Raw genomic sequence first — 72,089 nt, 5'->3', positions numbered from 1 at the left:
CAATGTCCTTGGTGGCCTCTTCCACCACCTCGCAAGAATTTGGGCCTCTTGAACCTATGTATGAACTGTAATATGTGGTTATGTTGGCCTGACCTCTGGTATGCCTCGATCAACCTAGCCATGTTATCCCACATCAAAGACAATGCAAGGCAAGTCGGTGAATTGACATGGATATTATTTATCTCTATTGTGATCCATGAATGACGGGTTGCCACATCATCTAATGTGATCTGAGTTGTAGCATCATCCCACAGAGGGATCGATGCTGCACTCTGATCCTCAACTTCAACCTGTTGAGGACCTGTAAATCATAAACTTAATTTAACATATATATAATTAACAAACTAGAAGCATAATAACATATATAAAAAATTCAAACACATCAATTGAAGACAATTTCAAGGCATAAACACATAAAGTTTAAAGAAGATTTAAAAATGCAGGAGGTGTACCTGAAATGGGCGAAGATGGTCCACTGAATGTACAAGCATGATCATCAATAGAGACATAAACACTACTTCTGACACTCCAACTGGAATCGGAGGTAGGATATACTAGGGGAACATGAACTCTCGATGGGCTACGTCATCTATCATGGGCCCATATGCATATAACAAACCCTCTCGCACTACAATGACCTGCAATTGGGGCACATATATGGGATGCCTCAACATATTACATATAATACATATAAACTAATCCAAGAAAAAAATGTTAGCAAAAACCCATTTCTAAACTTAAGCAAAATAATCTAGCTTGAAGTCCTAAACTTTAGAGTCAATTTTTTTATAATTTATCAACCAAAGTACATTGAGTTCCATGTAAACATAATAGAAAGAAGTGATCAAATCTACCCTCACACTTTTTGTTTCTTCTAAATAATGCATTTTGTTCATAGTGCAACTATATGTAAATATATAGGTACAAAATTGAAATAAACTATTTAAAAACTAATAAAATTTTATGTCAACCAAGTACTATAATAGACTTTACTTTCTTAATGTTTGAATTTGACACATGACATGTATTAGGTGCAAGCACATGAAGATAATGTTTCTTGTACAACACTGTTGGGTCCCTATAATACTAGTGATTACCCCATTACTATTGTGCCCCTATTGCCCCCATATTGTTATTATTGTGCCCCATAGAATCCCTCTATTGTTATTTTTGTGGCTTTATATTATTATTGTTAGGTCGGCTGGGTTATATTGTGACTCCTTAGACTCCTATATATAGAAAGGAGGTTTTGTCATTTGTATCATCGAAGAATTGTTCATTTATGTAATGTAAAGGAGGTTGCCCCCTCGAAGAGGTTGAATTCTAAGGTGTTGATCTATCTTTTCTATCTTTTCTTGAGCTGGTTTCATAACATTTGGTATCAGAGCCTTGGATTCTAGGGTTTCGCTGCTCCCAACAGGTCATCGTAGAATTTTCGCTATAAATTTTTTCTGCGATGTTTTAGAAGCTAAAAAAAAAACCCATTTGAGAAGACATCGCGCTGAATCTCGGGTCCGAATTTCAGAACTTTTTGCGCTATATTTGCGGAGATATGATCTGAGGAAGTTGGTCTTCTTGCAGACTCCTGAATTACATTCCAAACAGGTGACCTGGGGAAAATCATCATAACTTTCTTTCTGAGCATCGGATTGAAATTTCGTAAGAAGGTACAGAAAGAGGATGGACTGTAGTTTCTTGTATATATTTTTTCAGAGCCAAAGGTTGAAACAGTGATTCGTGGCACATCGTACAAGTTGGCTCTACTGAACTAGTCTATAAGCAGGTCACTGTGGGAGATTTTGCATAACTCTTCCTTGGAGAATCCAATTTGGATCAGACTGGTGGCATTGGAAAGAGGACACAGAAGGCTACTACAGGTCACAATTTCAGAACTAGATGATCCGAAATTACAGAGATACATCAGATTCAATATCAGGCTTCTATGAAGTGAAAAAAGGTGTGTAGTTTTTTTTTAAATTTTTGCGTAAGCTTGGTTTGAAGGAATTCAAAGGGCATAGTAAAGAATTATTATCGATAACTGATGCCCCGAGGAAAGAAAATGCAAACACCTAGTAAGGAACCTGAAAGCTCTAGCATGACTCATGAAGAAGAGGAAGAAATGCTACATGATATATCAAAATTACAAGAACAAGTGCAACAAATGTCACGCTCACAAAAGCTAACAGAAGCTAAGATAAATGGTGTGGAATCTAAGATAAATGGCGTGGAATCTAAGATAAAGGGCATGGAAGCTAAGATGGATGATTCGAAGACAGATTTGAAGAGAGACATGGCAGATTTGAAGACAGATTTGAAGAGAGACATGGCAGATTTGAAGACAAATTTGAAGACAGACTTGAAGACAGACATGGCAGATTTGAAGACAGATTTGACAAATTTTCTACAAGAAATACTTACTAATGGTGAAAAGGTTGTAAAGGAAACTCATGATGCGAACAAAAGAAATGTTAATCATGATTCCATAGACTCTAATGTTGGATCGAAGACCCACCATATTCCAAAAATCGATATGAGGAAGTTTGATGGCAAGGATCCCGCAACATGGATATTACAGATGGAGCAATTTTTTGATCTCAATAATGTGCAAAACACACAAAAGGTACGTATGGCAACTTTATATTTGGAACCAAATCAGTTTGTATGGTATCAATGGCTTTGCTCTCGTAAACAATTTATCACTTGGGCAATTTTTACGGAAGAATTGATAGCACATTATGAGGATACAAAAAGCAACACTTTTTTTAGCCAATTGATAAGTCTCAAACAAAAGGGTTCAATAATGGAGCACATTGAGGAGTTCCAAAAATTGAACATAAGGGTAAAAGATATTCCAGAGGAGCATAGGATTGATGTGTTCATAGGGTCTTTAAAGGATAATATCCAACATGATGTTCGCCTTTGGGAACCTGATTCATTAGAGAAGGCATTCAAGTTAGCAAGAAAAATGGAAAGCAAAATTATGGCAACCAGGAAGCATACCACTCACAACTATAAAGACGGAAGTGTTGTTGCCCCTAGTCTTCCACAACCTATAAGGTTGACACCACAACAATTGGAAGAAAAAAGAGCAAAAGGGCTTTGTTACAGTTGTGATAGCAAATACACTAAAGGTCATAAGTGTGCTGAGAAGAAATTATTCTACATAGATTGTGAAGAGGAAGAAGAAAAGGAGCAAGAAAGGTCAAAAGAAGAGGATATACTCCAGGAACAAAGCCTAGATGAAGAAAAAATAAATCCGACCATATCTTGTAATGCATTGGCGGGAATTACCACTCCTCAAACCATCAAGATAGAAGGACAAATCAAGAAGAAAAAGGTAATAGTGTTGATTGATTCAGGAAGCACCCACAATTTTATTCATTGTAAGGTAGCAAAAGAATTGAATTGCTTCCTATATCCAGCACCAGAGTGTCAAGTGATGATTGCAAATGGAGGAACAATAAATTGCTCTGGAAAGTGCCATAATATCAAGCTATCCATGGGAGAATATGTATTGACTAGCCCAATGCTTTCCATTCCAATGGGAGGTGTTGATGTTGTACTAGGAGTCCAATGGCTACAATCCTTGGGTACAATAGCTTTTAATTTTCAAGAACTTTTCATCAAATTTTCTATGGAAGGAAAGGAAGTTGAATTAAGGGGTATTGCAGGGAAACCAGGAAAGATAATCAGCTCTAATGGTATGACAAAGCTTCTAAAAAAGGAACAAAGAGGTGTAATTGCACAATTATGTTCGCTAGATGTTTCCACATCGGAATCATCTATTTCTCCAGATCTCCAAAAAGTCCTGGACAATCATTCCAAGGTATTTGAGACTCCCAAAGGTCTCCCACCTATGCGTGATCATGATCATGCTATTCATCTGATTCCAGGAAGTGTTCCTCCAAACATCAGGCCGTACAGATATCCCTATGTCCAAAAGAGTGAAATTGAACGTATGGTTGCAGAAATGCTAGAGGCTGGTATAATTCAACCGAGTCAAAGTTCTTTCTCTGCTCCAGTAGTATTGGTGCACAAGAAGGATGGATCATGGCGCATGTGTCCGGATTATAGGGAGCTCAACAAGCTCACTATTAAAGATAAGTTCCCCATTCCTGTCATTGATGAATTACTGGATGAATTGCATGGATCAATTTACTTCACCAAGTTGGATCTTCGTTTAGGATATCATCAAATCAGAATGAAGACTGAAGACATTCCGAAAACAACATTTAGAACTCATGAGGGTCATTATGAATTTTTGGTCATGCCTTTTGGCCTTACCAATGCACCTTCAACATTTCAAGGTTTGATGAATTCAATTTTCAAACCATTCCTTAGAAAATTTGTGTTAGTATTTTTTGATGATATACTAATCTACAGCAAGTCTTGGAAGGATCATGTTGAACATGTTGACAGGGTGCTACAACTATTGGAGGAGAAACAATTATATGCAAAAAGATCCAAATGTTTCTTTGGAGTCCAGGAGGTGGAATATTTGGGTCATATTGTATCTCATGAAGGAGTTAAGGTAGACCCTAGCAAAATTAAAGCCATTAAGGAATGGAAAATCCCCACATCCATAAAGCATCTGCGAGGATTTCTTGGGTTGACAGGGTATTATCGCAAGTTTGTTAAGAATTATGGGAGAATAGCAGCACCTCTAACAACATTATTGAAGAAAGATGCATTTTCATGGACTCCGGAAGCAACAAAGGCCTTTGAACATCTTAAAGAGGCAATGTGCCAAGCACCGGTCTTAGCTACACCGGACTTCACAAAAACCTTTATTGTGGAATGTGATGCTTCAGGAAATGGAATTGGTGCTGTTCTAATGCAAGATGAAAGACCCATTGCTTTTGAAAGTCGTCCAATCAAGGGAAAGTTTTTAAGCAAAGCTATTTATGAGAAGGAAATGTTGGCAATACTCCATGCACTTAAGAAATGGCGACCCTACCTAATGGGAAGACACTTCAAGGTAAAAACGGATCATGATAGCCTTAAATACTTTTTAGAACAAAGATTATCCTCTGAAGAGCAACAAAAGTGGGTCACAAAGATGTTGGGTTATGACTTTGAAATCATCTACAAAAAAGGGAAGCAAAATGTGGTGGCAGATGCACTCTCAAGAAAGGATGAGGATGTGGAAGCATTGTTGTGCGCCATTTCTATTATCCAACCAGATTGGATAAATGAAGCAAGGGAGGAATGGAAGAATGACGAAGAAGTGTGGGCACTTATTCGAAAGTTACAACAAGATTCCAGTACATCTGATACATTTAGCTGACAAAATGATTCGTTATGGTACAAAGATCGCTTATACCTCTGTAAGAATTCCCAGCTAAAACAAAAGATTCTTATGGAATTGCACACTTCTCCCTTAGGAGGGCACTCAGGATATTTAAAAACTTACCACAGGGTTAAGAAGGAATTTTTTTGGGATGGCCTTAAATCAGATATTCAAAAGTTTGTGGCGGAATGTTTGGTTTGCCAACAAAATAAAGTTGAAACAATTAAGACACCGGGTCTATTACAACCTTTATCCATTCCAAGCCAACGTTGGGAGGAGGTTTCAATGGATTTTATCATAGGTTTACCCAAGTCTGAGGGAAAGAGTGTCATCATGGTGGTAGTTGACAGACTTACCAAGTATGCACACTTTTGTGCATTATCACATCCATTTAAGGCCAGTACAGTTTCTACTGCATTTATGGAAACAATTCAAAAGCTACATGGAAACCCAAAGATTATTGTAAGTGACAGAGATCCCATTTTCACTGGAAATTTTTGGACAGAATTATTTTCTTGTCTTGGTACTCAGTTAGCTCATAGCTCATCTTATCATCCTCAATCTGATGGGCAAACTGAGATAGTAAACAAATGTTTGGAAGGATATCTTCGTTGCTTTGTATCTGATAAACAGACACAATGGGTCAAATGGTTGCCTTTGGCTGAATGGTGGTATAACACTTCCTTCCATACAACAACAAAAATGACCCCATTTATGGCACTTTATGGGTATCAACCACCATCCATCACATCATATTTAAGAGAAAATTCTAAGGTTCAGGTAGTGGAACATCACATTGAACATCAACAACAAGTCCTCCAACTCTTAAAGGATAACCTCGTGTTGGCACAGAATAGAATGAAACAACATGCAGATCAACATCGCAGTGAAAGAAGTTTTGATGTAGGTGATTGGGGATTCGTACTGCTACAACCATATAAGCAAATGTCCCTCAAGAAAGCTAAGAAGGATAATAAATTAGCACCAAAGTATTATGGTCCGTACAAGGTGTTGCAAAAGATTGGTACTATGGCATACAAATTGGAGCTTCTTGCAGCTTCTCGATTGCACCCAGTTTTCCATGTTTCATGTTTAAAGAAGGTTATAGGCAACAAGCTCCCAGTTCAAACAATATTGCCAGAACTTGACGAAGAAGGAAAAATTATATTGGAACTGGAAGCAGTCATAGAAACAAGAACTCGACAGCTACGAAATCGATCAATTTCGGAGTATCTTATCAAGTGTAAGAACTTATCTGCTGAAGATTCCACATGGGAGGATGAGAATTTTATACAAAAGTATCCAGAACTACTCAAGCGTTGAGGACAACACTTTTTTGAAGGAGAGGGGCATGTTGGGTCCCTATAATACTAGTGATTACCCCATTACTATTGTAGTTATACCCCTTATTAATATTGTTGTGCCCCTATTGCCCCCATATTGTTATTACTGTGCCCCATAGAATCCCTCTATTGTTATTTTTGTGGCTTTATATTATTATTGTTAGGTCGGCTGGGTTATATTGTGACTCCTTAGACTCCTATATATAGAAATGAGGTTTTGTAATTTGTATCATCGAAGAATTGTTCATTTATGTAATGTAAAGGAGGTTGCCCCCTCGAAGAGGCTGAATTCTAAGGCGTTGATCTATCTTTTCTATCTTTTCTTGAGCTGGTTTCATAACAAACACACTACATAATGAAACAATATGGTACAAATTAGAAAAAAGTCTAAATGCTTTTATTCACTCAACCAAAATGCACTTTTTATGATGGATGATGAAATATTGAAACACGACTATATGTGTATGTGTGTGTGTGTGTGTTCTGTTATGTTAAATAATTATGCTATGTTAAATGTTATAGTTGTATTATGTTATAGTTATTCACAATGTACATGTTACACCATATTATGATATGAACTATGTTATGTTATGTTACAGGATATAAATGTATGTGTTATGTAACATATAATTTCATGTTATGTTAAATGAAAAGTTAAGTCAAGTTATTATATATATATATATATAACTTAGCATGTAACATAACTACAACTACAATTCATTAGTTGTAGTTGTAGTTATGTTACATGCTAAGTTTTATATATATCTATATCTATATATATATATATATATATATATATTTATTATGAATTATAGTTATGGTTCTATTGTAACATGATATATATAACAAAATTTTATCTTTAATGATTTTTAACTTTAAAGATTAATATTTTATTTTTAAAATTAGAATAGTACTACATTTATTACTAGAAAAATATTTAAAATATAAATTAATTTAATTTAAAATAATAAAATAAAATAAAATTTCTTATTTTATAAATAGAGGTTCACTATGAGCAACCATCATCAAGTCAATCTCAAGCTCTTAATTTACTTATTTATTGGTTATAGTTTTGTTGTTTTCGTTTGGAGTTTTTTGGGGTATATTTTCGGTCAAATTTGCTAGAAATTTAAAATGCATTTTAAATAACAAAAAAATAAAAAATAAAAATAAAAATTTATTTCACAAAAATCCTAAAGAAAAACTTTAAAACCTAAAATAATTAGAAATAAATGTTTTTACCATTCAAAATAAGAAAATATGCATTTAGTACACAAAACATTGCAAATAAAAAATAAATTTAAAACCTAAATTATAGTTTTTTTGGTGGTTTCGAACTGTTTTTTAGGTTGTTTTGAAGGGTTTCTTTTATGGTTTTCTAGATTGGTTTTGGTCCATATTTAGAAGGTTATTTTTATATGATTTTCTTAGTTGGTTTTGCGATTTTCTAAGCTTTTTTGAAGGGTTTTTTTGTGGTTTTTGTTAGTTTTTATATGGTTTCATGATTTTTGTACATGGTTGTTTTTTTCTTAAATCAACTTGTTACATTTTGCAAAAAATAAATAAATAACAAGGACAAGGAATAGAGTACCTACCTTCGTTTGAGCCACTGCGATGCTGGTGGGGTGGTTGGCGAGATTGGTTTGAAAGTTCCATTGCTCGATTGAGCTCCAATAATCTCGGTCGAGCTACTGTCAAACTATTGGTCGAGCTCCTATGGTCTGTGTAAATGTCGTGCACAGACCATGGGAGCGGTATATATAAAAAAAAAGGGGCTCGATCGAGCCTTAAAGCTCGATTGAGCGTTATGGCTCGATCGAGCGTTATAGATTTTTCAAGGGTTAGTTTTTAATCCTCGATTGAGATTTTTTTTAGTGCCCAAGGAGCTCAATCGAGCGCTCAAAAAATGCTCAATCGCACGCTTAAATGGCTTGATCGAGCCATTATTTTTTCCACCCAAACATGCTCTCTTTTGCCAAAAAGTGTAACCCGACTCCATGATTTCACCCTCAACTTACTAGGAAAAGTTATCCTAAAGGGCTTACCTAGCCACACATGAACACGAAACTATCTAAATGTTGAGTTTAACCTTAAGCCTTAATTATTCAGATTAATTTGTTAGTCATTGTGGTTAACATGGATTTTTTGTAGCCACTTTGGTTAGGTTGTGATTTAGTGGTAGTTTAAACTTGATTCTCCAAATATTTTTACTCATAATTATCAAAGTAACACATCTTTAGTGCTTCACTTAAATTATGTTGAAGGCATTTTTTAAGGGAGGCATTTTCCCTAAAACCTACAAACTAGAAAAACTAGTCAACCAATACCTCAAATTTTGGACTACCATATTTATTATTACACCATAAAGGCATTTCCCTCATTTATAAATGTGTTTCCACTATTTTTTTAATGGGTTCGTGGTCATCAGATCTATTAAATGTCCAAAAATTTGATTTTGCTTGTTCACAAATGTTTATTTACGTCCTCATTTCATGAACACCATAACGTGTACTCCAATTGTTTTGTCATGTGATATCTTATTGAATTTCCTATCCACCTCCTTCATTACTTCATCCACCACTTCCTTTTGCCTTGATCGATATACTATGAAGGTTGCAACATATTGGAATACTTGTTTGATTCCTTGGGACAATTAACTCAGTTCTTATCTATGAGAATTTGAAATGTGGAATCCATTACTTACTAATAGAACTTACCAAGATGAACAATATTAAAGAGGTAAGAGTAATGTTTCCCCTATTACATGAGCTACCATTGAAAAGGATGGATGAAGGAGAAAGGAAGATACGTTGAAGAGAGTTAAGGAAATTATACACTCACAATGTTCAACAATAACATTGTGTGTATTGACTAGAATACTTATAACTAAATTAGACAAAAGCATGGGAGATATCCTTTCTTGAATGGGTTTACCTTAACCTTAAACATCTACATGTTGAATATTACAATGATTTGGTGGAGGTAGGAGAATTGTCACCAACACTCATAATACTGTTAGCCCCCTAATTTGCTCTCTTTTTGTCATTGTCCCCTTCCTAAATCATAACCATTTACCATTTTTTTACCTGTCTTATACACCCTCATCTTGCACCAGTACAAGAACGGTGACATATTTCGTATGCACTTTATTTTTCATATTTTTAACTTAACTTAGCAATAATTAATCATTTATTACATGATTTCTTACTTTTAATCACTCTTTGTAACTTATCAATATCTCCAATGTTTATTTGGTAGTTATAGTACTTACCATGACCATTGATCCTAGTGCAGGATCAGATCTTGCACTGTTGCCAGCACAACAAATCCTTGCAGCAAATCCGAATCTCCTTGATCACGGCCTCATTTTGAGCAGCTTCAGCCACAACATTAAGATCGATCCAAAGGCAGTCGAGATCAAAACTGTGAAGAACGAAAGCTGGAGAATGGCTACGGCCAGTTTTGTTAACTGTCTAAGTTTAAAGGCTGACAAACTAAATTCTGTGGTTGGTTATGTAATCGGTTGAATGATCTATTTTGGCCCTTGGCCAAAGATCTATATAATGTAGAATGTAAATAGGAATATGAGAGTTTTTTTGGGATAGAACAGAGACACAACCAGAGAAGCGGTAACAGGTTGTTGTATTTTGTTATCGCCCGAATCTGGGTTGGACGATGTATTCATGCATGTACTTGCCTCAGTGAATTAATAAAAGGGAGCTCCACCTCATGTTTTATAAATCGCATTTCTGTATTTGAGCTGATGAATTGATTGAAGTACTGAACAACATTTTTATTTGAAAGGGAAATGCGCTGGTTAGCTAGGGCTCAGCCAACCCAGCACGCTTACCTTATTTCTTGTTTCCTCTAATTTGTGTTTATATTGTCAAGGGTAATTTACTTTCAAGCACATGCCTTCCTGTCTGAGTGATAGCGGATCTGTTGTGTGAAGTAGATAAATTTCCTTTCCTGCACTTGATTTCAGATTGATTTTCCCCGCCTGGTCCAAGCAGGAGAAATAAACCTGCACCAGTGCACGTTGGTGTGATATTTCCTTTTCTGTAGTTCTGTTTGGTTTGTTTTCCTCGCCTAGTCCAAGCAAGAGAAATGAACCTGCACCAGTGCACGTTGGTGTGATGCAGCAGGCCTTCTTAGCCTACTTTCCGCAATTTTTTTTCTTTCATTAAATGCTTTATGACAGGATAAATGTATATGGATTGTTTCTTTATTCCTGCACTTTGTCAAGATTAGAAACATTCATTTTTATGTGTGCAATTTTATTTAACAGTATAATAGCACTTGCAATAACTAAGCACTCATTTTAAGAATTAAATGCTAAGTGAAAGAAGCTCTGATCCGGTGCAAGAACTAGTTTCTTGCCACGGGATCTGAGTGCTTTGAACCTGGAAAAGTTCAAGCCCTTGCAGGAAGTAAAACACCTTTAGTAAAGACACCATTTATACCTTTTGCATAAATCTTTGTTCCTGCACTAGTGCAAGCAGACTGCGATAGTGCAGGACAGATTAGTGTAAGAAGGAAATCTCTAAAAGAGTAGGTTTAAGGGCCCATCTGATGAGACTGCTAAGTGTCTCTGCTAAAGAAAAACACACACTCAGTAGTTAAAAAATAATTAGCTAGAGTGATTTCCCTTTATTTTTAATTCCCTCTTGCAAATGCATTCTTCCTTGTTCCAGTCTTAGATTATTTTGATGATTCAAGTTGCCTTTTTCTCTTTTTAGTTTGATTATGTAATCTTTCCTTTAAAGAAAGTAGGAATTATATTAAAAAGATTCATACCATCTCTGGCATTGCCTGTGCTTCATCTCTAAGTTTACGGATCCCCCGGGTTGACAAATTAAGTGTTGAGGAGTTTGCTTAAGTATAATTCCTGCACCCAACATTTTTGGCGACGTTGCCGAGGAGGCGATTTGATTTGGTAAGAATTTTATGATTATACAATAGAGGTAATTTTTCCTTTATTTTTGCAGTATTGTTTGGAAAATCTTCTTTGAAGGAATTTTACTGGTGTTGATTGATTTCTAACAGGACATTTATTAGAAGTTGTTTATTATTTTTCTTTTGTTTTTTGAAATGAATGCCTAGAAAAGGTAAGGGTTCGAAGCCCACTAAGGGCCGAAAGAATCCAGAAAATAATTCTCATACTGGGTTTCCTTCTATGAACATGAAGCCCAATCCAATTCAAACCCATCACGCAGGAACAGTCCACCTGGATTTTGGTGACAACAGCTCAAGTGTGGTTCAGCTTGTTGAGAGCAAAAGGGAAGCAATGGCAGACCATGAAGATCATGTGGAAGGGACTGGTAAAAACTAAGTAAGTAGGGAACAATCCACTTTTGTGTTTCCAATTGTGGATCCTGATATTGTGGCGAAAATGAAGAATATTCCACCATCAACTCTCCCTCATTTCCATGGTAAAGTTCATGAAGATCCTGACTCTTTTTTATTCAAGTTTGATATTCTGTGTAGAAGTTATGATTATTCAACTGATGCTCAAAAGTTAAGATTATTTCCTGTTACCCTTAAGGACTCAGCTCTATTCTGGTTTTTGGGGTTAGGAGGAAACACTATAGCCTCTTGGGATCAGATGAAGAGAGTGTTTTTGTCTAAATATCAAGAATATTGCAAAACTCAGGACATGTAGGATGAGATTTTTACAATCATACAGGATGATGATGAAACTTTTGAAGATTACATAGAAATATTTCTGTATATTTTACAAAGGTCGAAACTTAAGCTTGATTCCAGTACTATTAGAACCTTGTTCTTAAGGGGACTTACTGATAATGCTAGAAATAATTTAAATCTACTAGGACAAGGTGATATTTCTCAACAAACTTTTGAACAAATTTGTGAATTATGCAGGAAATTTTCAAGAAATCAGTATAGATCTGGTAGGGAAACTCGAAACAGAAATAGAAAAATTGAATCTACTGATGCTATGATTATTGGACTAGAAAATAAATGGAAAACATGAAAATTGATATAATAAATACTGTTACCAAACAGTTGGGCTCTTTAAAATTTGAGCAAAAACTCATGAAGGAACAAGAGTCATTATGTATTTTCTGTCCTAAATGTAGAGACAAGCATCCTCCTAAAGAGTGTCATCTTAATTTGAAAGAAACTAATAAGTGTGCTATTTGTGCAGAAGACCATGTCACAGAAAAATGTCCCTCTATACCAAGACTTAAAGCTATATTTACAGGGGGGTAGCCTGAAGCTGAATACTTGTATGCTATGGGAGAAATAAGGAATTGGCCCCAGGTAGGTGCAGGTATGGCTCCTAAATTTTCTCCAGACTATTTTGGTTATAATTCACATGCATATTCTTATCCTAACACTAATTAGCAGTGGCAGTATGGGAATCAATATCAGCATGGGCAACCTTCTCAACCATGGCAACAAGGTTGGAGAGGGCCAACTCATTCTCCATATTCCTACCAGCCACCTATGCAGTCATATCCATCTACACATACACCTTATTCAATGCCTCAACTTCTGAGTCAGTCTACTCCACCGTTGCCTTTACCTCCACCTTTTCGACCTTCTCAGTTGCCTGCTCAACCTATGCCTAATCTTAACAATAATAAAGTAGTGCAAATGATCTATGTAACAAACCCACCTTTACCATTCGAGTACCAGTCTATTCCAGTTGGGGTTCATGATATTCAATTAAGATCGGGAAGGACTGTCACATCAGAAAATCAGAAGCAACCTAGAGTGATTGTTGAAGAGAAAGGAGAAGAGGAAACTCTTAACCATTCTCCGAAAACTGTCACTAAGCAACCCTTACCCTCTGAATCCTTGCCATCTTCTTCCAACCAGCCTCCCTTCCTAGAGAGGCTAGTAATGGAAAGAAGTGAGCCTATTTCTAAGACTAGCTTGGCATCAGAGCTTTAGAATCTTTTCATTAAGATACCTTTGCTTCAAGCCATCAAAGAGATCCCCATTTGTACCAAGATTATTAAGGAACTTTGTCTCAAGAAACCCAGGAGGAGGAGATTGGAACCCCAAACCATTCAATTTGTTGGTAGGGCAGCAGAGTTGATGATAGGATGTGTGTCTATGGAAAAATATACTGATACCGGAAACCCTGTTGTCTCAGTTCAGATTGGTAATGTCCTTGTCTCTAATTTTCTTATAGACTTAGGGGCAGCCATTAATGTCATGACTAAGAAAACCATGGATCAACTTCGGTTATCTCATTTTCGCCCTACTCCCACTGTGCTTGAATTAGTAGATAGATCTAAAACTAAGCCAGAACGAGTATTGGATGATGTGATCATCTCATTAGATTCTTGGGAATATCCTGCTGATTTCATTGTGCTTTAGCCAAAGAACCTAGTAGGAAGACATCCCTTGATCTTGGGTCGACCATGGCTTGCTACAGCCGATGCATATATTGGATGTCATTCCAGTGATATGTATATTTTGCATGGAGATTCTAGGAAGAAAGTTATCTTATACCCCCCTGCCAGATCCATTCAGGACCTTTGAGATACTTTATGGTTGGATCAAAGCAGTGATGAGGAGACTCGGCCCATTTCCCTTATCCATTAGTATACTGGGTCTTCACAAGAAGATGAGATTCAAGATTTCTTGAATAATCTAGACATTATGCCTAATTTTGAGCTATTGAGCCATATTTTCAGCCTAGATTTTCAAGATAATCATGATTATCATTCTTCTGTGCCGCTGCATTTGACCACCCCCTTGAGTACTCCTGAGCCTGATACTACTCTTGTTGAGATTAGACCCAATAAATCCTTGCACATTAGTTTAGATTTGGGCTCATCTTAGCAAGAGCAGCTTGTGAATTTGTTGCAACACCATCTTAGTGCCTTTGCATGGGGCTATGAAGATATGAAGGGTATTCCTCCTTAAACTTGTACACATCATATCTATATTCAGGAAGGAACCCGACCTGTCCGATAACCCCAAAGGCGAATGAATCCAGCTCTAAGAGATATTGTGAAGTAAGAAGTACATAAACTCTTGGATGTCAGTTTTATCTATCCTATTTCCTACAGTCAATGGGTCTCTCCATTAGTGCTAGTACCTAAGAAAGATGGAAGATGGCGTATTTGTATTGATTATTGAGAATTAAACGAAGCCACTCTCAAAGATTATTTCCCTCTCCCTTTCATTGACCAGGTGCTTGATACCCTTGCAGGAAAGAAATATTTTTCATTTTTTGATGGCTTCAATGGTTATAACCAAATACAGATTGCACCAAAAGATCAAGATAAAACTACTTTTACATGTCCATGGGGTACATTTGCTTATAGAGTGCTTCCCTTTGGTTTATGTAATGCCTCGACTACCTTTCAAAGGGTAGTCCTGGCCATTTTTGTTGATATAGAATTTGTAGAAATTTATATGGATGAATTTTTTGTGTTTGGTGATTCTTTTCAGGAAGCTCTCGAAAATCTAGAAAAAGTACTTCTTTGTTTTCAAGAAGCCCATATCGCCTTGAGTGACAAGAAATGTAGATTAATGTGCAAAGCGGGAGTGGTACTTGGCCATTTGATTTCTGGTAAAGGTATCCAGGTTGATCTAGCAAAGATTGAAATCATTCTGCATCTTCCTGCACCCAAAACTCAAAGGGAAGTAAGAGGGTTTTTAGGACATGCTAGTTACTATAGGAGATTCATTGATTTTTTTTTTAAGATAGATGGCCCTCTTTTCCGACTTCTAGCTAAGGATAGTGAATTTTCTTGGACCATAGCTTGCCAACAGTATTTTGAAACATTGAATGAAAAGTTAATACATGCACCAGTTTTGAGAGGTCCTAACTGGTCCTTGCCTTTTCACATTTCCTCTGATGCTTTAGATTTGGCTATTGGCGCAGCTTTAGGAAAAGAGGAAAATAAACAATCCTATGTTATTTATTATATTAGTAAGAATTTGACTTCACCTGAATTAAATTATTCAGTTACAGAGAAAGAGTTTTCAGCTGTAATTTTTGCAATTAATAAGTTCAGGCACTATATTACAGTATATGAAATATTTTTAGATACTGATCATTCCTCGATTAAATATTTGATGAACAAGCCATTGACTAGTGGTAGAGTGACTAGGTGGTTACTATTGTTGCAGGAAGTTAATATTACTATTGTTGATAGACCAGGAAAATCTAACGTTGTAGCAGATTTTCTTTCTAGATTAGATAATCCCGGTGAAGCAATTCCTGTTAATGATGATTTTCCAGATGAACATATTTTTGCTATGTCAATAGATTCTCCATGGTTTGCTGATATTGCTAATTAATTGGTTACTGGGAAAACACCACCCCACTTGTCCGCTTGTGAAAAGTGGAATATTATTCAAAAAAGTGCTGCATACTCCTGGATTCAATGAGATCTCTTTTACATTGGTCTAGATCAGATTATTTGTAGGTGTGTAAGAGAGGAGGAAGTGTTTGACATATTGAAATATACTCATGATGAACCTTGTGGAGGCCACTTCGCTGATAAGCAGACTGCATATAAAGTATTGTGTGCTGGTTACTTTTGGCCTTCCTTGTTTAAGGACGCCAAATAGTATGTTAGGTGATGTGATAGTTGTCAGCGAATGGGCCAGCCTAATCAAACCAATGAAATGCCTTTGTGCCCCCAAGTTATGATTGAGCTATTTGAAAAATGGGCTATTGATTTAATAGGGCCAATAAATCCAACATTATTAAGTAAAAAGCATATCTTGGTTTGTACAGATTTTGTTACAAAATGGGTAGAAGCTAAAGCTGTTTCCTTTGCTATAGAAAAAGTTGTTGTTGATTTTCTTTTTACTAAAATCTTTACTAGATTTGGTGTTCCTAGAGAAATTGTTTCTAACAATGGTCCGCAGTTTATTTCTAATCTGGTATAGGGTGTGATGGAGCAATACAAGATTCGGCACAGGAAATCCACGCTGTATCATTCGCAAGCAAATGGCCAGGTGGAATCCACAAACAAAGTGATCGAGTCCATTCTTACAAAGACAATAAATATGCATCGGAAAGACTGGGTTGAAAGATTACCAGAGGCTTTGTGGGCATACAGAACCACTTGGAGAAATAGCACGGGACATACACCATATGAGCTGGTATATGGCAAATAGGTTTTGTTACCAATTGAATTCCAGATCAAAAATTTCAGAACTGTAGTTCAGTTAGGACTAGATCTCTTTGAGGCAGAACAACAATGTCTTCTTCAATTAAATGAGTTAGATGAATTTTGTAGGGATGATGTTGTTATAGCTCCAAATCTCACTCTTATGGTTTGTGATGCTGCACTTATGGCCTAGGGCAACCCCTCCTTCCAGACCTGGTCCAAAAATTTAAAAAGCAGTGTTTTATTCCCTATACGCGACATTGCCCTGAGTTAAACGCGTGTACACGTGGGTCTGTCATACCCAACCCGTGTGTATCTATTAAAACACTTAAAAAAATAATAAATTCCTCTTTTTCGGGCGGAGATCGCGGGTTTTACCTGCTGGATCACCTGTTAGTGCCCGTGGCCCAACTGTTCCCAACCAACTCCTAACTAAAAAACTACTTTGGAGAGGGTATAAAAAGACATCAAAGGGAAGGCCAAGGGGAGAGAGAAAGGAGAGCAAGATTATTATGCTGAGATTTTCCCCTTAGACCAGGTCTGAAGTCCTTGGTGCTTTCTGCACTTCCCCCATTTTGCATAGGAAACCCTTGTTTCCATGTGTATTGGTGATCATTCCTCCTTGATATCATCATTGAGTAAGACTTGGAAGGAGCTCTTGTTGGAGGCTTGAGGCTGGAACGAATCCGGGAGGAAGCTTTGCTTGGAGCCTGCTGAAGGTGTTCAGGTGATATCTTTCCGTTATATGTACTTTATTTTCCTTTATATATAAAGAAACACGTCTTTGTTCCCGAAACAATCTTTCTTTATGCTTATGAGATTCTTGTTTTGAATTCCTATGCAAGTGGTTACTTAAAGATTTTTATAACTAACTTTATAGCATAAAGATGGTTTATACATAAGTATCTGTACATGTATTGTTGTGTTCTTTGATTTGTTTGTCTTGCAGGTCGAAGGAAGAAGAAGGGAACTCCAAGAAGGGTTTGGACCCTAAAGGCCTTCTCGAACGTAGGACCTTAGGTACATACCCTTAACGTTAGAATTTGCTTAAAAGTAAAAATGATGGCTGTGTGTGTGTGTTTCTTTGAATAAGCAATTTTCAGTCTGGTAGAGTCTTAGCCCAAAGGACCCTAGGGGTACTTTCCCTTCAACCAGAATTGGCGACTCCGCTGGGGACAACACTCTTGTTGTTCCTAGTTTGGGTAGTCTTCAAGCCAATCAAGGCTCAGCCCCTCTGTTTGTTGGCTCTGACTGTCTGATCTTTTCTTGAACTCCAAGCTTTTCCAGTTTTTCAGTCTGTGTTTTTTTTATTTTTCTTGAAAGACTTCAGATACGCTCTTTTCCTGGATTACAGAAGCGTATATACGCAAGTTGCACTAAGTGAACCCGCGTATACGCAGGTTTCCTTAGTTACAGCCGCGTGTACACGCATTCTGCACTTATTTGCAGGCGCGTATATTACATAAATTTCAAGATTTATAAATTTTCTTTTTGCTGAATGATTGTCTGGTGGTTTGGGTCAGTGTCAAGCAGTCACTTTTCCAGTGACAGTTCTCTGTTGACAGGGGGCATCTTGTTCTGAACTCTCTCTAGTCATAAGGAGTATTAGTCTTGTTTTCGTTGATTGCAAGCGTCATTGATTTTTGACACACAAGATTTCTGTTTAAGAATCTTGATTGCTCTGTTTCGGCAGAGTAGGAAGATTGGGTTCAATCTTTGTGTCCATTTTTGCTTTGATGACACTTTTGTTTGCTTAACGAAATCATTTTTGTGACCATTTGCTCCTTCGTTTCGGGAAAGTTGTTTGTTACCATTTTCTTGAAACTTGTCTTTTGATCTTTTGGGACTTTCATTGCTGCTTTTGATTGTCAAAAGCGATTTCAAACACATTTATTTTTGTTGAGTTTTCATCATTTGAAAGGTGTCAATTCACAAAAGTGTTTGGTTGCCCATTTATCAATCATTGGTGTCAGTATTTTTGAGAGCTTTCCTTTGAAAAAGACTTTTTGGTTTGATCGAAAGAAAATCTTTTGAAAGTTTTTGAGTTTCGCTTTCTTAAACTCGCTTCTCATTTGATTTCCTTTTTTGCGAAGTGAAAGTGCTTTGTTTTTATCTTAGAACTTGTTTTTATTGTTTGGACGAAATGATTGGTAACACATCATCTTCTATCTAAGCATTTTAGTGGCAAGACAAAATTTGGTAAAGCAACAACTTTCCTTCTTTGTTTTTAGAGTAGTCTTTGAATCTTGCATCCACATATAGTTCTTGCATTAGGGTAGGATTTGCATCTCTTTTTAGGCATATTTAGTTTTGTTAGTTTTTGTGAGTGCGGAGTCTGAAAAGAAAAAGAAAATTTGTTTATATTACAAGTACCTCTGAACCTCATAGAAATTGCTCTTCATCGAAAACAAAAGTGCATGTGCATGTAGCTAAGTTTTATTAATTTCTTTTGCGTCCATAAAAACACCACAAGTTTCATCTCCATTACCTTGTGACTTAAAGAACAACCTAATAAAATCAAGTGCTTAATTAAAATCCACTAGAACTTTTTGTTTTAGTTATTACACCAACAAGTCTAGGATTTTAGGGCCTTGGATTAGGCGAGTGGAGAGTTAACTCTCCAAGGCCACATAAAACGTCAAACATAAGAGTCTGATTAACGAGAGTAAATCCAATAGCGTTAGGAAGACCAGGAAAGCTCCAGATCTGGGAGTTAAGCACGAGGGTCTGTGAAGACAGGGAAGAGAGATACCCCCTCTCCTACTTGTCCGAACTTACCTCACGACTGTTCCGCCTGGCTTCTGCGACGAGTTGGTACCCATAGTTGCCTCTCCTAGGGATCTGCATAGGTGGCTGCGGAGGGGAGTCCCGTGGCACCTGAGGTCGACGTTGTATCACTCTCGACAGTACTACTGGAGGGCACCCTTGCGAAGCTTGGGGGCTTGCACCAGCACAGGCTGTTGTTAGGAGGTCAGCGTAACTTCCTCTGATACCTTCGCTGATAGGACTGGGCCCTCATCATCCCAGACTATCTTCGGAAGGCCCTTTGATTCACTTTCTCGTATTTTGGTGTCCGGTCCTAATCACCCGGAGCGGAAATACTTGGAAGTTGTTTGACTGGCTGTATCTTTAGGAACTTTATAGTGTGTGCTCTGTGCTCCTAGTCGGCTTAGCTTTTAATTTTTTGAGTCTTTAGTTAGATCATAACAAAAAATTCAAAGTGGCTGACCGGTCTCCAAGACGGTCTCGAAGACTTCGTGGTCTCTCGCCACCTAGTTTAGAGCCTTCTCCTAGAAGGCGCAGAGGGGATACTACCGGTGGGGCCCGTCCCACGCCGGTTGACGCATCGGGGATTGATCCTCCTCTCGGGGATATTAGCGGCCAAGCAAGGCCTGGCACTTCTGAGCAAGAGAGGGACACTCCAGTCCTTTCTCGAGTTCGCTTTCAAGCGGAGAATAACGTAGAGGTAGAAGAACTTTCAGAATCTCTAGTGATTCCAAATTCTCCACTACCATCTAGTTATCCGGACGTATTGCAATACGTTGGGACTCCGTCACATAGACCAGCGAGTCCAGGTTACGCTACGCGCTTACCATTTATGATCACTACTGGAAGCATGGCTTCTACGAGTGCTGTGACTATGCAAACCCCAACATCGGTGCAAGGGGGAGGAACCATTTCCATCCCCTCCGCTTCCTTGTTCGGATCTTTTGCTAGCACGTCTTTAATTGGGTCTACCTCCATTCCGTCCACGAGTGGAAATGCCCAAACCAATGCTTTTAGTACTGGTTCCTTCCTTTTTGGCACCCAATCACAGGGTATTCCATCGGTTCCGTTCAGTGCCGCTACGTCCATGATGGGCGGATCGGCTTCATTCCAGGGTTTTCCTTTCGGAAGTGGTCATATACCACATTCCAACCCGACGGTAGGATCCATGCCTTTTTCTTCAATAGGACAAAGCAGCAATCCTTTCCAAGGTTGGAATAACCCTGGGGTTAGTACTGCAGGAACTGCGAATCCATTTATCGGCCAACAAGGAAGTAGGCTGTATTCCATGGTTAGCATGTTTCAAAGCATTCCTCCCCTTGCTTCGGCTTGGAACCCATATCAGGGGTTATCAACTCCTTACCATTCTTTAGGAGGAAACTTTGCGGGCTATGGAGGTTATACGGCAGGAGTTGGTCAAACTCCGAATTTTGCTGGACCACAAGGCTTGCCTTTTGGTTCAGCCGGTTCTACTGGTCACTTCGGGCAGCCTGGTGCCTCCCAAATCCCAGGACAATCTTTTCAGAACTTTGGGAGTTCTGCCCAGTCTGGGTGGAATCCCCTAGGTCCTCCTAGGCTTCCGTTTCTGGCAACGTTAAACTTGCCAAATCTCACTAAGCTAATGAACAACCCTATCAGATACAATCCGGCCTGGCCTCCGGTCCCAACCAAACTCCCTTCGGATATACCAAAATTCGAAGGGAAGAGTGGTGAAGATCCAGGCGATCATGTAACCACATTCCATTTGTGGTGCTCATCCAACTCCCTCATCGAGGATTCGATTAGGTTGAGACTCTTTCAGCGCACCTTGACTGGTAATGCGGCTAAATGGTATATAGAGTTGCCAGTGGGCAGCTTTACATCGTTCGCAGACTTAGCCAATATCTTCTTGAATCACTTCCAGTTGCCTGTCCGCTATGATGCCGGAACTGAACTTCTAGCTACCTTTCGTCAGGATAAGGCAACCCACATTTCTGATCACATTCAGGAATGGAGACGGAGAAAAAGGCTCATTAAATCCGAAATCCCTCCGGAGTACCGTCTAGAGTGGTTTTTGAAGTCTTTGCAACCCGAGATCTCCAAGGATGTCTCCATGTCTGGGGTCTATTCTGAGGAGCAAGCCATTTTCAGGGCCCAGCAGTTAGAACTGATTTACTCTCAGTCTGGGATCCTCCAAAAGTACTTGCCAGATGCTCCTGGATCTAAGGTTGATTTAGCTAAGCCAAAGCCAGGTCTGCACGCGGATGGTATCGTAGGGTCAGTAGACTCGACTACAGTGAACTTGTTGAATCAATTGCAGCAGTTGTCATTACAAACTGCTCCTAACAACCAAGTCACAATGTCTAATCCTCAAGCCTCCCAAAATTCTTCCATTAACGCCGTCCAATCCGATAACCCCAAAGGAAATCAAAATTCCAATGGGAAAAAGAAAGGACGTGGTAAGAAGAAGAACTCGGATGGGAAGCCCAATGCAAATAAATCCGGCAACAACGCTGGTGGTGGTAAAAGTGAGTCGAGAAAGAAAGTTAAGTTCCCTTGCAAGTTATGCAGTGGGGACCATCTAACTCATCTTTGCCCTAGAATTGAAGACGCTCAGCGCTTGTTAGGACATCAAGCGACTTCTAGTTCGCAAGCTGTGTTAACTAACCCGTTTCCCCAAGGGCAGCAACTTCTTGCTGGTGCGAATTCGAATCCTGGGACCTCCTCAGGGGGCAACCAGGAAGGGGAAAAAGCATCAAATGTTTTTATGATGGGTTCAAACGTTAACGTGACTACTCGGTCACGTGATTATGGTGAAGCTGAAACATCTAAGGATAAAACGGTTCCCGGAAGTAATGACCTTCATATTGAGCGACCGCTTGTTGAGACTATACCTAGGATACCGAAAGGTTCCGCCAAACGCGCGACGATTAACCCTAATGCTAGGGCCGCCCAAAATTACTCCATTGTGGAGGATTTGGCTCAAAGCCCGTGTGCTATGTCCGCTTTGGAAGTTCTCCAATCGTGTCCATCTCAGAGAAGTGCTTTACTCTCCGCCATTGGAGCAGTCGATCCAGCTAACTCTTTAGTGCTCTCTTTTGACATGTCAAATGTCAAAAAGAGACTCCCTCATCATATGGCTTTTCAGGTAAAGTCAACATATCGGAAAATCAATATTTTTCGCACCGTTATAGATGAAGGAGCTTCCACATGCGTCATGTCCATGTCATGTTGGAAGGCTATTGGTTCACCTTCGGCCATTCCTTCACCAACCGTCTTAACTGCATTTGATGGCCATTCTCACAAGCCGCATGGGATTATCCCGGCCTTTCCTATATGTGTTGGAGGGAAGGTCGTTAATATCGAAGTTGAAGTCGTAGATGCTAACCTAGACTATAATCTCCTATTAGGAAGGAACTGGGTGTACGAGATGGAAGCCGTCGTATCGACTCTGTTTCGTGTCATTTGCTTTCCTCATGAGGGGAAAATCGTTAAGGTTGATCAATTGGACTATGCTCCAATCGATCCTCAAGCAACCTCCGACTCTACTGTTCCTTTGGTGGATAACCCTCGCCCGCCGACTGAGAATTTAGGAGTAGGGATGTATTCCTCATTGATGGGTACGTTTGATCTTCCCTCTCCTTTTGCAAGAATCAATGCGATTTCATCATCCAAGGAGTCTTCTCGAGAAGAGTTCTTTCGTACTCATTATTTTTCCGACCCTTGGACCTTGCCTTCACCTACGACCACATTAGTTGAAGGACAAGTGAATGGAATGGCGTTTCCTATATCTGCAGCTGAGCTTAGATATCAGTCTATCGTAGACTCTGCAGATAACCATTCTACTCCTTTTTCCGAAGAGGAGTTAGATGGTCATGTGGCCCCAGCTTGGAGCTTTGATTCTACCTCTGCCTTGGACTGCTTAGATTCGGTTCTACCTTCTGAAGAAGCAATCCTCGAAGTAATGATGGGTATAGATCGACCTTGGGAAGACTTACACCATCGCTCATATTTTCTTCCTCCATTGCAGGAAGTAGAATCTAGATTCTCCGAACTCGTTGGTAGTGATGTTTGTACGGTGTCGAACCCTTTGGCTCCAACACACACACGTGCCGAAGGTAATATGTCGGTAATTTCAAAGACGATACCTATAAACATCTCTAAGGATCCTAACATCATTGAGAATATCTTCATCGGAATTGAGTGTTCCCCTGAAGAAATTCAAATTTACACCGACCTATTCAAGGAATATCGTGATGTATTTGCTTGGTCTTATGAGGAAATGCCCGGCATTGATCCTTCTATAGTCCAACATGAGATCAAGACGTACGAAAACGCAAAACCGATTCGTCAAAGGCTTCGGCCGGTTAACCCTAGGAAAGCAGCGGCTATCAAAGCTGAGGTTGAGAAGCTGCTAAGGGCGGGTTTTATATACCCTGTTCCTCTTACGGATTGGGTTTCGAATCCAGTCCCTGTGGACAAAAAGCAAGGAACAATCCGCGTATGCATCGATTTTAGGGACTTAAACAAGGCTTGTCCAAAAGACAATTACCCCATGCCATTCATTGATCAGATTATCGACGAGTGTGCGGGTAATGAGATTTTCTCCTTTATGGATGGTTTCTCAGGTTATAATCAAATCTCTATTCGTCCTGAGGATCAGCATAAGACTGCCTTCATATGTCCCTGGGGTACCTTTGCATATTGAAAGATTCCCTTTGGTCTTAAAAACGCTGGAGCCACGTTTCAGCGGGCCATGTCCTACGCTTTCCACGACATCAAACATGTCATCGAAGCATACTTAGATGATCTCGTTGCTCGTTCTCGAAAGAGAACAGATCACCCTAGTCATCTTCGATTAGTCTTTGAGCGATGTCGTTTCTATAAAATCCGGTTGCATCCCAATAAGTGCGTTTTCGCGGTTACATCCGGTCAGTTGTTAGGGTTTATAGTGTCCAATGAAGGGATTCGGGTTGATCCCTTCAAGGTTGAGGCAATAGTTCAGTTGCCTCCCCCGTCCTCAATCCGTCAACTTCAAAGTCTTCAAGGGAAGGCCAATTTCTTGAGACGGTTTATAGCAAACTACGCCGAGATCACTAAAGGGTTCATGCGTTTGCTACGGAAAGGAGTTCCATTTGTGTGGGACGACTTTGCGCAGCGGTCGTTTGATGCTTTGAAAAAGGCGTTAGTCTCTGCCCCGCTTTTGAGTCCACCGGATTATGGTAGAGACTTCCTTTTATATCTCGCTGCAGCAGAATCTACCATTGGTATGGTTCTAGTTCAGGAAGACGATGCTCTTGTCGAGCACGTGATTTATTATTTGAGCCGAGGCTTAATAGGCCCTGAACTCCACTATTCTCCGGTTGAGAAGTTGGCCTTGGCAGCTGTCCATGCTGTCCAGAGGCTCCGTCATTATATTTTGCTACGCAAAACTTTTGTCCTAGCGGCGGTCAATCCATTCCAATTTGTCCTCAGTAGGCGAGTGATTGGGGGCAAATATAATAGATGGATAGTCATTTTACAAGAATTCGACCTCGAGTTCTTGTCCGCCAAGTCTAAGAAATCTATGGTCTTCGCGGAGCTAATTTCTGAGCTTCCTTGTGGAGAGGATATTGTTTATGAGGAAAGTTTACCCGACGAGCATATATTCCTCATCTCTTCACAAGACCCTTGGTATGGAGATATCATTGTTTATCTCCAGACTTCGAAGTTTCCCTCTACTTTCTCCAAGGATGAACGTCGCAAGTTACGTCACCTGGCTAAAAACTATGTTATCATTGGTGACACATTATACCGTCGAGGGGTTGATTCAATTCTTCGACGTTGTTTAACCTTAGAGGAAGCGGAGTCTGTTCTTAATGATTGCCACAGTGGAGCTTGTGGTATTCATCTATCCGGGCTTGCTACAGCCCAGCGCATCTTACGTGCCGGCTACTTTTGGCCTTCACTCTTTAAGGACTGTGTGGAAGCGGTCAAACGCTGTCACCCGTGTCAAATTTTTAGTCGCAAGATGCGCGCGCATCCAGCTCCCCTTTTTCCCGTTGTCACCGTCGGTCCCTTCACTAAGTGGGGTATTGATTTTACGACTTGTAATCCGCCTTCAGCGGCGAATCACAAGTACATTATCGTGGCTATAGACTACTTCACGAAGTGGGCTGAGGCCATGCCTACTTATAAGAACGACAGTGACAGGGCAGCTTTGTTTCTTTTCAATCAGGTTATCTCAAGATTCGGTATCCCAAGAGAGATTGTCACTGACCATGGCAGTCATTTCCAAAATCAGCTAATGTCTGAATTGGCTCTTAAATTAGGTTTCCGTCAGGAGCATTCGTCTCCTTACTATCCTCAGGCCAATGGACAAGTCGAGGCGGTCAATAAAACTCTTAAGATGATACTCCAACGGACAATCGATAAAAATCGGTCCAATTGGAACATTATGTTGTATCCGGCTCTTTGGGCATACCGAACCTCCGTCAAAACGGCTACTGGTTTTACTCCTTTTCAGTTGGTTTACGGGATGGAATCTATCTTTCCGGTCGAATGTGAAATTCCATCTCTGAAATTGGCTGTTGAGCTGCTTCCTGAGACTTCGAGTCTCGAGGAGCGCCTAGTTCACCTGGAACATCTCGATGAGCAGCGTCGAGATGCCGCCACGATGAATGAGGCCCATAAGAAAAGGGTCAAAACTCAGTATGATAAGTCTGTCCGTCCTCGTGTCTTTTCTGAAGGTGACCTTGTCTTGGTCTATGACCAAGATAAGGACGCCTTGGGGGCAGGCAAATTCAAGCCTATGTGGTACGGTCCTTTCATTATCAAACGAGTCTTAGAAAAAGGATCGTATGAGTTAATTGATTTCGAAGGAAACAAGCAGGCGGAGCCCCGAAATGGGCTCTATTTAAAGAAGTATTTTGCTTAGTTTTACCAGGCAATGACTTCTTTGTATTTTATGTATATTTGTACATATATTATCGAGCGTTTTCTGATATCAGCACTTTTTGGTGTGCTTTGGCAGGTGTTGATGGATGATTTGGTTTATTTTGGGTTCGCCGATGGTGCTAGTCGGCACACTCGGAATCTTGCTTCCGCAGCTTGGGTACTTTATTACCCAACTGGTTAGTTGATGATATCGAGAGGCGTGTGTATCGGTCCTGCTTCGAACAATATGGCCGAGTATACAACTGTTATCAATTTATTATCCGAGGCAATCTCTTATGGGATCGACTCGTTGGTAGTATATCTTGATTCTCAATTGATAGTGTCTCAGTTAAATAACATTTATCGGGTTAGAGATCCATTATTATATCGCCAATATTTAAGGGTGAGGTTGTTGCAAAGATCATTTATTTACATTAATTATTTGCACATTCCAAGATCTCAAAATTGGTTAGCTGATTCTATCGCTAATCAAGCATTAGACTGGCATATCAATCATTCATCATCATAAAATCATGCATCAAAAAGTCAAAATATATATATATATATATATATATATATAGATATATATATATATATATATCGCAAAGCGTCTCGAGTGTACATATGTGTGTTCAAAAATATACAAAATTGGGACTCAAATGCCCATAATCATGTCAGGCGTATCTAATGCCTCGGCTCTGGATGAGCAGCTAAATAAGTAACTATAGCATTGGCCACGCGCCGAAAGACGCGAACCCAGTCACGTGGCATCCCAACCACGTGACGCTGCATATCTAGAGGAAGGTCCTCTATCTCGGCCATCGGTACTTGGCAGCTCAGTCTTGCCAAGTGTCGCTGGACGTTATTGAGGGTCCTTTTCGCATCCGCAGCCGCCTCTTCGGCTCCTCGGCCGCGCCGTCCATGCCGCGGGAATCCATCTGGTCGCACGGGCCCAATGTCTGGAACATGATCATCATATTAGTCATTTGAATCTCATCAAAAAATATTTTTCAAAATTTATCATTATATTTGAAAAATCCAAAAAATTATATAATCATAAAAATAAAAAATCTTACCAATCTCGCCCCATGCTACATCCGGTGGTAACACTAGATCAGGATCTCCTCGGAAATCCAGTCCAGCATAGGGGTAGTCATCTATGGCGATGATCTGTTGCTCCCACCAAGCAAAAAAGTCATCGTCGAATGCATTCCTAGGTACTTCCCCACCCCCCAGATGTTTCATCAAGTCAGCCCACCGGCCCATGCGTGGATCACGTGGACTACTGATGGGAACTGCTACCCTGGGGCGGAGTGCGGGAACCTTCTCGAAGAAGAAAGTGCATAAAATGGTTCCGTACCCAAAGTTCTTGGTCTGTCCCCTCCTGATAGAAGCAAGTTGTTCCTTCATGTTGGCAAGTAGAGGAGTACACCAGTCAAACACCGTGGTGAGACAGTCCACTGCTACGCTCATGTTTACCCGTGATGCCTGATGTAGTGAGGATGATCCGTTCACTCGAGCTATGGTGAACAAGATTATCCGCAGTGACAAACTCGCCACGTGTGGGATAGAGATCTGGCTCCCGACCTTCCGATGACCTGGGCAGTAAATTTGAACATAGTCGTCTACACTGAGACTATTCCGGGTCCTGCCCCGGGAGTGTACTACCTCTCCCCTTCGGGAAAGGCCCGTGATAAAATATATATCTTCCACTTCTACCCTGAGTGGCATCTGATCAATCACAAAAGCTTCCTCCTCGACATCCCAATAATCAATGAGTCTCTCGAGCAGACGCACGTTTGCTTTCATATTTGGCAACTTGAAGAATTTTAACAATCCGCATCCCCGTAGGGCGTCTAATGCCTCATCATTGTTCATAACTTCATTATCTACAGCTGAGTGCTCTCTTTCACGCCATGTGAGAGTCATCCTGGAAGAAAAAATCACTTTCATCCGTTAGTTTTGTATATAAAATTAGTTTGCTGCGCACACGCGGGTTCCCTTGTATACAGTCGCGTGTAGGGCCATCGTATACGCGAGTTCTATACAGCCAACCCGCGTGTACGCCGCAGAGCAATTTTTTGCAAAAGTCTAACGGTGAAACATTAATTAAACTTCCTAAAAACTATCACAATTAATTGCAAGACAAGTTTAGTGCTTACCTGGAAGTTTTCGGCAAGTTTGAACGGTTGAATAAGTCACGGGGAAGTTTGCTCCTTTTGCTCCACAATTTTTGCTCTCCAAGTCAAACGGTGAAAATGGTAAGTCCAAAATTTCTTTTTATAAGTTTTGAAAATGCAATTTTTTTCAAAATTTTATTTTGTTTGGTTTCATGTCACTTTTAACTTGGGAGCTTGGAATGTCGAGATTGGGTTGTTTTTCAGGACATTCTGGACATTTTTCGACGGTTCGAGACGATTCCATGACTGCTGACCCGTCATGGCAGGTATCGTGTTCTCACTGGCATATAGGTTAGGGACACCATTTTTCCGTTGCATTATGCATACTAGCCTCCATTTGACCGATACATCTGCCGTAGGGTCGACCCCATCATGTTATGGTTCGTAAGCCATTTTCACTCGCCGATTCTTTAAATCATGGCATGATGGTAGAGCCATCCTTTTACATGGGCATCCTAGTTAGCACCTCACTGACATTTGTTGCCCATGCTGCTTCGTTTTGAGTAGGCTCGGGAGTCCTCTGTAGTCCCGCCATGACTTATGCGTTGAAGACTCATTCCTCTTTGCTTCTTCGCTTTGTTCTGGCCTTATACCCTAGAGGCTCCTATGTGTGTTGAGTTGTACTTTTGCATTGCATGTTGACCATTTGCACCTTTTGGCCTATATCCGGCTTCACTTGGATTCGTGATTAAGCCAACTTTTGACCATGACGTCTGCAAAATCAACCTTGCGTACCCTTGACTTCTGCAGCTTGACATACACAGATCTGTGGAAGGAACTTACCTCTGAGTGTCACTGACCAGTTTTTCACCTCCCTGCATTGAGCATAGGAACGTTCCTTTCCCAGGAACTAGATCATCTGTTTCACCGACACTCGTTCTTTCCACTGTACCATAGCATTCTTTTATTCTTTTTTCGGCTTATCAGAAAAAGACAAAAAAAATTAAACATTTCAAAAAAGAGCGGGAACAGGGACATTATTTCCATTTATTTTTGGCAGCTAGAGTCAGTCGTGTCGCCCTTGAACAAAGCACTCAAAACAAAGTCTCCTCCGCATGGGTGGGATTTAGTTTGACTTAGGTACGCCATAACCTTGTTATCGAGTCAGTTCTCCCCCGATTGGTTATCTCTTCCAATCATATGGAGGGTTCGTTCGTGCCTCCTGCATGACGAACTTATACAGATTCATCATATGCTGCCACATAGTCACATTGAGTCGTGCTTTTGTTCAAGGGAAGTTAGCCTAAGTCGGCCTTTCTGCGGTGTCTCTTGACTCATTTTTCAGTCGGCCATCCCTGGTTGTCAGTGTCATGTCTATCATCACATCAGTTATATTGGTCCTTTACTCGTGCCGGTTTGAGAAGGTCCCCATTGACTTCTTGCTGGCGGGTCTTGTCCTTATCGACGACGACACCTTGCTCTGAGGACAGGCCTAGAGCCGTACCCTGGCCCTATTTTCATTATTGATAGGTCACCTTGTGCTCACCATCGATCAGTATCATGGGTATTTGACTGAGTGGTTTCCCTTGTGTTCGACATCAGCATACATTATCACACATTGGGATTCGTGCAGTACCTTGGTTTCCATTTGACCCTATTGGTGGATACCTCGCCTCTGTGTCGGCTTTCATTATTGGTTGGTTCAGAGGGTTTCTGCCGTGCGCTAGCCACATCTTGTGTACACCGGAAACGTACTTCGATTGGGTTACTACATCTTTTTCGTCCGATTCCTCCCACATTATTGGCCTACGGGTTACACTCGCGCTAGATTGATGAAGGATGCCTTAATGCCTTCCTTCTAGCGGATCTTTCCCTATCGACTCCGACTCATTGCTCTGGGGCAAAGATCTAGAGTCCATTTGGCAGTACCTTGGGGTTTGCAGTCATTAGTGGCAGATTCCTCGCTATCGACAGTGGGAAACCATCATTGTCTCCTGATTGATAGATTCTTACAGGTGTTCGACTTCAGCTCATCTATTCACACTTGTTAGATTGTACTGGGTACCTTGACGCTCATTATCATTATCGGTGAGTAGTCTCGCGTTTGTTAACGGTATACATCAATGACCGGTAATCAAACGATTTCTCACATGGTCGACTTCAGATCATTTATTCCCATGATGTAGAAATGTACCACGGTGGTTGGTGAAGACCTCAGGTTGTATCAGCATTCATTGGTTCACTTGACAGTTGCTCCTGTTACTGCTAGTTGATACCACTCCACTTTATATGTTGCAGTCAGTCATGGCGACATTCTATATGCTGGCACCTGAGTTTGCAGTGTAGTACCATCCTATTCCATCATGTTCAGTTGGTACCTTATGGGATCAGTCTTTGATTTCAGTGATCCATTGCATCTTTCAGCATCATTGACAGTCTTATATGTGATATTCAGACATGTACTTACTCATTATGATCAGATGATCCATTATGTATTTTCCAGTCATTTATACTTGTATACTTAGTGGATCCGCTTGTACTTGATATGCGGACATGCTTTACTTTTCCTGAGCATGGGTATGCCCGCCTCAGACAGTGTTTCTTTCTGATCTCCTTTCGGTGGCTTGGCAGGCTGAATTCTAGTGAAGTCCTCCTCAGTTTTTCGGCAGAGTTCCTTTCCTTGTACTTACTTAATATATTTCGGCCATCATGTTCCCCTTCTGACCTCATACATTAGGGGGCATCTGTTATAGCTCCAAATCTCACTCTTATGGTTTGTGATGCTGCACTTATGGCTTAGGGCAACCCCTCCTTCTAGACCTGGTCCAAAAATTTAAAAAACAGTGTTTTATTCCCTATACGCGACATTGCCCTGAGTTAAACGCGTGTACACGCGGGTCTGTCATACCCAACCCGCGTGTATCTATTAAAACACTTAAAAAAATAATAAATTCCTCTTTTTCGGGCGGAGATCGCGGGTTTTACCTGCTGGATCACCTGTTAGTGCCCGTGGCCCAACTGTTCCCAACCAACTCCTAACTAAAAAACTACTTTGGAGAGGGTATAAAAAGACATCAAAGGGAAGGCCAAGGGGAGAGAGAAAGGAGAGCAAGATTATTATGCTGAGATTTTCCCCTTAGACCAGGTCTGAAGTCCTTGGTGCTTTCTGCACTTCCCCCATTTTGCATAGGAAACCCTTGTTTCCATGTGTATTGGTGATCATTCATCCTTGATATCATCATTGAGTAAGACTTGGAAGGAGCTCTTGTTGGAGGCTTGAGGCTGGAACGAATCCGGGAGGAAGCTTTGCTTGGAGCCTGCTGAAGGTGTTCAGGTGATATCTTTCCGTTATATGTACTTTATTTGCCTTTATATATAAAGAAACACGTCTTTGTTCCCGAAACAATCTTTCTTTATGCTTATGAGATTCTTGTTTTGAATTCTTATGCAAGTGGTTACTTAAAGATTTTTATAACTAACTTTATAGCATAAAGATGGTTTATACATAAGTATCTGTACATGTATTGTTGTGTTCTTTGATTTGTTTGTCTTGCAGGTCGAAGGAAGAAGAAGGGAACTCCAAGAAGGGTTTGGACCCTAAAGGCCTTCTCGAACGTAGGACCTTAGGTACATACCCTTAACGTTAGAATTTGCTTAAAAGTAAAAATGATGGCTATGTGTGTGTGTTTCTTTGAATAAGCAATTTTCAGTCTGGTAGAGTCTTAGCTCAAAGGACCCTAGGGGTACTTTCCCTTCAACCAGATGTTCAGCAGAACATACTAATTCAGCAGCAACGCAAAAGGTGGCATGACAAGTCTATTCACAAAAGCAATTCCAACTAGGTGAGTGGGTGCTCCTTTATGATTCTAGATTAAAATATTTAAAGGGAAATTCCATACACGTTGGATGGGACCTTATGAAGCGATTCGAGTATTCAAGAATGGAGCAGTAGAAGTTAAAACTATTGATGGACAAAATTCAATATTCTTGGTAAATGGGCACAGGTTAAAGAAGTATTTTAAACCACTTACCAGGAAAGATTTTACATAGCAAGTCCAAGAAAACATGAATTCTTCTTCTTCTTAAAAAAAAAAAAGAGAGAAAAAAGTAAAGAAAAAAAACATTTTCCTGTAATTATGAAAATCAGTTCGCTGACATGATTGCAAAAGGATCAACCTGAAAACCAGCTTGCTGGCAGGAAGATCAAAAATTTCTAATAAAAAGAAAATGTTGCTTGATCTTTAGATATGCTAGCGACCACCAAGTAAAAGCAGGTTCAGTAGAACCAACCTTTATACAATTGGGGTAATTAGCATGGATATTTTTATTCAAGTAACGCTTAATTTTCGCTGCAGTTATTTTTTCTTGCACCAGTGTAGGCAGACCTTCCAGAAAATTTTCTGCCTTTCTTCATATTCCACTTTTGTAATATTCCCTCAGTTTTCTTCTTCAATCCCAGAATGATTAACCTTCCCATATTCTTCTGAATTTACCCTGTCCGTTTCGAAAAAAATCCCACTTTACCCTTGAATTTTTTCCCTATCCCACTTCTGTTTATCCCCTCTTGTGGTACTATTCCTGGAATCCCTGTAACAAAATTCCTTCCCATTCTGAAATTTCCCTTTTCCCACTTCTTTGTTCCCTCATGAATTCATTGCAAGATCTCGTGCACAAAGAGAAAAAGGATGTGCTCTGAAGCATCAAGAAAGGGTGAAGCAAATTTCTAGTATAAATTGAGGAAGTCCAGCCTATATTTTATTTAAATTCTCTGTTCTTTTTTAGATATTATGCTTGCACTAGTGCAAGCATGTTGTCCTATATAATAATGCAAGCATAATGGTACCAACAGAATAACATAATTTAAGCGGTACAAGAAGACTAGCGCAAGCATGCACCCTGTCAGGAACATAGTACAATTTGCTCTTTTCATAGTATACGTCATAGGAAAGTGGTCATCATGAAAATTTATAAGAAGTCCTTTCACTTAGTCGATGAGTACTCATGCTATCATATTAACTAGGAGAAAATTATTTAAAGTACAAGGTGTTTTTAAGTTAAGAATCATGATCTTTTTTTAATGAATGCTAAGTTATTTTTTTAATTATAAAGGAATGTGGAAGTGTTTAACCATTGCTTGGACATAATTGCCCCTTTCCGCCATAATCCTAGATGTCCTTCACTCATAATGATTACCTCACCTAGCCGTTAAAACGCCGCCGCAAGTACCAATCCGACCTGATCTCAAAGATGCCGTGCATCCATGGCTATTTCAGTGGAATGAATGGGTGATAAGATGGAAAGGATGGTGGATAGTTGGATCCCTATCTATAAGAACCAATTTTCCTAGTGTTGCATGTAAAATTCTCGACTGTTCATAGCCGTTAAGCAGCGATGTCGCCTATTCGAAGCGAACCCTCTGTTATAGACATATTTGGGCACTGCAACCCCAATCACATATGTCCATAAACCAAGGACTTCTAAACCCCTAAAAGTGTTGTTTCATACCCTAAAGGAACAAGGTCAGCTGATTACATCATCTCCCAGAAGTTCTCCCTAAAAAACTACTCAGAACTGGTCTAAACTAGACCATACAGACTGCTCAATGCTAAGGGTGCAATGCATCTCACCTGTTACATGCAAAAAGTGTGATGCAAAATGAAAAACCATTCTATAGGGTGCGATGAGCGAGAGAAGACAAATGGCAGAGGAAGTTTGCTAGGTGGAAACCCAGAGAATTTTCTAGAAACTACTCATTTGTCACTTGCCTCTTTAAATTCGCCCAGGGATGAGTAAGAGATCATGAAATCTGCAAGTGGAACCAAGAACTATCAGTGAAATGACACTAATCAAAATCCCAGAAGCTGACTCACCCACCTGCAAATATCTATATATGGATCCCTCATCCTAGAGATCCAAAGGCTGGAATTTTGTATTTTGTAAGGAAGTTCTGTTGGTTTCTCTATGAAATATTGTATTGTTGGGTGATCTAGCTTTTCATGAGTTGAAGAGGGCTTTCATGCTAGGAGGATGGCACTGGATCAGACAGCTTGGTTGTAATCCTCTCTTCTACTACTTCTATCAATAAAGCTATTTGAGTTTTCCTCCATATACTTGTATATCTCTGAATCTTGTATTTGTGTATGCATTTGTATGGTTAATATACATCTGATCCTATATTGTTTATGGTTATAGATCTCTATGCTTTGATGGTATTTTGCTACTTTGACTCTACAGGTGTTCTTTGAAGCGGGACAAGTGAGGAAGGAGTGGCGAAAGCTCTATCAAGGGAGAGAGGAAACAAGCAAGGAGCCAAGCGAAAGACTGAGGTTGGTACTCTCTGCTTCTCTCTCATCTATCTCTCATAAAGGAAAACACAAGTGACTTTAAATTGTTTGTTTCTAAGATAACTACCCATCTTAGTGGGACTAGCAGCTCTGAATGGACACTAGTTTTCCCAATAACAAAATGGCGACTCCGCTGGGGAATGAATAGTTTGTTTGTTTGTTTCTATTTGTTTGCTTTATAAACTACAGACGAAGCTTGAAGTTAATCCAGCTAGCCTTCAAACTGCATTTTCTATGCAAGTGCAAAGTAGATCAACGCTGCTTCAGTCAATCTCCGGGTTTGTTTATGAACTGAACAACTGACTTGCAAACATCCTAAGTGCCCTGGTGGTAGCTCAAATAACCTCATTAGATCAACCCCTGTACTTTGTGTTTACTGTCTATCATTAGCTCAACCTAAATCCCTAAACTTAGCTGCAAACTGTGAGTGAAAACCAAGCTCAGTCTCATCCCTGGACCATCGCACTGTCTCTCATTGGCAACTTGGATGCATCACACCTCCCGTGTGTTGCAGGTGAGATGCATCCCTGTTTCCCTGTGTTACAGGTGCGATGATTGAGTGAGACTGTTTCTGCCTCCAGATTTTGGTTTTTTCTTCATTGTCTTCAGCTTTATTAAGTAGTTTTGCTGTCTATGATCAGTATATCACTGTTGAAACCTTCTTCCTTTACATTATTCAGCCTCCATTGATAAGGAATTGTGAATGTTTTTTATGTATTTTTCATCATTTACAGTCCTCCTTTGCAAAAAGTAGCTTAATTTATCTGTCGTCTTTTGATTCGAAAGTGTCATAACTGTCGTTTTGAGTCAGGAAAAAGAGTGTCGTAAAGTCTTCCTCTTTTAGATAGTCATTGTACTTTTTCCATTGTATTTGATTTGAATTGTCAATTCTTTGAAGTGTCGAAAGCAATTTTCCATTCGAAATTGAAAGTGTCGTCTTAGTCTTCCTTTCATTTCGAAAAGAAATTGTTAGAAATTTCACTTTGAAAGAAAGTAGTTCAGATCTATACTTAGTTTTATTTTTGGCATTCTCACATTAAGGAAACGGAAAAAAAACAAATACATGCATGTGCATTTGCATTTAGATTGCATGCAGAAATTGATTTAGGAAAAGTGCATTTAGTGTGTTCTCTATGCTCTTTGTTGAAAGAATCGTACTCTTCTTTCCTTAGTAGCTAGGATTTTCATTGCTAAAAGAAAATAAATGATTGTTTATCATTTTAAATTGCATATTTAGGAATTGTACATCTACATCATGTGATGAACCTTGAAAGGAAAACTTATTAAGAAATATCAACTATAAAATAAACCTCAATGAACATAAAAATGCTTTGGAACCTAACGCACAACATCTAGAAGTCTAGGCTAGAGACGTATTCTGGTGTCATAAAGCCTGGTAACTATTGTTTTCATCGTAGGTTGGGTGATTCCTCCTCTTTGATACGACAAGTGCCAGTACGGACTTGTGCTCCCATGTACCGTCGAGTATATATTGGGAGACCACAATAGGCTATATCCTTTATCCTTAGGAAGCTGTGTCTGTCGTCTTATCAATCGCAATGCACTAAACACAACATTCGGGAAGATTGACTGCCATACGTAAAAAGTATTCTGCAATTTTGCGATTGGTTTGGTAATCCCTCTGTCTAGATTTCCAGAGTAGTCACTTTCGTTCCTTTTCAGACTCCTTAAAAGAAAAGGTCCATCTGAGCACTTGTCACTTCAGGCTCATTAAAAATTGAAGGCGACTAGAGTCATCTTTAGCTTTTTCTTGACTCTTAAAAATTGAAAAAGCAAGTTGTGTCAAAGCGTCATAAAATTCATTTAATTTGGAATAACATTTTCCCCTTTTTTATTTTGAGTTGATCAAGTAATCTGCAATCGTGGAAGAAATTCAATCAAAACCCCATCGTTCGCGGAGACTAATGAGTCAACCATCTTTGACTCCGGAAATGAAACCATTCCGGGCCAAGCGATCTCATTTAATTGGGTCAAAGTCTCCTGGTTTATTTGAAACTTGTGTTTCAACATCCTCAGAGACTCCAGTTACTCCAACTATTTCTGATATTCCTGCCTCTACAAAAGAAGTTCCGCAGTTACAAGAGGACATTAGAACTGATCCTAGTGTAACAGTAAACACTTCTATTCCTGAACTAGCTCCATCTAGGGCTAATTTGGAAGGTGTCACCCCTCCAACACCTGTCGCTATAAAATCTATACCTTCTTCAGCACCAGAAATATTTTACGGACCTGACGATCTACCTCTTCCACCTGGACTGATTTCTATAGAAGAGATTTTGGAGGATCTTCCATCCAGTACCCCATTGCATTTTGGAACTGGTATCCACCTATATCCTTCTACTATAGAAGTTAGTCACCCTTCACCGCAAGTTCCTGTAGAATCGCTAGGAAATATTTTGGATAAACTCGATATGTCTAAAAAATCGTCGACATCTAGGACTATGTCATCAGATACAACAGTAGCAGAACTTCCTGTTACTACTCCGACAATGTTCGCTGGTGTACCATCTGTCCCAACTAGTTCTCAACCACTAGATGGAGTCCACCCAGGGGCTGTTTTGACAGTATGGTATGTTCCTATTTATTCGTCTGAAACCTTATTTGGAATTTCTTATGTTGAGTCTTAGCAATTTGATCCTTCACAACAGTATAAATTTGGGTAGTCCAGTCTCCAAAGACCAATTTTCCCTTTGAGCACTAGATTGCCGCCATATGGGGGGCAGTATGCCTTTTCATTGTTCCCTCCGAGAGAACAACCATATGAGAGTTCGCAACAGAATTCGGGTCAAGCTAGAATCACATCCAGTGGTTGGGTACCAATATTGCCTCAACAGCCAAGAGTTGTATATTCCATACAACCAAATCAACCTGTGTCGAATATTCCCACTACACCGGCTATTGTGATGGTGTCGCAAGTACAAGCGCTACCTATTGTATGTCAACCTCCAGTCTCTCAGGTCATAATACAACAGCCTCTTGTCTCCGTGAGTCAATCACAACCGCTGATTAGTGGATCCTTAACTAAAGCGGCTCAAGCTCAAATGGGTATGAAAACCCCTCATCTTGGTCAAACATCCAGTCTTGCAAAACAACAAATGGTCTCACAGCCATGGTTGATGCAATATCAACAACCGCAATTCCAACAAGCTTACTGAGGACCTGAGCAACAAATTTTTGCAAGTAATGGGCAGCCGTATATTCAAAACGGTTACCAAAAATCATATTATAATGGTTACGCCCATCAACCTTATCAAAGTTATCAACATCAAATACATTATGCCGGTATGCAAAGACCCACGGCTCAGGCAATCCCATCTTATCCTGGGTATGCTTTGCCAAACCTGAATCAACAGTTGCCTTTCATAGCAACTTTAGAATTACCAGATTTGAATCGGCTAACAAATGATCCAATTTCTTACGCCCCTTGGTGGCCAACGATTCCTCATAAACTTCCATCAGATATTTGTAAATTCAATGGAAATCTGGGTGAAGATCCATCGAATCATGTGATGACCTTTCATCTGTGGTGTTCGTCCAACACTCTCAATGATGATTCAATTAGGCTTCACCTTTTTCAACGAACGTTAACTGGTCCAGTAGCAAAATGGTACATCGAATTGCCTAGAGCTTCATTCGATAACTTCAGCACCCTTGCCACCACTTTTTTAACCCATTTTCAGCTACCCATAAGGTACGAAATAGGAATGGAGATTCTTACCAATTTTAAGCAGATGACAGCCACTCACATATCTGATCATATTCATGAGTGGCGTCGTCGTCATAGAATGGTAAAGACATATGTTCTTGATTAGCGATTAGTTGAATGGTTTATTAAGTCATTGTTACCTTCTATTACAAAAGATGTGGCTAAGGGAGGAGCTGTCACTGAAGAGAAAGTCATTGCTCGTGCGCAATATCTAGACTTGATCTATACTCAACCTGGCACGCTCTATGACAAAATTCTTGATGCTCCTAGACCCGATTTTTCCATTCCTCCTCCTCCTAAATCGAACAGGGACTCTCATGCCGGTGATGGTGTGATTGGCACCTCAAGTACACAAACCGCGAAGGCCCCATCTAGTAAAGCCCTTGAAGTTTCTAGTAAAAAGGAAAATGACAAACTTCTTGCCTCGGAGGTTAATGTCGTGTCATCTGACAAGGGCAAAGAACCAAAGAAACCAGGGGGCAAGAAGAAAGGGAAAAATAATAAGAAGAAACAGGAAAATTCACCTCCTGAAAAATCTTATGAAAACCCTGCTGGGCAAAAGAAACCTCGTTATCCATGTTACATATGCGACGACGAGCATTTCACGAAATATTGTCCACATAAAGCTGAGGTTATGAAAATTTTAAAAACTTAAAATACCCCAGCAGTGTTGACTGATCCATTTCCAAACCCAGAAACCTATTTGGTTGCTATCGATCAAGATTCCCCATCCCAAGTGCTTATGTTATCCATCTCGAAATAGCAAAATGATGCTTTGATATCGATGTGGAATAAAGATTATGGGAATCCACTTATGTCGAACAACAAGGCTACAGATCAACCCAGTTGTTTGACAACAACTTCATCAGAAGTTGTGCCACCCATCATTCCTGAACTAAAAATAAATCTGCCAAAGGGAGTAGTACATAAATCAACATTTAATCCTTGTGCTCGAGCAACACAGGATTATAATATAGTAGAGGATCTGGCTCAATCGCCATTCGCTATGTCGACACTTGAAGTACTGCAAAATTGCCCCTTCAAAAAGCAGGCTCTATTATCAGCAATAGGTGGGATTGACCCAACGGATTCCAATCTTGTGGCCTTCAACCATAAAGGATACGAACCTCAGTTACCAACCCAACTCGCTTTCCTTATACAGGTAAAAGCCCTCAACAAAATTGTTCATCGAACAATCATTGATGAGGGAGCATCTACCTGTATTATGTCAATGAGTTGCTGGAAAACTTTAGGCTCACCACCCTTGTCACGATCATCAACGACATTAAAAGCATTCGATGGAAGAACATACACGCCATATGGGATATTAAGTAACTTGCAAGTTGAACTGGGGGGCAAGACAGTAGAAATTGAAGTCAAGGTCATTGATGGAAACCTTGACTACAATATCCTACTGGGCAGGCCCTGGATTTATGCTATGGTTGCCATTGTGTCAACATATTTTAGAAAGATTGCATTTCCCTTCCAAGGTGGAATTACAATCGTTGACTATTATAGACATTTTTGGGCACTGAAACCCCAATCATACATGTCCATAAACCTAGGGCTCCTAAGTCCCTAAAAGTGTTGTTTCATACCCTAAAGGAACAAGGTCAGCTAATTACATCATCTCCTAGAAGTTCTCCACAGAAAATTGCTTAGAACTGGTCAAAGCTGGACCATACAGACTGCCCAGTGTAGAGGGTGTGATGCATCCCACCTGCTCAGTGAAAAAGGGTGCGATGCATACTGAAAAGGCCTTCTGTAGGGTGCAATGGACGAGAGTAGACAAATGGCAGAGACAGTTTGCAAGGTGGATCGTCATGGAATCTTCCAGAAACTTCTCCTGTGACACTTGCCTCTCTGAATTTGCCCAAGGATGAGTAAGAGATCATCAATCTCCAAGTGGAATCAAGAACTATCAGAGAGAGGACACTAATCAAAATCCCAAAAGCTGACTCCCCCCCCTGCAATCATATATATATGGATCCCTCATCCCAGAGATCCAGAGGCTGGAATTTTGTATCTTGTAAGGAAGTGTCATTGGTTTCTTGGTGGAATATCATAGTGTTTGGTGATCTAAGCTTTTCATGAGGTGAAAGAAGGGCTTTCATGCTGGAGGATGACGCTGGGTCAGAACAATTGGTTGTAATCCTCTTTGCTATTCTTGATATTAATAAAGCTATTCAAGTTTTCCTCCACATTCTTGTATGTTTGATGATATATGCATTTGTGTGGTCAATATATATCTAGTCCTATGTTGTTTACGATTGTAGATCTTTGTTCTTCGATAGTATTATGCTGCTTTGATTCCACAAGTGCTCTTTGAAGCTAGGTAGATGAAGGAGAAGTGGCAAGGATCTGTCAGAAGGGAGAGGAACTGAGCAAGGAACCAAGCGCAAGACTAAGGTTGGTGTCCTTCATTCCCCTCTTATCTACTTCTCATAAAGGAAAACGAAAGTAGTTTTAGTTTGTTTGTTTCTAAGATAGCTACTAGTCTTAGTGGGACTAGCAGCTCCGAGTGGACACTAGATTTCCCGATAAAAAAATGGCGACTCCACTGGGGATCGAATAGATTGTTTTCTTGTCTATATTTTTTTGTTTTATAAACTTACAGATGGAGGCTGAAGTCAAGCCAGCTAGCCTTCAAACTGCATTTGCTATGCAAGTGCAAAGTAGATCAATGCTGCTTCAGTCTACCTCCAGGTTTTGTTTATAAACTGAACAATTGATTTACAAACCTTCTAATTGCCCTAGTGGTGGCTCTAGTAACCTCATTAGATCAACCCCTGTGATTTATATTTACTGAACATCACTTCTGCCTGAGATGAGAAATCTGACAGGCTTTGACAAAGGAACCAGTCAACCGTTAGGGATCCTTCCCAATGTGCCCATAACGTTGAGAAGGAAAACCGTTTACATGAACGTAATGGTAGTCCAAGGACCTCTAGATTATAATCTACTCCTTGGGCATGATTATATTTATAGCATGGGAGCCATTGTCTCCTCACTCTTTAGAGTAATGTGTTTTCCGCATGAAGGCAGAGTGGTCAAGCTCGTAGACCAGCTTTCGTTCCCCGGCTCTGTTATAGACATTTTTGGGCACTGCAACCCCAATCATAAATGTCAATAAACCAAGGGCTCTTAAGTCTTTAAAAGTGTTGTTCCGACCCCTAAAAGAACAAGGTCAACTGATTACATCTTCTCCCAGAAGTTCTCCATGAAAACTACTCAGAACAGGTCAAAACTGGACCATTTCACCTGCTCCATAGGCAAAGTGCGTTGCATCCCACCTGAATACACACAGTAGGTGCGATGCATGTCAAAAAGGCCTTCTATGGGGTGCGATGGGCGAGAAGGGACAAATGGAAGGGTCAATCCGCAAGGTGGAGGAGCATGGAATCTTCCAGAAACTTCTCCTGTGACACTTGCCTCTCTGAATTCGACTAGGGATGAGTAAGAGATCATCAATCTCCAAGTGGAATCAAGAACTATCAGAGAGAAGACACTAATCAAATCTCAAAAGCTGACTCACCCCCCTTGCAAACATCTATATATGGATCCCTCATCCCAGAGATCCAGAGGCTGGAATTTTGTATCTTGTAAGGAAGTGCTACTGGTTTCTTGGTGAAATATCATAGTGTTGGGTGATCTAAGCTTTTCATGAGGTGAAGAAGGGCTTCTTGCTGAGAGGATGATGCTGGGTCAGAACAATTGGTTGTAATTCTCTTGGCTCTTTCTTGATTATCAATAAAGCTATTCAAGTTTTCCTCCACATGTTTGTATGATTAATGTTTTATGCATTTGTGTGGTCAATGTACATCTGATCCTATATTGTTTATGATAATAGATCTATGTTCTTGGATAGTATTATGCTGCTTTGATTCTACAGGTACCCTGTGAAGCTGGGTGGACAAGGAAGCGAGTAGAAAAAGATCTATCAGAAGGGAGAGGAATCGAACAAGGAACCAAGCGCAAGACAGAGGTTGGTCTCCTTTATTCTTCTCTCATCTATCTCTCATAAAGGAAAACGAAATTAGTTTTAGTTTGTTTGTTTCTAAGGTAGCTACCAGCCTTAGTGGGATTAGCAGCTCTGCATAGACACTATTCCTGGTAACAGGCTCACACATAGCTAATAGTCAAATGCCATCCCTAAATGGTCTTTTCACGCAAGGAATGTCTCATCAATCTCCAGTCCGTCCACCTGAAGAGCGTGAGTGATTCGGGAGGACATGACTGAAACCCAGGGGGCATGCACCCTGGTCTGTTTCGGTAGGAAAACCTTGGGTATAGGGTAAATTTCCGTGAAAGATTTAAGACTGGTCCGACACCCATCCATGTAGGAAGAGGGAGTTAGACCGGGATAAGATTTTTCGTCAAGGTTAGGTGATTGGAGCCTTTGTCCAGATGGACTAAGCTGAGGAAGTGTTTATATCTGTTGTGCAGATGGAAACTATCTTGCGAATACAAGAACTTCTAAATGGTAACCTGGGAACTTTACTTCACTATACCTGGGGGCATGCAAACCTTTTTTCCTGAAAGTAAAGAGTGACCATTTATTTTCTTAGTTTGTAGTTTCTCAACCCTTTAAACTCGTAGGATTGGTCATTCCTAGCTTGCATAATGAAAGGATCCAGAGCAAAGTTTCGAATGGTGCAAGCTCCCTAAAAATTGAACCTATCGATGAGACATCCTTATTATACGACTGGAATGAGCAGTTTTTATGTGGAGTTCAAGCTCGTTAAAAATTAAACCTAAGAAATGAGAAAAGGTTTCCACCAGAGTTTAAGCTCATTAAAAAATGAACCAATCTTCGGTAAATAACCATTGTGAATGCTCAGCTTTTTGAGCCCTGGTCGTGTTCTTACCATCACCTCCACTCTATTTTAGCCGATCATTCACCTCCATTTGATTGTTTACCCCTTTTGAGGAACAGCTGCGAAGAGTGATCATGTTAGCCATCCTTGTGACACTGCCATGAATGGAAAATTCCAAACCTTACCTGGAATCAGCTGCTACTTGAAATTATCACTTGTTCCTCAAAAGACAAGTCTCCTTTAAGCTCTTTTCATCTGACTCGTAAAATATGAAAAGATTGCCGAGCGATTGGCCTCTCCAGCTCGTTAAAGTGACTGGAAGTGCTATCCCTCCTCTAGATTTTAATCTTTTTGGACCTGAGGGATTATTACACAAAAAGATCGAGCGCTTGTTTTGTTCAGCTCGTTAAAATTACCGAAAATTCATCCCTTTCGTATTATTTTATACTTTTTCAGACTTAAGGGATTATATGACGAAAAAGGATTATTGGAGTTTCCTTTACATCCCTTTCAGACTCTCTAAAATTGAAAAGGATCGAGTTATCTTTGTCGTTAAACTCGTTAAAACCGAATAGCGACAAACTTGTCCATATAGACAAGAATGATTTTCACTGTCGCTAGGCTCGTTAAAACATAGCGACGGGTTTGCCCGAAGGGAAAATTATAGCACAAGCATATATTATCCTCCTCAAGCTTGACAAAAATAAAGAGGTACTAGTTAGAAATGACTGGGGAAAAATTGGGAAGAAAACTTGAAGAAACTTTATTGGTAGCAAGTCGCTCTTAAACATGACACTTTCACTCCACATCCGAGTTAGGTTGGGTTATTCCGTTCACCGGTTATATCACCATTGGTCCATCACACCATCCATATCTGGGGTTAACGCTACCAATCCATGTCAGTGTCGCTGGTATGTTCAAGAGAAGTCGCTCAGAGAATTCACCTGTGTCTCATCCGCTGCAATACATTCACGCTCCATTCTTTCATGACTGCCACCCTGAACCCTATATCATCAAATCGTTTTCACCTCCAAAAATCATTTACTCCATTTCGTGTCGTAGATGTGGGATTCATTAAGGCCTTCCTACGATGGGTCACTTCTTGTCGACATCAGCTCATTATCCAAGAAGTCGACTTAGAAACAACCCTTTCAGTACTTTGAAGCTTGCATGCCTCAATGGCAAGTTTCTCACTTCCAGCGATAGGTTTACATCAATGGCCTTCGATCGAAAGATTTTGCATGGTGTTTGACACCAAGTCCCTTTTCACACCACGCGAATTGTACTGTAGTACCTTGAGGGTCATCATCATCATCGGTGATTCCTCTCGTGCCTGTTAACAACTTACATCATTGGCTGGTAATCAGGCGATGTCTTTCCATGTTCGACTCCAAAACATCTTTCACATGGATCAACTTGTACTCCGAGTGAAGATTGGAAGAGTTTGAAGACCCCGGATCTAGTTTCATCCATTCGGGCTGCGATATATTCAGGAAAATAAAGACATCAAATGTACATTGTTGCTGCACAGATGATCATCCGAATCAAAGGATGATGACTTTATCAGAATCATTAGTCTGCCACACAGATGGTTGTCTGTCTCATGTACATGAAAATGAATTTATAAAGCTGAGCATGGGAATTCCCACCTCAGCTAGATCATGAAAAATATTATGAAGATAATGTATTGTATTGTATCTTATTACAGGACGCCTTCCAGCTCGAAAAAACTTCGGATCCTCATGATAAAGCATTTCACCCGACATCAAAAGATTAACGACCTCATGCTTTAGGGGGGCAATTGTTATAGACACTTTTGGGCACTGCAACCCCAATCATACATGTCCATAAACCAAGGGCTCCTAAGTCCCTAAAAGTGTTGTTTCATACCCTAAAGGAACAAGGTCAGTTGATTACATCATCTCCCAGAAGTTCTCCAAAGAAAACTTCTTAGAACTGGTCAAAGCTGGACCATACAGACTGCCCAGTACAGAGGGTGCAATGCATCCCACCTGCTTAGTGAAAAAGGGTGTGATGCATACTGAAAAGGCCTTCTGTAGGGTGTGATGGACAAGAGTAGACAAATGGCAGAGACAATTTGCAAGGTGGATCATCATGGAATCTTCCAGAAACTTCTCCTGTGACACTTGCCTCTCTGAATTCGCCCAAGGATGAGTAAGAGATCATCAATCTCCAAGTGGAATCAAGAAATATCAGAGAGAGGACACTAATCAAAATCCCAGAAGCTGACTCACCCCCCTGCAATCATCTATATATGGATCCCTCATCCCAGAGATCCAGAGGCTGGAATTTTGTATCTTGTAAGGAAGTGCTGTTGGTTTCTTGGTGGAATATCATAGTGTTTGGTGATCTAAGATTTTCATGAGGTGAAATAAGGGCTTTCATGCTGGAGGATAACACTGGGTCAGAACAATTGGTTGTAATCCTCTTTGCTATTCTTGATATTAATAAAGCTATTCAAGTTTTCCTCCACATTCTTATATGTTTGATGATATATGCATTTGTGTGGTCAATATATATCTGGTCCTATATTGCTTATGATTGTATATCTCTGTTCTTCGATAGTATTATGCTGCTTTGATTCCACAAGTGCTCTTTGAAGCTGGGTAGACGAAGGAGAAGCGGCAAGGATCTGTCAGAAGGGAGAGGAACCGAGCAAGGAACCAAGCGCAAGACTGAGGTTGGTGTCCTTCATTCCCCTCTTATCTACTTCTCATAAAGGAAAACAAAAGTAGTTTTAGTTTTTTTGTTTCTAATAGCTACCAGTCTTAGTGGGACTAGCAGCTCTGAGTGGACACTAGATTTCTCGATAACATTGACCAACAAACCTTTTTCCCCAACAGTTCACAAGCTACTGGAAGCATTCCATTGATCCATGGAAGTTCTCAATTGCTTCAAAATGTCGGAGTAGGTCTCCTAAAAGACCCTTCTTTAATGGGTACTTTTACCCTCTCGCCTCCAAGTAATCTGGCGGAAGTGGCCACAGTGGAAACCTGTCATATGATGTCTTCTACATCATCAAAGATTAAGAAGAACTCTGACCATTTTGATAGTGTGGATCGTCACGAGGTATTGACCCCAAGCCCTACCATACCTACATCATCTGATGATCAATTCAGTGATGTTGTACGTTATGTACTGGGGGCATTGGAACCAGATCTTTCCTTCATGACCCCTTGTGAGTTACGATCAAAGGTCACCATGAGGATAGTTCTTTTACTGTGTCAACCTCATTAAAAAAGGAAACAACTCCCTTTCCAAATCGAATCTTTGATTACGATCTCGTAAAATCCAAGTCAAGTCTTTCAAAGATCTCAAAGGTAAACCTTCATTCCAACTACCACGTTAAATGCAATGAAGCTTGGGGGGCATGTACCTCGATTTGCGTCATTATGCTGGGGGCATGCGAACTTATAACAAGCATAGTTTTTTTGTTTTAAGCTTGTGTAAACATGAAACTGAAGATGAAAAATGTTTTTGCAAGGTTCAAGATTGTTAAAAAATAACCCCGCCTACGAGCAGGTTTACGCGAAGTTCAACCTCGTTAAAAAATAAACCTAGCAATGAGCATATTTTCCCCCAGAGTTTAAGCTAATTAAAAAATGAACCCACCTTTCAGTAAATAACCTTTGTGATTGCATTACTATCAGCTTTTGAGCCTTGGTCATGCTCTTACCATCACCTCCACTTTTTAGCCGATCATACGCCTCCACTTGATTGTTTACCCCTTTTGAGGAATAGCTGTGATGAGTGATCTTGTTAGCCATATTCTTTACACTACCATGATTGAAAAGTTCCAAACCTTACCTAGAACCAGCTGCTACCCGAAAATATCACTCATTCCTCAAAGATGAGTTTATTTTAAGCTCTTTTTAGACTCGTAAAACATAAAAAGATTGCCAAGCAATTGGCCTCCATCCCTCTTGTATTTTAATCTTTTTGGACCTGAGGGATCATTACACGAAAATATCGAGCGCTTATCTTTTTCGGCTCATTAAAGTGATCGGAAAAGTCATCCCTTTCGTATTATTTTATACTTTTTCGGACTTAAGGGATTACATTGCGAAAAAGGATTACTGGAGTTTCCTTTCCGTCTCTTTTCATACTCTCTAAAATTGAAAAGGACCGAGTTATATTTGTCGTTAAATTCGTTAAAACAATAGCGACAAACTTGTCCATTACAGACAAGAGTGAGTTTCACTGTCACTAGGCTCACTAAAACATAGCGACAGGTTTGCTCGAAGGGCAAATTATAGAACAAGCATATGTTATCCTCCTCAAGCTTGAAAAAAATAAAGAGGTACTGGTCAGCAATGACTGGGGAGAAATTGGGAAGAAAACTGGAAGAACTTCATTGGTAGCAGGTCGCTCTTGAACATAACACTTTCACTCCATCACCATGATTGAGTCGGGTTGGGTTATTCCGTTCACCAGTCATATCACCATTAGTCCTCCGTACCATCCATTTTTGGGGTTAACGCTACCAATCCATTTCAGTGTCATCGATATGTTCAAGAGAATTCACTTAGAGAATTCACCAACCCAGCTAACATCTCATCCACTACAATACCTTCACGCTTCATTCTTTCATGACCGCCACCCTGAACCTTGTATCATCAGATCATTTTCATCTCCACAAAGTCATTTGCTCCATTTCATGTCATAGATGTGGGATTTATTAAGGCCCTCCTACGATGGGTCATTTCTTGTCGACATCAGCTCATTATCCAAGAAGTTGACTTATGAACAACCCTTTGAGTACTTTGAAGCTTGCATGCCTCAATGGCAAGTTTTTCACTTTCGGCGACAGGTTTACATCAATGCCCTTCGACTGAAAGATTTTGCATGGTGTTCGACATCAACTCATGTATTCACACCACATGAAGTGTACTGCAGTACCTTAAGGGTCATTATCATTATCAGTGATTCCTCTCATGCCTGTTAATAGCTTACATCATTGGCTGGTAATCAGGTGATGTATTTCCATGTTCGACACCAGAAAATCTTTTCACATGGATCGACTTGTACTTCGGGTGAAGATTGAACGAGTTTGAAGATCCTAGATCTAGTTTCATCCATCCTGGTTACAATATATTCAAGAAAATAAAGACATCAAATATACATCATAGCTGCACAGATAATCATCCAAGCTAAGGGATGATGGCTTTATCAGAATCATTAGCCTGCCACATAGACGGTTGTCTGTCCTATGTACATGAAAATGAATTTATAAAGCTGAGCATGGGAATGCCTGCCTCAGCTAGATCATGAAAATATTATGAAGATAATGTATTGTATTGTACCTTATTACAGGTCACCTTCCAGTTCGAAAAACCTCGGATCCTCTTGATAAAGCATTTCACTCGACATTAGAAGATTTATGACCTCATGCTTTAGGGGGCAACTGTTATAGACATATTTGGGCACTGCAACCCCAATCACATATGTCCATAAACCAAGGGCTTCTAAACCCCTAAAAGTGTTGTTTCATACCCTAAAGGAACAAGGTCAGCTGATTACATCATCTCCCAGAAGTTCTCCCTGAAAAACTACTCAGAATTGGTCAAAGCTAGGCCATACAGATTGCTAAGTGCTAAGAGTGCGATGCATCTCACCTGCTACATGCAAATAGTGCAATGCATACTGAAAAACTCTTCTATAGGGTGCGATGAGCGAGAGCAGACAAATGGCAGAGGAAATTTTCTAGGTGGAAACCCAGAGAATCTTCTAGAAACTGCTCATTTGACACTTGCCTCTCTGAATTTGCCCAGGGATGAGTAAGAGATCATGAAATATCCAAGTGGAACTAAGAACTATTAGTGAAATGACACTAATCAAAATCCCAGAAGCTGACTCACCAACCTGCAAATATCTATATATGGATCCCTCATCCTAGAGATCCAAAGGCTGGAATTTTGTATTTTGTAAGGAAGTGTTGTTGGTTTCTCTGTGAAATATTGTGTTGTTGGGTGATCTAGCTTTTCATAAGGTGAATAGGGCTTTCATGCTGGGAGGATGGCGTTGGATCAGACATCTTGGTTGTAATCCTCTCTTCTACTACTTCTATCAATAAAGCTATTTGAGTTTTCCTCCATATACTTTTATATCTCTGAATCTTGTATTTGTGTATGCATTTGTATGGTTAATATACATCTGATCCTATATTGTTTATGGTTATAGATCTCTATGCTTTGATGGTGTTTTGTTGCTTTGACTCTACAGGTGTTCTTTGAAGTGGGACAAGTGAGGAAGGAGTGGTGAAAGCTCTATCAAGGGAGAGAGGAAACAAGCAAGGACCCAAGCGAAAGACTAAGGTTGGTACTCTTTGCTTCTCTCTCATCTATCTCTCATAAAGGAAAACACAAGTGACTTTAAATTGTTTGTTTCTAAGATAGCTACCCGTCTTAGTGGGAATAGCAGCTCTGAATGGACACTAGTTTCCCGATAACACCCTTGTCTCTCAATAGGGTAGAATAGATTGCCGAGTATCGCAATAGTCTTGCACTATTACGAGACTCAGGCTTTCTTCAGTTCTTGTAGAAGTTTGATGGGCACGACAGAGAAGTGGCTTTACAGTTTGCTAGAAGTTTCAAAAACGGCCGAGTAAAAATTGGGCCTCTAAAATTTGAAGTTACAGAAGAATTTATAGCAGCAGCGACAGGCTTGGAAAATACTGGTGAGCAGTGGTTTAAAAATCAGAAACTAGAAAGGAAGCGATGGCGACGTTTCATCATCGACAAGAAGATGGAGGTAGATTGGAAGGAAGGAGTTCCACGCAGTGCCCTGCTGGGACAGTGGCAAGACCTCCTTTTCATCCTGCAGAAATTTGTAACCTGTGAGGGAAGGTACTCTCGCACTTTTGTATACCATTTCAGGATGTTGCAGCATTTCAAAGCCACCCGGCACATCCGGTGGAGGATGAATTTCCCCTATTTTTTGCTTAAGAGCTTGGAAAAAATGGCCAAAGGTGTGCGGGACAGATGGGCAGACCGGGCCGACACGAAGTTATATCACCACGACCTGATAAAGATTTTGGTCCAAAAACAATTAGAAGTTAAAGGCATGACCTGGGAGGCATTGTTAAAACAGCTACATAAAAAGACAGATGCTGGAAAGGAGATAGAGGACCCCGCCAACATAAGCAAGGGCTCGAGTAAGAGTGAAAAAGGGAGTCCTTCTTGCACCAGTGAAAAAAGGAAACGACCTGAAAAATCAAAAGAAGGAAGGGCCCCATCTCCAAGTAATAAAACATCTAGTGCACCAGTTGAAGAGACTCCTTCTACGGCACCAGTATAGGCATAGACCCTCGAAAAAGATAACCTGTGAATGCTTGCGGACACAGGAAAATTTGCAGAGGTCGAAGATGACACTCTGTTGGCAGATTTCATTAAAAAGCCTCGGAAAAAGAATAAAGAATTTAATGCAAGAAAAGAAGCACAGTCCCCACAAGGCGTTGAATCCCCTCCTGCACCAGTACAAGAAGAAGCACCAGTAGAAGAAGAAGAAGCAGAAGAAGAAGAACCTGAAGAAGAAGAAGCAGAAGAAGAAGAAGAAGCAGGAGAAGAAGAAGCAGAAGAAGAAGAAGGAGAAGAAAAAGAACCAGAAGAAGAACAAGCAAGAGAAGAAGAACCAGAAGAAGAAGAAGCAGGAGAAGAAGAACTAGAAGAAGAAGAACCAGAGGAAGAAGAATTTCCTGATGTAACCATGAGGGATATTGAGGTCCCTCAGGAAGACACAACCCCTGTAGAAACAAAAAAAAAAAAAAGATTTTGTAACTCCTGCTGCTCGGGTAGTTGAACTATAGCTTCAAGTGCAGAGCTTAGAACAACTCATAGCTAAAGCATAGGAAGATAAAGAACAAAGTAGAGAAGAATTAACTGCGGAGATCCAGAAAAAGAAAGAGAAGTTAAAGTCTGGAAGTATCAAGCTGTGCAATGTTTGAAGCGACTTAAAAATGTGACAAAGAAACTAAAGAACATCAGAAAGAAGAAGTCTAAAACATTGCAGGCTAATGTCAGTATGCCAGAGCAGGATTGAGCTGGAATGCTCAAAGGTTTGAAGGTTTTTTGCAAAGGTAAAGAGTTGTGTGAGGACACACAACAATTTAGGGATGGGAGGATGTTAGCCCCCTATTTTTCTCTTTTTTTTTCCACTGTCCCCTTCCTAAATCATAACCATTTATTGTTGTTTTACCTCTCTTATACACCCTCATCTTGCACTAGTACAAGAACGGTGACATATTTTGTACGCACTTTATTTTTCATATTTTTAACTTAACATAGCATTAATTAATCATTTATTACATGATTTCTTAATTTTAATCACTCTTTGTAACTTATCAATATCTCCAATGTTTATTTGGTAGTTATAGTACTTACTGTGATCGTTGATCCTAGTGCAGGATCAGATCTTGCACTGTTGCAAGCATAGAAAATCCTTGCAGCAAATCCGAACCTCCTTGATCACCACCTCGTTTTGAGCAGCTTCAGCCACGACAGCAAGATCGATCCAAAGGTAGTCGAGATCAAAACTGTGAAGAACGAAAGCTGGAGAATGGCTATGGCCAGTTTTGTTAACTGTCTAAAATTAAAGGTCGAGAAGCTAAATTCTGTGGTTGGTTATGTAATCGGTTGAATAATCTATTTTGGCCCTTGGCCAAAGATCTATATAATGTAGAATGTAAATAGGACTAGGAGAGTTTTTTTGGGATAGAATAGAGACATAGCCAGAGAGGCAGTAACAAGTTGTTGTATTTTGTTATCGCCTAAATCTGGGTTAGACGATGTATTCACGCATGTACTTGCTTAAGTGAATTAATAAAAGGGAGCTCCACCTCATGTTTTATAAATCACATTTCTATATTTGAACCGATGAATTGATTGAAGTACTGAGCAACATTTTTATTTGAAAGGGAAACACGCTGGCTAGCTAGGGCCCAGCCAACCCAACACATTTACCCTATTTCTTGTTTCCTATAATTTGTGTTTATATTATCAAGTGAAATATACTTTCAAGCACATGCCTTCCTGTCTGAGTGAAAGCGGATCCGTTGTGTGAAGTAGATAAATTTCCTTTCCTACACTTGATTTCAGATTGGTTTTCCCCGCCTGGTCCAAGCAAGAGAAATAAACCTGCACCAGTGCATGTTGGTGTGATATTTCCTTTTCTGTAGTTCTGTTTGGTTGGTTTTCCTCGCTTGGTCCAAGCAGGAGAAATGAACCTGCACCAGTGCACGTTGGTGTGATGCAGCAGGCCTTCTTAGTCTACTTTCCGCAATTTTCTTTCTTTCATTAAATGCTTTATGACAGGATAAATGTATATGGATTGTTTCTTTATTCTTGCACTCTGTCAAGATCAGAAACATTCATTTTTATGTGTGCAATTTGATTTAACAGTATAATAGCACTTGCAATAACTAAGCACTCATTTTAAGAATTAAATGCTAAGTGCAAGAAGCTCTGATCCGATGCAAGAACTAGTTTCTTGCCACGAGATCTGAGTGCTTTGAACCTGGAAAATTTCAAGCCCTTGCAGGAAGTAAAATGCCTTTAGTAAAGACACCATTTATACCTTCTGCATAAATCTTTGTTCCTGCACTAGTGCAAGCAAACTGCGATAGTGTAGGACAGATTAGTGTAAGAAGGAAATCTCTAAAAGAGTAGGTTTAAGGGCCCATTTGATGAGACTGCTAAGTGTCTCTGCTAAAGAAAAACACACACTTAGTAGTTAAACAATAATTAGCTAGAGTGATTGCCCTTTATTTTTAATTCCCTCTTGCAAATGCATTCTTCCTTGTTCCAGTATTAGATTATTTTGATGATTCGAGTTGCCTTTTTCTCTTTTTAGTTTGATTCTGCAATCTTTCCTTTAAAGAAAGTAGGAATTATATTAGAAAGATGCATACCATCTCTAGCATTGCCTGTGCTTCGTCTCTAAGTTTACGGATCCTTGACAAATTAAGTGTTGAGGAGTTTGCTTAAGTATAATTCCTGCACCCAACAAATACTAGATTTGCTTGGTTGTTCTCAGCTAAGGGCTTTGTAATCTTACAAAGCTTCAAGAAATAAACATCGGGTATTAAAAAGAAGTTGAGGATCTGTAAAGTATAGAAAGATTGATATCTTTGGAGAAGTTGGAGGATAATTGATTGGGGAAGTTAAATGGAATCCAAGGTTGGGAGAAGTTGATGAAGCTTCAAATGCTAAATGTGTCTACTTTCCTTTCTCTAAAAGAGATGTTAAGTATTGAAGGATAGAGTTTGTTACAAAAGCATAATGCCTTTGAGTACCCAAGACTTAAGTGGTTGGAGAAGCGTTAGAGCACCTGCACCAACAAACGAAATAAGACATTGTTATAAGGATATACAACTACATTTGGGGAATAAAAAAGGTCACCCTTAAGTAGATTTGGTAATTTTCACATTAGATTTGCATATTTCAAATTTTTTAGTAGACAACCTCTCACTTCAATGTTCTAGGCATTACAAGTGATTTAATTTTCTTTTGCATGATATCATATATTTATATATTTCAAGTTGTCAAATTATGGTATCAGAGAATCTAAATTATTATGAATAAATTTGATAGAAATTACAATTGCTCAAGCTTTCAACCTATAAACAAGAGACACAATTCTACTCTATTGATCTACGAAATGAAAAACACAATTTAGAACAATGTGCATAGACATGAAATAATAATAACAAAAAATACATAGTGATTTATAAGGGAACTCAACTGGGAGGAACCCCTCAAGCCTTCTTTGCATTAATCAGATGAATAGAGAAACTATTGCAATTTCTATCTCCAACTCAGAGCTCAACCTGCAAAAGAATAATTTTTATCCCTACTCAATGATAAACCTAAACACTTAGCCAATTTTTTTCTCACCAAGTCTCCTATTTACTTGTGCAATTTTTGAGGAAATTGGCCCCTAAAAGATATGAATATCCCCCAAATTGATTGCGCAATTCCCAAGGATTGATCATTGATTGCATGCAACACTTGTACACTCAAACTTAGTTGATATGGATTGGATAATTATATTTTCTGGCATCCATCTCGATGCATTAAGAGTGGAAAAAGTGGAGGAATCAACTCACAGGACCGTTTTTACTAGCGGGACCCAGTTTAGCAAAATGGGGTTCGAAACCTTCTAGGAATGTTTTGAGGTATCAAATGACATTTTTTGGGGGTAATTTTTTTTTTCCTTAGTGCTATGCTATTTCATGTTGTTCTACACATAGAGATATTTCCAATGATGTAATAGGAGTGCCAATCAGAGTTTATATGCAAAAGTTATGTCACTCAGAAGTTGACAAAGTTGACCTTCCCGTTTTCACACCTATAGTTTGGGAGGATGTTGCATCAGCTCCCATTATTCATGGAAAAGGGACTAGCCACATGTTTTTGATGTAAAATACTCTAGAAGAGTGTATATTGTAACTCTAGTTAAGAGTTGATGTAGTCAAAATTAACCACTAGTAGGCTATCAGGCTGTGTTATAACCAGGCCACTAGGACGAAGAGACATTCCATTATTTTGAGATCATTTTGTTCCACAGATGAGAAAATATATACATGAGAGATAGGAGGTAGAGCACACAAAGAGGATCTGTGCACTGTAGTAGCCCATAGGTCACAAGAATTACTTCTTTGTACCTACAACTATATTTCCAAACATAAAAAGAGAGCAAAGTGACCTCACCTTCCAGTTAGGTTTTCTCTCGAAAGCGTTTCCTAGAGCATATTTTGTGTCTTATGTGTGTGTGAGAGATTATTTTATCATTTTCTATTTTTTTGCATAATTACCATTTGCATGCATAGACTAATTACAATAAAATCTACATATCTAGAAATTAAATAAAACTGTAATAGTGTAGAGCTTCATATTTTTAATATAATATTGTTAGGTCTATTGTGACGAACTGTCTAGTGGAATATCCATGGTAGTTTACGAATCATTTAGTACCAGATCATGTTTTCTTTGGGTATTTTGTGGAGATTGCAGGGATCTAGATCGGTGAGACCAAAAATCATAAAACCATAATCATGGATGACGAATTTGTAAATGAACCTTATGATCCTGCAGAGGTGAGGTTTATGCAGTTGGAACAACAAGTCGTAGATATCAATTGTAATGTAAGCCTCCTCATGGTGAATTTGAATAGAAAGTTAGGGATATTTGGAGAAGATGGGGGCTCGAATGCAGAGGGAAAATCAGAAGAGGGATCAGAAGATTGGGGATAAATGTAGAACCAGTTGAAGAAAGGACCCGAAAAAGATCAACCCAGTTTGAGTGTGGTGAACCAATCACACTTCTTTTTTAAAATGGAATCAAAAGTTTATATCAAGCCATACCACAGTGAGACAGACACTCTAATAAACCACTGGTTATAGAAACTAGAAGTTCATTTCAATGTCCATCAGATCGAGGAAGGGCAAAAGATCTCATTCACGTGACTAAAACTAGAAGGCCATGCACGAACTTGGTGGGAGAGCCACATAGAAACCCTAAGGTTGGAGGGAGAACTTCCAGTGACTAAGTGGGAGGATTTCAAAACCCTCATTAAGTCACATTTTTATCCCATCAGGCATGTGGAGGAACAGTGGATATGGTGGCATTACTTCAGGGAAACACTGGGTCAAAGTGTGCAAGAGTACACCACATAATTCAGAAACATGGCTATAATGTTGGGTATCTCTCCAAAGAACCCATATGTACTCCTCAAGCATTTGGGGGGGTTGCACCACCGTTTGCTTGATCAAGTGATGTTGTTCAAGCCCAAAACGGTTGATGAGGCTTGTGTACAGGGACAATACCTCGTAAACATAGGCCTGAAAAGAATGAAATCAAGTGGATCAAAGAAAAAGGAGCAAAAAGATGCTTCTAAGGAGGGAAAGAAGAATTAAAAAGGGGGGAAATATAAAAAGATGATAGCCACAACACACCAATACAAAGATCCTATCAACCACTACAACATTGATAGCCATACAAAGGAGAAGTGTTGGAAGTTACATCCATATCTAAACTCAAAGAACAAGAAGAAAGATATCAAGAAGAGGAATCTCATGGCCACGGATTTGAGTAACTAAGTTGAAATCAACTCAGATGTGGATGCTAAGATCGTCTGTACGTTAGTGAAGAAGGAGGTGAATGTAAGTATACTTTAGCAATAGGAAGAGAAAGAAATTACCAAACTCTTCCATATAAAGATATAGGTCAAGAAGACAAATATTGATGCTCTGTTTGACTCAGGATGCAGGTGAATCTCATTGCAATAGAGCTGGTCAAGAAGTTGGGGATGGAAGTTCGTGATCATCCAAACCATATCCATTGGGATGGGTAAATAAGGATGAAAAGTTAATGTTAGGTCCCTATACTACTAGCGTAGCCCCTTATTGTATTGTTTTGCCCATGTAGTCCCCATATTGTTATTATTGTGCCCCATAGAAGCCTACTATTGTTATCTTGTGCCCTTACATTATTATTGTTATGTCAGCTCTTATTATATTGTGACCCCTTACACTCTTATATATAGAAAAGAGGTCTTGTCATTTGTATCATCAAAGAATTATTCATTTGTGTAATGAAAAGGAGGTTTCCCCCTCAAAGAGGCTAATTTTGTCGTTGATCTATCTTTTCTTCTATTTTGTGAGCTAGTTGCATAACAGTTGAAGGTAACAAAACAATGTAAATTAGATTTGCTATCAATGCTAATTTTATTGATGAAGTAGATCTAGATGTGGTCCCCCTTGATGTGTGTGCAGTCATGTTTGTGAGTCCATACATGTACATGCATGATGCAATATTCATGAGGAGAGATAACCGGTACCGACTCGTCAAGGATGGAAAATCATTGATCATCAATGTGCACAAAGGAAGTCAAAAATTTTGCTAGTAAGTTTCAACCAAGATAAGAAATTGATCAGTACCAGCAAGAATTATGTTGTAGAGCCTCCAAATGTATTCAAAATATCATCTACTTTCACCTTTATCGCTACCATTTCACTCACATGTCGTAACTCCATAGCCATATAATCTTCCATTAGCCTCCATTTTTATAATTTTATGGGTTCCATTTGCGTTTTCCAAAAGTTAATTATTTCTAGTATTATAAGTGAATTAAATGGTTAAAACTTAGAAAAAAGACATATACTTGCTAATACTTAAAAGTGGCTTGAGTTTCATGACATGTGTAGGTCATTTGGAAGCTTCCAAGGCACCCTTATGTGGCCACCAATGTTCAAATTCGATTTCCCTTCAAGATATGGAAAAACATTTGGATAAAGGTTAAAGAGGATATGTGTCTCATCATTACCTATTTGAGTTGTAACTCTATGAAATTTTCTAGGGATCTAGGGAGAGAATAATGGACCTCCATTAATGAGGTAGCTTCTTATGTTTTTGTATAAATAGGAGAGCCTTCTCCTTTCAAAGGAATGTGTAAAGTTGGGGAAATGCTCATGTTTTGAATATAGAATTTGGATTTGGCACCATGCTCATGAGTGATGTTCACCTTGATTTGGTTATGCTTTCATTTGGAGCCTCTCAACTTTCCATCTCTCATGCTTTTGGATTGGCCATGTGAGATTTATTTTTTTTCATAGATTAAGATTTATTACTTTCATAGATTAAGATTTATTTCTTTCATATCTTTTCCTATGTGAGAGGTTAATAGTGATTGTCTTTATTTTCTTTCTACCTATAAGTTAAGAGATTTTGTTTTATTTTATTTCATATCTTTTCCTATGTGAGAGGTTAAGAGTGATTGTTTTTATTTTCTTTCTACCTAGAAGTTAAGAGAATTTGTTTTTATTTTCTTCCATATCTTTTCCTGTGTGAGAGGTTAAGAATGATTGTTTTTGCTTTCATTTCTAAAAGAGCGGTGTGCTTTTTAGTTCCTGCAAGATTGAAAGATCAAGATTTCAATTCCGCGTGTTGCACTATACTTGTACTATAATTTATTTTGAATTGAGTGTTGAATTAGAATAGGTGAATTTGTTTTTTCATTATTTGGTTTCATAGTTAGATTGATCTAAATTGAAAGTTAATTTATAGCATATTTAGTGCATGAATGCTTTGCAAGTTTTACGAAACCCCCGGGTTGACAATTAAATGATAGGTAATTAATTTGCCTCAACATATGTTTTATTGCTTTTAAGATAAATTCAGTCTATAAAGGAGTCAGTAAGAGGAAGGGCGACCCTAGAGGGGTGTACTATTAAAAAAAAAACAATCAGAGGAGTTGTTACAGGCATACAAGGATGTGCTCTGGGAGCCTAAAAGGTTACCACCTAAGAGAGAAGTGGAGCACGACATCCAACTATTTCCAGACTCCCCCTTGCCAAATATTGGGCTGTATAGGTAGTCTATTATAGAAGCAAGTGAGGTGAAGAAACATTTGCAACAGTTGCTAGAACAGGGTGTAATTTGACCGAGTACATCACCATGTGGGTCATCTATCATCATTTTTCCAAAGAAGGATGGGACTTGGAGGATGTGTATAGATTACAATGCATTGAACAAAATCACTCTCAAGAACAGATACCCCCTACCTAGGATAGATGATTTGTATCAGTTGCAGCAAGCAAAATATTTCACTGGGATGGACTTAAAGTCTGGATATGACCAAGTTCGAGTCAAAGAGGAAGATACCTATAAAACTGCCTTGAAAACCAGGCAAGGTTTGTATGAGTGGTTAGTCATGCCATTTAGCCTATGCAATGCGCCAAATACATTTATGAGATTAATGAATGATGTGCTGCACCCTTTTATAAATTCATTTGTTATTGTGTATTTGGATGATATATTGGTATATAGTGCTGCCTAGGAGGAGCATATTTCACATTTGACACAGGTGTTGTAAACATTGAAGAAGCACTAGATGCTAACGAATATCAAGAAGTGGGAGTTTTCATTGTAGTCTTTGGTGTATCTGAAATATATGATCGGTGGAGGAGAGATGAACACAGATCCTTCCAAGATTTAGGCCATCATGAAATGGCAGGTGCCTACTAATGTTTATGAAGTCATAAGTTTCATTGGGACAACACAGTACCTGAGGAAATTCATAGCCTCATTTTCAGCAGTAGCAACACCACTCCACACCATAACAACAAGTGGAAAGAGTTTCCCGTGGGGAAAAGGTAAGAAAAAGGCTTTCAAAGAGCTAAAGAATAAGATCAGCCAAGCACTAGTTCTGGCATTACCAAAATTGTTGCAACTCTTTGAAATGGAGACAAATGTGATTGGGTATGATATGGGAGTTGTCTTGACATGGGGAGGAGGGCTTGTATGCTACCATTCTGAAGTATTTCATGGGGCAATTCTTAACTACCCTACCTATGACAAAGAGATCTATGCCATGGTGCAAGTTGTGAAGAAGTGGAAGCACTATTTGATGGGAAAGGAGACAGTAATCCACATAGATCACCAACCATTACAGTACTTGCATGCCCAGAGTAAGCTACAATAGACTAGACATTACAAGTGGATGGGGTTTTTACTGCAATTTCATTTGGTGATCAAGTATAAGAAGGGAAACACCAACAAGTTTGTTGACATGATTTCAAGGCAACCCACTTCAAAGATTATAGCTTTGGGGACTATTATGCACATGAAGCCATTCACCCATGATACATATTGAGAGACATATTCAGAGGATGAGGACTTCAAGGAGGTGTATTAGCAGTTGCAGAGTCAGAGTCATGTGCACGATGGTAACAACGCCGTTGACTACCATCTCCAGGATGGATTACTCTATAGGTTGGATAAGCTATGTGTTCCTAAAGGTGAGAGATTGCAGCTGATCAGAGAGGCTCACACATCCAAGGTTGTAGGGAACTTTGGTGTAGGGAAGACCGTGGCTAGCTTGAAAAGGTATGTGTATTGGCCCAAGATGTAAGAGCAGGTAGATAGGTTCATAAGAGGATGCATGCTTTGGTGTACCAAAAAGCCTAGAAATAGGAAACAAGGTTTATATCTGTTATAGAAATTTTTGTGCCTTACAGCTCTAAGCATGAAATGTCCATAAACCAAGGGATCCGAAGTCCCTAAAAGTGTTGTTCCTACCCCTAGAGGAACAAGGTCAACCAATTATAGCTTCTCCCAGAAGTTCTCCACCAGAAACTGCTCAAAATCAGTCAAATCAGGATCATTTCAGCTGCTCCACTAGCTAGCTGCGTTGCATAGCACCCAAATACACTACCTAGGTGCGTTGCAACGCACCTAAATGCACTACCAGGGTGCGCTGAGCGGGAAATGACAAATGGCAGTGTCATTCTGTGAGGTGGACAGACAATGGAAGCTTCCAAAATCTTCCCCAATGACACTTGCCTCACTGAGTTCGACCAAGGATGAGTAAGAGGCTCTCAGTCTCCAAGTGGAAGCAAGAACTGACAGAGAGAAGCCACTAGTCAAATCATAAGCTGAATCATCCTCTTTGCATACATCTATATATGGATCCCTCATCCCAGAGATCCACAGGCTGGAATTTTGTACATTGCAGAGAATTGTTGTTGGTTTTGAGATAGAGATCAGTGTATTGGGTGATTTATGCTTTGTTGGAGGTGAAGAGGGGATTCCTTTGCTGGGGGGTTGATGCTGGATCAGGAATCATTGGTTGTAACTCCTCCTAGACCTTCTTGTTATATCAATAAAACTATTTGAGTTTCTCCTACATGCTTGTGTACCAATGATGTTTTGTTATATTTGCATGTTTAGCTTAAATTTGATCCTAAGCTATTTATGAATATAAATCCATGTCTTTGTGTAGTTTTCCTCTTCTGTGATCTTGCAGGAACTTGGTGAAGCTGGGAAAGTAAGGGAGCAGGTAGCTGGAAGCTGTCAAAGAGGAGAGAGATTGGATCAAAGGACTAGCGAAAGACACAGGTTGGTTCATCCTATTCCTCTTCGTTTATAGTTCATAAAGAAGAATACGAAAGTAGTTTTCCTTGTTTGTTTCTAAGGTACTGTCACACCTTAGTGGGATAGGGGCGTTCTGAGTAGACACTTTTCCCGTTAACAAAATGGAAAACTACTTTCGTATTCTTCTTTATGAACTATAAACGAAGAGGAATAGGATGAACCAACATGTGTCTTGCACTAGTCCTTTGATCCAATCTCTCTCCTCTTTGACAGCTTCCAGCTACCTGCTCCCTTACTTGCCCAGCTTCACCAAGTTCCTGCAAGATCACATAAGAGGAAAACTACAAAAAGACATGGATTTATATTCATAAATAGCTTAGGATCAGATTTAAGCTAAACATGCAAATATAACAAAACATCATTGATACACAAGCATGTAGGAGAAACTCAAATAGTTTTATTGATATAACAAGAAGGTCCAGGAGGAGTTACAACCGATGATTCCTTATCCAGCATCAACCCCCCAGCAAAGGAATCCCCTCTTCACCTCCAACAAAGCATAAATCACCCAATGCACTGATCTCTATCTCAAAACCAACAGCAATTCTCTACAATGTACAAAATTACACCTTAGTGGGATAGGGGCGATATTTCTACGTTGCCGACACTACAAGATAAGACTCAATCCACACAAATGTGTATTTTGCGTCAGTTCTGGTCGTTTACTTGGCTTTGTAGTCTCCAAAGATGGAATTCGTCTTGACCCGTGCAAGGTCCAGGCAATCATAAATTTGCCTCCACCTTCAAATTTGCTTCAGATTCAAAAACTCCAAGGGAAAGCAAACTTTCTGATGAGGTTCATTCCAAATTACACCGAACTGGCTAAAGGTTATACACGTCTTTTGAAAAAGGAGGTACCCTTTGTCTGGGATCAGGTCGCGCAAGCTTCCTTTGATGCTTTAAAAGATTCCCTAATGAAAGCATCTTTAATGTACGCCCCCGATTATCAAAGAGATTTTAACCTGTATCTGGCTGCAGTAGATACAACCATCGCAATGGTTTTAGTTCAAGAAGTCGATGGAATTGAACATCCTATATATTATTTAAGTAAGAACTTAAATGAGACAGAAAGTAAATATTCTTACGTTGAAAAACTAGCGCTTGCAACTGTTCAAGCGATACAAAGATTTCGACACTATGTCCTCTTTTGGAAAACTACCATTCTGTCCGATTGCAACCCCATGATTTATATATTGTTGCGACAGTTGCTGGGGGGCAAATATTCAAAATGGATAGCGATCCTTCAAGAGTTTGATCTGGAATTCGTAAAATCCAAATCAAAGAAAGCTCTAGTTTTTGCGGAACTATTATGCGATCTCCCATCGTCGTCCAACGATGAAACATCCGAAGAATCAATCGTGGATGAGAATTTTTTTCTGGAATCTACAAGCAATGAGTGGTATGGAGATATAATAATTTATCTCCAAACCCAAAAGTTTAGGCCAAACACCTCACACTCTGAACAAAAACGTATTCGATACCAAGCAAAAGACTACATGATCGTCGGTGATACACTTTACCGTCGTGGTATCGATACAGTTCTGAGAAGGTGCCTCACCCATGAGGAGGCCGAAAAATCCCTGAATGAGTGTCATTCAGGAGCCTATGGGGGGCATCAATCTGGATATGCTACAGCACAAAAAATCTTACGAGCAGGATACTTCTGGCCAACAATGTTCAAAGATTGCATAACCGCAGTCAGAAGTTGCCATGCTTGTCAAATTTTTGATAGCAAAACCAGAAGACCACCCGCACCTCTTCAACCAATAGTTGCTGTTGGGCCGTTCGCCAAATGGGGCATCGATTTCATGACATGTAACCCCACCTCGACCGGGGGGCATGGGTATATCATAGTCGCAGTTGACTATTTTACCAAATGGGCCGAGGCGATGACTACATTAGATAATACTGGTGAAACAGTTGCCCTTTTCTTTTTAAATCATGTAGTCGCCAGATTCGGCGTACCACAGGCTATAGTCACAGATCATGGATCACATTTTCGCAATCACATGATGCTCGAATTAGCTGCTAAACTAGGATTGTCTCACGACAGCTCTACTCCGTATTATCCGCAAGCCAACAGACAAGTTGAAGCGATCAACAAGGTCCTGAAGCGCATGTTGCAAAAGATGATCGGAGTTCACAAAAGAAGGTGGCACCTAATCATGTACTCAGCCTTGTGGGCTTACCGAACATCGGTAAGGAATGCAACCGGGTTCACACCCTTCCAACTGGTATATTGCCTGGAAGCAGTCTTACCAGTCTAGTGCGAAATCTCGTCTCTTAAACTCGCAATCGATCTCCTCCCCGGAACTTCAGAAGAAGAGGCTCGTTTCTTGGAATTAATCCAATTGGATGAAACCCGTCGTGATGCCACTTTGGCTAACGAAGCCCATAAGAAACGAGTCAAGGCGCAGTTCGACAAAAATGTAAAACCCCGTGTCTTCTCAGAAGGTGACTTGGTCTTGCTTTACGACCAAGAATTCGATAAATTGGGAGCAGGTAAATTTAAGTCTTTATGGATGGGTCCCTATATTGTTAAACGGGTGTTAGCAAAAGGAGCCTACGAGTTAATGGATTATGACGGAGTTCCACTGGCGCAACCTCGTAATGGGTTGTACCTCAAGCGTTACTATGCTTAAATAGTAACCAATATGCTTTTGTTATATTTTGTTTTCGCTAAAGTGTTTGTTTTGGTCGAGTAATCCACCTTTTTACATTTATTGCAGATGTCAAACCTTTTGGAGACATGTGTTGGATATGCCGACGGAGCGAGTCGTAGTTCGCGGAACCTGTCCTCCGCAGCCTGGGCCATTTTTGATCCAAGCGGCGAGTTAGTAAGTTTCAGAGGTGTATGTATTGGTCAATCAACGAATAACATCGCTGAGTATAGCGCGTTGATAGAACTTCTCTCTGATGCCATCACCCATGGTATACGCCGACTAATTGTCAGGCTAGACTCACAACTCGTAATACTACAACTCAATGGTATATATTCCGTCCGAAACCCAGCTATTTATCGCATGTTCCTAAGGGTTAATATTTTGGAAAGACAATTTGATCTTATTCAATACCAACATATTTCCAGAAACTTAAACACATTAACCAACTCATTAGCAAACTATGTGTTAGATAGACATTTGCAACATTTGTAAAAAGAAACACATCATCAATGTTTTACATGTGGATCATATAGCTCAACCAGAATAAAACCCCGAAAATCAAAATATATATATATAGTTGTTTATGGTTTACATATAATGTTCTGTAACCAAGAAAAAATCTGTCACATGACCCAAAAACTCAAAATGCTAGGGGGCACCCTAGTCTAATGATGCTCGTGATAGCAAGTCACAGCCTGTGTGATCATGCGTAAGAGACGAGTCCATCGTCTGGGCACACCAGTAGTATGCCGCTGTAACTGCAAAGGTAGCTCATCGATCCTCACATTTGGAATACCGAGAGTAAGGCTCTCAACCTGCTCCTACACAGCTGTGAGAGTCTTAGCCACATCAAGGTCACGAAGAATAACCCTCCCGGCGGCCTCTCCTGCTGGGGCAACAGCTGGCACTCTCAGGCGAACTACTGGACGAACAAGACCAACATCTGCATGTACACATGAGTTTGATTAAAGTCTTGATAGAATAAAGCACAAGGACATTATAAATAAAAACAGTAAACAACCATATGGTCAGAGATTTTACCAATAGCACCCCACTGCTCGCCATCTGGCAGTACTAAATCTTGATCACCCCGGAAGTCCATGCCAACATATGGATACTCGGCATAAACCATCGTCTAACGATCAAACCACCTGAAGAAGGTATCAGAAAACGAAATCTGAGACTGGCCAGCATTCCTAGACATATGGTCAACCCATCTCTGCATACGTGGTTCAGTAGGAGAAGGTAAGTCGAGTGCAATGTACTGCGGCTGCATCAGTGGTATCTTCTCCAAGGAAAAGGCAGTCAAAATATAACCGAACCCAAAGTTCTTCAACCTCCCGTCCTTTATCTTGGTCAACCGATCTTTCATCACAAGAAGTACTGCGTCGCACCAGTTGAATACTTTCGGTTGGAGGCATTCCAAGGCATGCTGCATATAGGATCTATTGGCTACATGAAGAGACACACTACCGGCCATCCTACCAAAAGTAAACAGGATAGACCTAAGGGACCTGTCAGTGACATCACGGATGATGATCTTGCCGTCTTTACTCGGCTGAGATCCTTCCCTGCAATACTGGCGGACATAATCTCTCACAGAGTCACCTCCTCGGGCCGAACCTGACAAAGAGATGGGGGCACCCCGCCTCGACAAGCCAGTCAAGAAGTAAATGTCTACTGCAGTCAAGGGGATAGATTTGCCCCTAATCTGGAAAAATTGATTGATAGGATCCCAAGCATCGACCAAATACTGCAGTAGGTTGATCTGCTGTCTCATGCTAGAGATGCGGAAGAACTTCAGCAAGCCACAGTTCCGTAGCGCGTTCACTGTAACCGGATCATGTAGGGCAATCATGTCCTCTTCTTCATGTTCTCGTTCTCACCATGTAAGGGTCATCTTGCTCCGAGATCTCTGAAAAACAAACAAGAGAGGAGTTAGATCCTGATTTTGATGAGAAACAGGCAAAAATTTTCATCAAAAACTGTGCAACAAATTCCCTTTCTGCGCCCAACGCACCTGCAGCAGTGTTCCACCTGCGTTGAATGTCAAACTGCCTTCATACTGGCCAACATTCAGCGCAGGTTTCGATGTACTCAGGGTGCGTTGATGGCAGAACGAACCCATCAAACCCCAGGGGCTCAGAAAAGCAGGGAATGAAGCACAGAATGCAAAAAGGAAACCATGAAATGAAAGAGCTCGGGTTTAGCTCCTACCTGGTCCAGACGGCGCCGAGAATCGTCCACAGAATCTCCCGAAATCAGCTGATGAAAATCAAGGGGGAAAAGGCACCTCCAAAGCTCCAACAAACCAAGTTCAAATGAAATGGTAAAATGAGAGGTAAAAAACACTTTTTGATTGCTTTTACGTAGTTCAAAGTAAAATATTAGCGTTTTAATCTCATTTTCAAGAAAATATTGTTCATTTCTAACCAGTTTGATGAAGTAGTTGAAAATACAGTACTATTTTTGGAAAGACGAAGCTATTTATGGTAAAAATCAAAACAAGACCATCTAATCGAGCAGTTTTAGCACATAGTTCAAGCTCGTTAAAAAATAGACATAGGACATGAGCAAGTGTTTCCACCCACGTTTAAGCTCATTAAAAAATGAACTATTCCCCAGTAAATAACCACCGTGAAGGAAGCATTTCAGCCATTAAAGCCTTGGTCATGTTTGCACCGTCACCTCCACTTTTCCATTGGCCGATCATTCACCTCCATTTGATTATTTACCCATTTTGAGGAACAGCTGCGAAGAGTGATTTCACTAGCCATCCTTGTGACACTGCCGTGATTGGAAAATTCCAACCCTTACCTGGAATCAGCTGCTACCCATTTTATCACTCGTTCCTCAAAAGACGAGTCTTCTTTAAGCTCTTTTCAACTGACTCATAAAATATGAAAATATTGCCGAGTTTTGGCCTTCCAGCTCGTTAAAGCGACCGGAAGTGCTATCCCTCCTCTATATTTTAATCTTTTTGGACCTGAGGGATTATTGCACAAAAAGATCGAGCGCTTGTTTTGTTCGGCTCGTTAAAACTATCGAAAATTCATCCCTTCTGTATTGTTTTATAATTTTTCGGACTTAAGGGATTAGATGACGAAAAAGGAATTTCGGAGTTACCTTTACGTACCTTTTCAGACTCTCTAAAAATGAAAAGGACCGAGTTATCTTTGTCGTTAAACTCGTTAAAAAGATTAATAGCGACAAACTTGTCTTTAGACGAGAACGAGTTTCACTATCGCTAGGCTCGTTAAAACATAGCGATGGGTTTGCCTGAAGGGAAAATTATAGAACAAGCATATGTTATCCTCCTCAAGCTTGACAAAAATAAAGAGGTACTGGTCAGCAATGACTAGGGAAAAATTGGGAAGAAACTCAAAGAATCTTTATTGGTAGCAAGTCGCTCTTGAACATGACACTTCCACTCCGTGCCTGAGTCGGGTTGGGTTGTTTCATTCACCAGTCACATCACCATGGTCACGCCATACCATCCAAATTTGGGGTAAATGCTACCAATCCATCACATAAGTGTCGCCGACATGTTCAAGAGAAGTCATCCAGAGAAGTCATCCATGTCCCATCCACTACCATACATTACACTTCATTCTTTCATGACCGCCATCCTGAACCATATATCATCAGATCGTTTTCACCTCTATCAAAATCATTTGCTCCGTTCCTTGTCATTGATGTGGGATTCATCAAGGCCCTCCTTTGACGGATCGCTTCTTGTCGACATCAGCTCATTATCCAAGAAGTTGATCTAGGAACACCCCATTCAGTACTTTGAAGCTTGCATGCCTCAATGGCAAGTTTCTCACTTCCGGCGACAGGTATACATCAATTACCTTCAAACGAAAGATTTTGCGTGGTGTTCGACGCCAAGTCCTTTATTCACACCACGTGAATTGTACTGCAGTACCTTGAGGGTCATCATCATTATCGGTGATTCCTCTCGCGCTTGTTAACAGTTTACATCATCGACTGGTAATCAAGCGATGTCTTTCCATGTTCGACTTCAAAACATTTTTCACATGGATCGACTTGTACTTCGAGTGAAGATCGGACGAGATTGAAGACCCCGGATCTAGTTTCATCCATCCGAGCTGCGATATATATTCAGGAAAAATAAAGACATTGACATGTACAGCATTGTAGCACAGATAATCATCCTACTAAAAGGATGATGACTTCATCAGAATCATCAGTCTACCATCAGACGATTGTCTGTCCTGCGTACATAAAAATGAATTTATAAAGCTGAGCATGGGAATGCCCGCCTCAGCTAGATCATGAAAACAGTATGAAGATAATGTATTGTATTGTATCTTATTACAGGTCTCCTCCCAGCATTGAAAGAACTTAGGATCCTCCTAATAAAGCATTTCACCCGATAAACGGCCTCATACTTTAGGGGGCAACTGTTATAGACATTTTTGTGCCTTACAGCTCTAAGCATGAAATGTCCATAAACCAAGGGATCCTAAGTCCCTAAAAGTGTTGTTCCTACCCCTAGAGGAACAAGGTCAACCAATTACAGCTTCTCCCAGAAGTTCTCCACCAGAAACTGCTCAGAATCAGTCAAATCAGGATCATATCAGCTGCTCCACTAGCTAGCTGCATTGCATAGCACCCAGATACACTAGCTAGGTGCATTGCAACGCACCTAAATGCACTACCAGGGTGCGCTGAGCGGGAAATGACAAATGGCAGTGTCATTCCGCGAGGTGGACAGACAATGGAAGCTTCCAGAATCTTCCCCAATGACACTTGCCTGACTGAGTTCGACCAAGGATGAGTAAGAGGCTCTCAGTCTCCAAGTGGAAGCAAGAACTGACAGAGAGAAGCCACTAGTCAAATCATAAGCTGACTCATCCTCTTTGCATACATCTATATATGGATCCCTCATCCCAGAGATCCACAGGCTGGAATTTTGTACATTGCAGAGAATTGTTGTTGGTTTTGAGATAGAGATCAGTGTATTGGGTGATTTATGCTTTGTTGGAGGTGAAGAGGGGATTCCTTTGCTGGGGGGTTGATGCTGGATCAGGAATCATCAGTTGTAACTCCTCCTGGACCTTCTTGTTATATCAATAAAACTATTTGAGTTTCTCCTACATGCTTGTGTACCAATGATGTTTTGTTATATTTGCATGTTTAGCTTAAATCTGATCCTAAGCTATTTATGAATATAAATCCATGTCTTTGTGTAGTTTTCCTCTTCTATGATCTTGCAGGAACTTGGTGAAGCTGGGCAAGTAAGGGAGCAGGTAGCTGGAAGCTGTCAAAGAGGGGAGAGATTGGATCAAAGGACTAGCGAAAGACACAGGTTGGTTCATCCTATTCCTATTCGTTTATAGTTCATAAAGAAGAATACGAAAGTAGTTTTCCTGATTTGTTTCTAAGGTACTATCACACCTTAGTGGGATAGGGGCGTTCTGAGTAGACACTTTTCCCGTTAACAATATCTTCCCTTACCTATACCTACTCGTCCTTGGGAAATAATTTCCATGGACTTTGTGGGAGGTTTATTGATAGACAAGAATGGACATGACTACCTATTCTTGGTAGTTGACGGGTTCAGCAAGTCGTGTGTTTTGATGCCCTATAAAAATACCATTAGTGGGCAAGAAGCAACAAAATTGTTCTTTGGACAGGTCTAGGTGCACTTTGGGATACCAAGGAGCATCATTTCAGACAGGGATGCAAGATTTCTCAGTGCATTTAGACTACATTGTGGGAGAAGATGGACATGAAGTTGAAGAGATATACAACATTCCATCCAAAGACAAATGTGAAGACAAAATTAGTCAACAAGACTTCGGTGCAACTTCTAAGGAGATATAGTCAGAAGCACCTGAAAACCTCAGATGAAAATCTGGTATATATACAACATTCTTACAACAGAGTAGCCCACACTTCTACAAGGAAGTCCCCATTTGAAACTTGTTTTGGATATTTTCCACCTTCACCTTTGGATATTGAATATGGGAAGCAAGGAGGAGAGAGGGAATATCTTACAAGAGATGATTTGAGGGCTAACAAATTTATAGAGAAGATTAGGCAGATCCATCTACAGGTACAAGACACACTACAAAAGTCACAGGAGAAGTATAAGACCAGGCATGATCAACATAGAACAACGAAATTGTTCAAGGTGGGAGATAAAGTATGGATACAGTTGAATAAGTACAGGTTGTCGAGGCCTGGTAAGAAAATCAAGGCTCTAAGGTATGGTCCCTTTGAGATACTAGAAAAGGTGGGTAATAATTCCTATTGGCTAGGTCTACCACTATATATGAGCATTTACTCGATTGTGAATGTAGAGAACTTGAAACTCTATGAGCCTTCCATGTTAGACTAGGAAGAGGAACATGTCCTACCTTCTATTGAGGATTTGGCACCAGATGCTTAGGAAGAGTTGACAAAAGATACAAATTTGCAGATGAGGTCCAGAATACAAGACAAAGGCAATGTGACCTTTGGCAAGTTGGTTTTAAGGGACAATTTTCAGGCAAAGCTAAATGGTACACAAGAGAGAAGGTGGAGGAAAATTTTCCTCACCTCATTCAGTAAAATTTTTTGGGGACCAAAAGCCTCCCAAAATGGGGAGGTGTGGTCTAGATTGGATCATTATATTGTTTTTCATTCATCTTAATTCTTGCAAAGTAGAAAAAGTGGAGGAATCAGTGCACGAGACTATTTTTACCGACGGGACCCAGTTTGGCAAAACAGTGTCCAAAACCTTCCAGGAGCATTTTGAGGCATCAAAAGAATTTACTTTGGGGGTAAAACTTTTTTTCTTTATTTCCGCACCATTTCATGTAGTTCTACACACATAGAATGTTCCAGCGACACAATAAGTGTGTCAATCAAAGTCCGTATGCAAAGGTTGTGTGACTCATAAGTTGAACTTCCTATTTTAGCACCTATAGTTTGGGAGGATGCCACACCAACCCCCATTATTCATGGAAAAGGGGATAGCCATGTGTTTGTGATGTATAAGACCCTAGAAGAATCTATATTGTAACTCTAGTTAAGAGTTGATGTAGTCAAAATTAACCACTAGAAGGTTATCGGTCTGTGTTATAACTGGTCCACTAGGAAGAATAAGCATTTCATTCTTTTGAGAGAATTTTGTTCCATAGCTGAGAAAATATAGCCAGGAGAGATAGGAGGCAGAGAAAACATAGAGTATCTATGCACTATAACATCCCATAGGTCATAGGAATTACTTCTTTATACCTGCAACCATATTCCCCGTTAGAGAAAGAGAGTGAAACTACCTCACCTTACATCTGGGTTTTCTATCGAAAGGGTTTTGTAGAGCATATTTTGTGTCTATGCGTGTTTATGATCTTATTTTTTTGTTCTCTACTTTTCCACATAATTTCCATTCGCATGCATTCCCTAATTACAATAAAATCTACAGATCTAGAAATTAAATAAAACTATAATAGTGTAGAACTTCATATTTTTAATATGATATTATCAGATATGTTGTGATGAGCTGTCTAGTGGAATATCCACAACAATTTATAGATCATTAGTTTACAACTGATGTTACGTTTCCTTGTCATCTCCACTTCAGCTGAGGAATTTGATTTCCTTGCATGCACTAGCTATTTTGGGTTGATTGATTAGTTAACTAACAGATCTACGAGTTAGGTTGTTGTCCTACTGCACAACTGACCTTCTATTGACTCCAATAATAGTTGGAGGTCATTTAATAGAATAAAACTGAAAATAATTGAATTAGATTACTTAAATTTAGCAATCACACATGCATAACTAAAATCCAAGCCCTCTAACTCGAATTTACTGAGCTAACTGAGTGACAAGAGCCACGTCACACTAGTTAACTACCTCCAACTTGTCTTGTTGATGTGTATATTCGATTTACTCAATTTGACTAAGGCTAAATTCAAATTGAGCCTTTCTTGCTACATTTTTTCAACACTCCCTCTTAGAAAGAAAGGGATTTTCTACCACCCCTATCCTGCACTATGGAATTCAAATTTTCCTCTTGAAAATGCCTTTGTCAAGGTGTCAACATCTT

Source organism: Pinus tabuliformis, chromosome 8, assembly GCF_031772625.1.
Source record: "Pinus tabuliformis cultivar Carrire ecotype Pingquan chromosome 8, CPIR1, whole genome shotgun sequence".
NCBI lineage: Eukaryota > Viridiplantae > Streptophyta > Pinopsida > Pinales > Pinaceae > Pinus > Pinus tabuliformis.
Note: the sequence above shows the minus strand (reverse complement) of the source record.